We start from the raw sequence: 72,089 nt of genomic DNA, 5'->3' as shown, positions 1-72,089 counted from the left end.
AGCAAATGGATATAAACAGTCCATTGTCAAGTTTAGGCTTGAAATTAGACAAAGATATTGTATTCATCAGAGGAATGACATTCTGGAACAGCTTCCCAAAGGGAGCAGTGGGGGCAAAAAACCTAACTGGCTTCAAGATAGAACTTGATAAGTTTATAGAGGAGATGGTATGATGATACTGCCTACAATGGCATGTGTCCTATCTGTGGCTGCTAGTAGCACACAAGACACTAGATGGGGAGAGCTGTGAGTTACTACAGTAAATTCTTTCTCACATGTCTGGCTGGTGGGTCTTGCTGACATGCTCAGAATGTAACTGATCACCATATTTGGAGTCGGGTAGGAATGTTCCCCCGGGTAGGAATGTTCCCCCAGGTCAGAATAGCAGAGACCTGGGGGATTTCCACCTTTTTTTTTTTTCCCCCTTCCTCTATAGTATGGGACATGCAGGTCACTTGCAGGTTTAAACTAGTGTAAATGGCAGAGTCTGTGTAACTTGAAGTCTTTAAATCTTGATTTGAGGACTTCAGTAACTCGGCCAGTCGTCTATTACAGGAGTGGGTGGGTGAGGTTCTGTGGCCTGTGTGCAGGAGGCCAGGCTAGATGATCATGATGGTCCCTTCTGACCTTAAAGTTTCTGAGTCTAAGATTCAAAGTGTTTTTTTGTTTTGTTTTAATTGATCCAGCAATGAAGGATTTACATGGATGAGTTAAGTACTAGTAATAATGCCAGATTCTGTGCTGGCATGACTCCACTGAAATTAATCTAAAAGGCAAATATTTGAAGTAAAAATCTGCAGCAGTGAAAGACTTAACTTGATTTTTGAACATTTAAAATGTAAAGTGCTAGATTGAGTTTTATTTATTTCAAAAAAAGCTCCTGAATTTCTTTAACAGGGGACATGGTATAATGGGTACTGCCACTTTAAAATTCTGTACATAAAAGTTAGCTGCCAGGTCCCTCACTTTTATGAATACCAGATGCAGGAGGAAGCAGTTTGTGTTCCAGTAAGACTGCAGAGTGGATGTATGCTTTCTAGGTCTGCTAGTAAAAATGCTTTTTGATTCTAGTATTTACCTTAGTTCTGTCTGGCATTGCTGATATCCTGCAGTCTGTGTTTTTAGGTGATGTCTATTTACACTTTCAAGGTTTTAGAAAAATAGAAAAATATTTGCACATTCACTATATTAATTCCACATTACAACTTTTTGTTCTGTTTTTTTTTCTTTCCCCCATTTGAAATCTGGAGAAAGTGTGACATCAGAGTTGAGAACAAATGGCAGAAATCAGTTTACTTAAAATCTTGCCTCACATTGAATAAAATACTGCATGGTAAAAGCAAATTCCCATTCAGTTGTGTCACTGAAGTGCTTTTTAAAGAAGTTCACAGGAGCAGTTTTCTCTACTTTCTTCACTTTATTTCTGCTGTCACTAGTTCTTCACTTTTCTGAAGATCCTGGACAGCAAACAGATTACTACTACTACTACTACGTATGTTCCTTTGTAAAACAGAAGTTTTTTTGCTTTTTTGGACTAATTGACAAATGAAAGCTGTAAACAAAGGATCTACTAATTGTCTTGTAAGGAATAATCATTTCTAACATCTCTATTACTCTCTGTATACAAGCGTTTTCTAAGCTCTCTCTTTCAGTCAACTAGGCAGACTTCACCATACACTGCAGTCCCATTTGGTTGGTCTTCACTTTTCAGCACACTATTAAAGCTTTGCCTGTACTCTGCCTCTGCCTGCCCACTCTCCACCACCTGCACAGAAAGGGGAATAGTGGCCCTGCAGAGACTGTTCTCCCACAAAAAGCACATGGATAAGGAGTGGTAAATGAATGTTGTATGTTTCCTTACTCCCTTACATTGGGGCAACTGGCAAGCCACCAACTTGTCCTAATGTCAGTATCTAAGGTATGTCTCCTATTTTATGTAGAAATGTATGGATAAAATTTTAGAAGAAAGCTAATTTTCAATTGAAGAAACAAAATATGTGATTCTGGTGGAATCTGAATTCTATGTATACACAAATCTTGGGGTTTCCTGTTTTCCCTTGTTCCCTAAATGTAACAGATATTGTTACAATATGAGCTTGTAGAGCATTGCTTTATCAACCAGACTAGGTAGTCTTTTACACCACTGATGCCCAACTAAACAGTCTGACTCCTACCAGGCTCAACAGCATGAGGGTCCTTGCCCAAGACTGCAAGGATTTTTCTCCATTTACCAGGGCTTCAAGCCAACCTTCACTTTCACAGGACCACAGATTTCTTCTGTGTCTTAGCCTTTGTGTGGCTCACTACATTTCCCCCTCCCTCAGTGGCTTACTCTCACCTCACCCTCACTTGCCTTCACTGGGGTGGGGCAGGAAGTTGGGGTGCGGGAGAGGGTGAGAGCTCAGGCTGGGGGTGGGGTCAGGGATAAGGGGTTTGGGGTGCAGGAGGGGGCTCCAGGCTGGGGGGTGGGGCCAAGGAATTAGGCATGAAGGAGGGAGCTGCAGGTTGAGGCAGGGGGTTGGGGTGCGGAGGGGGTATGGGCTCTGGGGTGGGGCTGGGGATCAGGGGCATGGGGTACAGAAGGGGGTTCCAGGTTTGGGAGAGCTCAGGGTTGGAGCACAGGCTTACCTTGGTCAACTCCTAGTCAGCATCACAGCGGGGCTAAGGCAGGCTAGTCCTTACCTGTCTGGCTCCTAGGCAGGGGGGCCAGGAGGCTCCACTCGCTGCTCTTGCCTGCAGGCACGACTCCCTCCCCCCACAGTTCCCATTGGCCACAGTTCCCAGCCGATGGGAGTGTGAAGCCAGTGCTTGGGGCATGGGGAGCACACAGAGCCTTGTTGCCCTCCCACCTAGGATCCGGATCTGCTGGCCACTTCCGAGGTGCAGCATGGTGCCAGGACAGGTAGGGACTAGCCTACCTTAGCCCTGCAGCACCACTGACCGGACTTTTAATTGCCCGGTTGGCGGTGCTGACTGGAGCTGCCAGGGTCCTGTTTAGACTGGACATTCCGGTTGAAAAACAGACACCTGGCAACCTTAGCTGCTAAGGGCTTGTCTTCACTTCCGGGGAGATTGACTCTGCTGCAATCAACGGGTGTCAATTTAGAGGGTCTGATGAAGACCTGCTAAATTGACAACAGCGCATTCTGTGGCCGACTCCAGTTCCCTGAAAAGAGTAAGGTAAGACAATGGGAGAATGTCTCCTGTTGACGCAGTGCAGTGAAGACATGGGGGTAAGTCGACCTAAGCTACATTGATTCCAGTTATGTTATTCACATAGCCGGAGTAGTGTAACTTAGGTTGACTTATCTCATTAGTGTAGACAAGGCCTTATTCTTTTGAGCAGCTTCTGAATCAGATTATTTGAGAATTATTTGAGAATTTTTTTTTCTTTTTTTTTTTTTAAAATGAAAACTGAAAGTTTCTAGCTCTCACGGCTGCAGAGGAAATTTTGAAAATATTAGAGGGGGAGGGATAGCTCAGTGGTTTAAGCATTAGCCTGCTAAACCTAGGGTTGTGAGTTCAATCCTTGAGGGGGCCACTTAGGGATCTGGGGCAAAATCAGTACTTTGGTTCTGCTAGTGAAGGCAGGGGGCTGGACTCAATGACCTTTTGGGTCCCTTCCAGTTCTATGAGATAGGTATATCTCTATATCTATTTTTTATTTTTATTTTAATGAACTCCAAACACTTCAACATAAGAAGGCAAATAAAGAGAACCCAACATGTGTTTGTTTTTTTTTAAATCTCATGTTATTGGAGCCAATCACACAATTTTGGAGAGCTTAACCTCACGATTTTTCGTTATTTTTTTTTCAGCACTTGGGGTTGGCAGTAATGCACGTCTGACATCTACCTGCTCACAGGTCTTCTTCAGCCAAATCTCTTGCAGGTTCCACTCTCAGCTACCTTCCCGCAGGGAACCACTACCAGTCCTTCTCCATTATCTGATCACTGGAGAACCTTCCCATAAGCTACTGCCATTTCTTCCTCTTGAGTGAGTGTCTTTTATCTTGCTTCCCTTTTCCCAGCATGTCTTGATATCAGTCTAGTTAGATGATGCCTCTGGCAGGTACAGCTCATCTCAGGGCATGTAGGTATTGAGACCCCATAGTAGGCTCTTGCCCTTAAAAGATCAATAGTGCCCTGTTTCTTTTAAGGAGCCAGAAGGAAATAGGAGGCAAATAATTTGCCTCACTACAGTTAGTTGTAGTCAACTATGATGTAGCAGTCTTTTGCCAATGGAGTGTCATTATTATTGCTCCAAAACTCCATATTCCTGATCACTGAGGAGGTAATTAGTAGAAATTTTCCACTCCAAGACTATCTTCAGCCAATCATGAGCCAAGGCTTTTTCTTGTATGTAATTCTTGCAAATTACTTTTACATTTAATTTCTTATTTAAAAATACTAAATAATTTACTTTGTACCTAATGACAGCTAAATGAAATGTTAAGACAAAGAGAACAACAGAAAAGTTTTTCCAGTATAAGAGAGATTTTTTTCACATGAAGACAATCTCTCATCTATATAAACACATGAAATCAGACACACAGTTAAAATGAACATATTTCCATTTATGAAGGGAAAGTTTAAGATACTTAAATCCTTATACCAAATTAGTCCCCATATGAGCAGTCAGCAATCTAGTGTAGAAATTAAAATAAGAAGACATTGAAAATATCTGGGACATATTGGTGGAAAAACAAACAAGTTGGTAGGAATTAAATCTGTATTTCTTGTAAGACTATACATTAAAAAGATAATATGTGCATGCTTTGTCTTTCAAGCAAAAAAAAAAGTGCTCTTTTTTATGTTCTAGAAAAATGGAAGTGAAGTGTTTTGAAAGTGGTAGCAATCATCTATGGTTACCAGCCATTCGGTCAAACCTATCCAAATTTTTACTGAACTACAGCAAGATAAAATATCACCTGAAAGAGGCTTAATTCACACTAATAATAATCTGAACAATTTTGGAACAGATTTTTATTTGTATATGTAGTAAAACATATGAGAGATATCTAAAGCAGATGCTGTCTTGACATTATCTCATTGTAGGCTCTTTACCAGTCACTCCAAACTCAATTTACTATACCCATGAGAAATTTCTGGCACACCAGGAAGCTGTATGGTGACTATTTAGGTAGAACAAATATTGTCCCGACCTCCACTTCTTGGAATAAGACATCTGCTTTGATTATCTTTCTCCAGCCAGTCAAGAAAGTAGCTCAAAGCCAGTGTTTACAATGCAACTATAAACCAAGAGCTACCGCTTAGCAAGTGTCTGGTGCTCTTTACTGAAAAAAATGAAATGAAATGGAAGTAAAAATACCCTGCTGCAATACTAGCAGGAAACCAGTTAAACAAAAAAAGACAAGGGGTGGGTTTCACATCGTGATCTGGATATAATCAAGCTAGGGCTGAATCTGACCTATTGTGGTAGGGAGTTGAACAACTGATGTCTTGGCATGGAAAAAGTGACAAAGAATCCTGTTGCACCTTACAGACTAACAGAAGTATTGGAGCATAAGCTTTCATGGGTGAATACCCACTTCGTCAGATACATGCTCCAATACTTCTGTTAGTCTATAAGGTGCCACAGGATTCGTTGTCTATTTTAAAGATCCAGACTAACACGGCTACCTCACTGATACTTGGCATGGCAAGTGTCCTGTCCTGAATGCCCAATAGTCTAAAACTGGGCTTCTCCATCCAACTACATTGTATCTTTTGGAGGTATGTAAAAATGTGGTGGTTTTCAGGAAGAAAGGTCCTAATTCATTTAGGATCTCATGGATTAGTAACAGGACATTGATTTTGACTTGAGAGTGAAGAAGGAATCAGCAGACCATTTGGAATATCAGAATGATATACTTGCCTCTTCTGCTTAAGGCAGGGTTTCTCAAACAGGGGTCACTGCTTGTGTAGGGAAAGCCCCTGGCGGGCCAGGCCGATGTGTTTACCTGCCCTGTCTGCAGGTCCGGCCGACTGCAGTTTCCACTAGCTGTGGATTACTGCTCCAGGCCAATGGGAGCTGCTGGAAGTGACGACCAGTAAGTCTCTCGGCCCGCGCAGCTTCCAGTGGCTCCCATTGGCCTGGAGCAGCGATCTGCGGCCAGTGGGAGCCATGATCGGCCAGACCTGCGGACAGGGCAGGTAAACATACCAGCCCAGCCTGCCAGAGGCTTTTCCTACACAAGTGGTGACCCCTGTTTGAGAAACCCTGGTCTAAGAGTATTGAGAAGAAAGATGTCTAGAACCCTAAGATGCACAAAACCTTGATGACAGAGTTGTGGGCTTGCTCACTTTACATAATACGTATCATGCTAGTTCTGTTGTTGTTTGTTTAAACAGGGGTAAGCAACCTATGGCACGGGTGCCGAAGGCGGCACGCGAGCAGATTTTCAGTGGCACTCACACTGCCTGGATCCTGGCCACCAGTCCGGGAGGGCTCTGCATTTTAAATTAATTTTAAATGAGGCTTCTTAAACATTTTATAAACCTTATTTACTTTACATACAACAATAGTTTAGTTGTATATTCTAGGCTTATAGAAAGAGACCTTCTAAAAATATGAAAATGTATTACGGATGCGAAACCTTAAATGAGAGAGAATAAATGAAGACTTGGCACACCACTCTGAAAGGTTGCCGCCGCTGGTTTAAAATAACTAATATAGAAAATTGGTGTGGAGGTAGAAGTTTCAGTTGGAGAGTGTTACAGGGTCACTGACTCCAGAGCACCCACTTGTGATCTGAGGTGGCCATGCAGCAGCCCTGCCTCACTTTCTCCCACTTCAGTCACCAGCAAGTGCACCAAGACTTCTGTATATTTATACATCTAGCAGAACCATCTGTCTCTGAAGGTCTGATTTATTTACCAAAAATTTAACAGAAAAGACAGAGAAAGATCTTCAACCAGGTTTGCCTAATTCCCCTTTCTTCTTCTGGAACACTGGCTTTAGGGCTGCTTCTCTGGAGCCTGGCCCTTGTTCCAAGGTCAATCACAGTCTCTTTATCCCTACTACTAACCTACCATGCCTTCTTATCCTTCAAACTCCAGGTGTCTCCCTGCACCTCATTACGCCTAACTTGGGTACCTGTTTAGTCAGAATTGGGATTCCTTGAACTTTTTAAGCTCTTTGACTCCAATCCTCAAAGGGACGTAAGCACCTGAACCTCAGACATAGGTACCTAAATCCCAGTTTTAGGCTCCTCTGTGACCCACACAATTCCCACTGAACCCTGTAGGTGCCTAAACTCAGTGCCTAAGCTTTCAAGGTAAGAATACATCTACACTGAATGCTTCTTTTAACAGCATGTAAAGTACATACCTGCATAGCCCCCCTAGCATGGGTATAAATAGCAATATAGCCAGTGAGGCACATCTTAGGCAAGTAGTGTAAAGACACACTGAAGGGCGTGGGTATGTGTGCGATTATGTACCATACACATATTTCCACTCACCCAAGCCTCGCCTCAACATCTACACTGCTATTTTCCCCACAACAAAAGACTCCTCCACTAGAGAGAGGCTCTGGCAAAGGGGAGGCAATGGGGAAAGCCTTGAGCAGCTCCCTTCTGATGGAGCATTTCCCCTCTAGAGTGAAGGACTCCCATAACTGGGAAAGGTTTCAGCCGTGGAGAAAGACTATGGCAGCTCCCCATTGCTGGAGCCCTTTCTCACAGCAAAAGCAGGGAAAGACTCTGGCTGAGCCTTTCCCCTCCATGTCAGAGCCTTTCCTCATCGTAGTGAAAAGCTCCGTCAGCAGGGAGATGCTGCCTCCCCTTTGTCAGAGCTTTTCACTGATACTTGCTGTATACTGCACTTGGGAGGCAGGCTGCTTTTCACTGTGGTATGTAGCTACATATACGCTACACATTGCCACCAGTGATGGGTAGTATAGATGTAGCCTAAAAGTTCCCTCAGGAGTTAGGTTTCTATCTCTAGGCATGCACACTGCTGCTTCACTCTAGGCATCCAGACACCTATCTCTTGCCTAAGCCTCAGAAGGATCCACAAACTCCAGGGAGGTAGGTGGATGAACATTTGTCTTGGGTGCAGGGCCTAAACTGCTAGGTGGCCTCTTAGCATGCCTACTGGATTGGGTCCCATTCAAAATCTGGCTAGAGAAGGAGGTAGTCGTGGTGCTGGCAGTGTGGGAGACCAAGGTTCTATTTTCCCCCCTGTCTGAGGGGGAGAAAGGATTTGAATAGTCATCTCCCACCTTTCAGGAGAGCACTCATAAGAATGGCCATACTGGGTGAGAGCAAAGGTCCATCTAGCCCAGTATCCTGTCTTCCGAAAGTGGCCAGTGCCAGGAGCCCCAGAGGGAATGCACATAACAGATAGTCATCAAATGATCCATCCCCTGTTGCTCATTCTCACCTTCAGGCAAACAGAGACTAGGAACACCATCCCTGCCCATCCTGGCTAATAGCCATTGATGAACATATCCTCTATGAATGTATCTCTGTCATAAATAGATGGTTAAGGGTTAATGTCTCTTTTACCTTTAAAGAGTTAAGAAGCTCAGTGAACCTGGCTGACACCTGACCAGAGGACCAATGGTGGGACAAGATACTTTCAAATCTTGGTGGAGGGAAGTCTTTGTTTGTGCTGTTTGTTTTTGTTCATTGTTTGCTGTTGGGGCTAAGAGGGACCAAATGTACACCCAGACTTTCCCAAGCTTTCTAAATCAGTCTTTCATGTTTCAAAATTGTAAGTATAGCCAGGCAAGGCAGATTAGTCTTATGTTTGTTTTCTTCCAACTTGTGAACGCTTTTCCTTTTGCTGGAAGGATTTTTACCTCTGTTTGCTGTAACTTTGAATCTAAGGCTTGTGGGGGGGAGGTCCCTCTAGTCTATATAAATCTGAATACCCTGTAAAGCATTTTCCATCCTGATTTTACAGAGATAATTTTTACTTTTTCTTTCTTTAATTAAAAGCTTTCTTTTTAAGAACCTGACTGATTTTTCCTTGTTTTAGAATCCAAGGGATTGAGTCTAAACTCACCAGGGATTGGTGGGGGGAAAAGGAAGGCGGAAGGGTTAATTACTTGTTTGTTTAAGATCCAAGGAGTTTGGATAGGTGTGAAGCTTCCCAAGGCAAACCAGGGAGGGGAAAGTCTTTGGGGGGGGGGAAGGAGAGGGATGGTTTATTTCTCCTTGTTTTAAGACCCAAGGGGTTTGGGTCTTGGGTTCCCCAGGGAAGGTTTTGGGGGAACAGAAGTGTGCCAAACGCTATATTTTGGCTGGTGGCAGTGTACCAAATTTAAGCTGGTAATTAAGCTTAAAGTGATCATGCAGGTCCCCACTTTTTGGACGCTAAAGTTCAAAGTGGGGGAAAAAACTTTGACAATCTCGTTCTTTTTTTAACCCTGTTATAGTCTGGGCCGTCACAATAGCCTCTGGCAAAGAGTTCCACAGGTTGACTGTGCATTGTGTGAAGAAATACCCCCTTTTGTTTGTTTTAAACCTGCTGCCTACTTTCATTTAGTGACACCTAGATCTTGTGTTATGAGAAGGAGTAAATAACGCTTCCTTATTTACTTTTTCCACACCAGTCATGATTTTATAGACCTGTATTATTACCCCCTTAGTTGTCTCTTTTCCAAGTTGAAAAGTCCCAGTCTTTTTAATCTCTCCACATATGGAAGATGTTCCATAGCCCTAATTATTATTTTTGCCCTTTTCTGAACCTTTTTCAATTCCAATATATCTTTTTTGAGATGGGGTAACCACATCTACACGCATTATTCAAGATATGGGCATACCATGTATTTATATAGAGGCAATATGATATTTTCTGTCTTTTTATCTATCCCCTTGTTAATGTTTCCCAACATTCTGTTAGCTTTTTTGACTGTCGCTGCACAGTGAGTGGATGTTTTCAGAGAACTGTCCACAATCTCCACCAAAATCTCTCTTGAGTGATAACAGTTAATTTAGACCCATCACTTTATTATGTATAGTTGGGATTATGTTTTCCAATGTGCATTAGTTTGCATTTATCCACATTGAATTTCATCTGCCATTTTCTTGCCCAGTCACGCAATTTTGTGACATCCCTTTGTAGCTCTTCACAAACTGCTTTGGACTTAACTATCTTGACTAGTTTTGTTCATCTGCAAATTTTGCCACTTCACTGTTTATCCCTTTTTCCAGATCATATATGAATATGTTGAATAAGACTGGTCCCAGAACAGACCCCTGGGGGACACCACTATATACCTCTCTCCATTCTGAAAATTGACCATTTATTCCTACCCTTTGTTTCCTATCTTTTAACCAACTACCAACCCATGACAGGACCTTCCCTATTATCCTGTGACAGGTTACTTTGCTTCAAAGCCTTTGGTGAGAGACCTTGTCAAAGGCTTTCTGAAAATCTACATACACTATGTCCTCTGGATCCTCCTTGTCCACATGCTTGTTGACCCCCTCAAAGAATTCTAGTAGATGATGAGTCATGATTTCCCTTTATAAAATCCCAACAAATTATGTTCATCTATGTGTCTGACAATTTTGTTCTTTACAATAGTTTCAACCAGTGTGCCAAGTACTGAAGTCAGGCTTACTGACCTGTAATTGCCAGGATCACCTCTGGAGCCCTTTTTACAAATTGGAGTTATATTTACTATCTTCCAGTCATTTGGTACGAAGCTGATTGAAGTGATAGGTTACAAACCACACGTAATAGTTCTGCAATTTCACATTTGAGTTCCTTCAAAACTTTTGGGTGAATACTGTCTGGTCCTTGTGACTTATTACTGTCTAATTTATCAATTTATTCCTAAACCACCTCTAATGGCACCTCAATCTGGGACAATTCCTCAGATTTGTCATCTAAAAAGAATGGCTCAGGTTTAGGAATCTCCCTCACATCCTGATGTAATTGAACAGGACTATTTTTCATTCTCTGCAGTTTGAGGTCTTCAAACCACAATTTGAGGACTTCAGTAACTCAGACATAGGTTAGGGGTTTGTTACAGGCGTGGGTGGGTGAGATTCTGTGGCCTGCATTGTGCAGGAGGTCAGACTAGATGATCATAATGGTCCCTTTTGACCTTAAAGTCTATGAGCCTATTTGACTATTTCTCATCAGATCCTACCTGTATTTTATCATCTTCCATCCTCACCTCCTTACTACGACATAGAGAGTCTCCATTAATAGATCCTCCACTAAAGGATGTCTCTGTCTGAACCTGTCGGCTTTCCCCCAGTCCTTAGTTTAAAAACTGGTCTATGACCTTTTTTTTATTTTAAGAGCCAGCAATCTGCTTCCATTTTGGTTTAGATGATGTCCATCCTTCCTGTATAGGCTCCTCTTTTCCCAAAAGTTTCTCCAGTTCCTAGTAAATCTAACCCCCTCCTTCTTATACCATCATCTCATCCACGCATTGAGATCCTGCAGTTCTGCCTATCTACTTGGCCCTGTGTGTGGAACTGGAAGCATTTCAGAGAATGCTGCCACGGAAGTCCTGGACTTTAATCTCTTATTTGGGCAGCCTAAATTTGGCTTCTAGGACCTCTCTCCTATCCTTCCCTATGTGATTGGTACCTATAGGTACCACGACCAATGGCTCCCTCACACTACTACACATAAGTCTACCTAGATGTCTCGAGAGATATGCAGCCTTCACACCAGGCAGGCAAGTCACCATGCGATGCTCCAGGTTATTGCAAACCCAGCTATCTATATTTCTAATAATCGAATTGCACATTACTAATACCTGTCTCTTCCTAATAACTGGAATTCCCTCCCCCTGGAGTTCCCTCCCCTCAGTGTGAGAGGATACCACAACATCATCTGGAAGGAGAGTCTCAATTACCAGATCATTTCCCTCTGCTCAAGTTGGATGTTCTCCTTCCGTGAGACTTTCATCCTCCTCAAAAGTACGGAAGCTGTCTGACCATTCAACAGTGTCCCAGAAAGTCTTATCTATGTACCTCTTTGTCTCCCTTAGCTCTTCCAGCTCAGCCCCTCTGGTCTTTAAAGCCCATACATAGTCTCTGATGGCCAGGAGCTCCTTGCACTGAATGCACACACATGCCATCTGCCCAAAGGGCAATCATACATGCGGCATCGGGTGCAATAAACTGGATAGCCCCCACTTTGTTGCTGGACTTCTGGCTGCACTTGCTTTTAACTCCTGCAGCTCGTTTCTTTGTCAATGTTTTGTTTTTATCAGGGGGTGGTTTAAGCCTTAAATTTAAAAAAGTTTTAAAGAATGTTACATGTATCTAGCCCCCCCAAACACTCCCCCCTTTAAACTCCCTCGCAAAACTCTCCCATTAGCTGCTCCTGTTCGCTAGCTATGGGATATTCTGAGGTGGCATTCCTCAGCCTCCTCTGTTGAAGCTATTTCATTGTGGACAAATAGCCATTGGAGCAGGGAAACTGGACCTTGTGTGTCCTACATCCCAGCTGAATGCTTTGTTTTATAAGTAGCTAGGTGCCTAACTCAGACTTTATGGATTGCAGAGTTTTCCCTGTGACTTTTTTTTAGGGACCTAAAAGTTAGGCATTGTGATGCTCAACATCATAACACCTGGGGTGTGGCATCTAATCCCTTGCAGTCCCTTCTAACCGTACAATTCTATAATACCTAAATCCCTTTGTGGATCAGGGCTTTTGAACCAGCCTTTCTTAAAGGTGCAGTCAGCCTATGACCGGGGCGGCTCTAGGTATTTTGCCGCCCCAAGCACAGCAGGAAGGCTGCCTTCGGTGGCTTGCCTGCAGGAGGTCTCCGGTCCTGCGGATTCAGCGGCACACCTGTGGGAGGTCCGCCAAAGCCGCGGGACCAGCGGACCCTCCGCAGGCATGCCGCCGAAAGCAACCAGCCTGCCGCCATCACAGCGACTGGCAGGGCGCCCCCCATGGCTTGCCACCCCAGGCACGTTCTTGGCGTGCTGGTGTCTGGAGCCACCCCTGCCTATGACAGAGTTTGTGGAGTATGGTAGGATTTGAACAAGGAAAGGGAAATTGCATGATGTTGTACATCAGTGGTTCTCAAACATCCCTTGGCCCGCACCGCTTCCAGCAGCTTCCATTGGCCTGGAGCAGCAATCCAGTGGGAGCCGCGATTGGCTGGACCTGTGGAGGGGGCAGGTAAACAAATTGTCCCAGCCCGCCAGGGGCTTTTCCTATGTAAGCAGCGGCCCCAGTTTGAGAACCACTGTTGTACATGACCAGGGAATACGTTTGAGTCCCAGCAGACTTAAGTTGTGAAGGTGTCATCCTTACCTACATCTGTGAATTTGTCTCCTGCTCCATCTTTCACTTCTCCCAATCCTTTCTCCTTACAGTTATCTTCTTTCCCCCATTCTCTGCTCTGCGCAGCTCCAGATGCTTGGAACAGTTCCTTACTTCTTGTCATCAATGCAACTCCCTCTTCTACTGTAAATGAATCCTTAAAAATCACTCTTCCTAGGAATCCTACACACCTTGTTCTGGTCATCTATAATCTCTTCACACCCTTGTCTAAATTAATTATTGTCCCATGTTTTGCATTTTTTTTGGTTTCCCTCAGGCTATAATTGGCCAAGATATTTAAAGTGAGGTGGTTGGGCAGCTTGAGTCCCTCCTGTTGTGGGGCAGTAATAGGAGAATCTGGGCCTGCCTACTCCAACAGGTTCCAAGCCAGGACCCGATCTTTGCTCTTGAATTCACAACCAGTAGCAACATAAACATTCATTTTCCCATGCTTCTCCTCCTTACCTGTGATATGATCAAGTTTAAAATAATAAGAGCAGATCTTCAGCTGCTGTTAACTGACCTACACCAGCTGAGCATGTCTTAACTTGCATGTCTATACAGTAAGAGTATTTAATAAACCAGGCCGCTGTATTGCAAAATTTAACATAAAACTGCAGTTAAGGAACTCGAACATTTCCAGACCTGATGTTGAAGCATGTTAAAAACCAGTTGTTAATATTGCCCACACATATGTATATCGTAAAATAACAAAAATGCATGTTTCTGTTTGTCTATCCATCTTTTAGATGACTCGCATCGGCCTAGCAACTGAGTACATAAATGCACATGAGAGTATGTAGGAAGCGATCCCCAACAGAGCAAAAATACATACAAATTGTAACAACTGGGGGAACCTCAAAAGGTTCTAGAACTTCACTGACTATTTCAAAGTATGGAGCCCTCTATCAAGCCCGGATGCTCTCTGTTCATACACATCACACGTTCCCAATAAGACCCCACAAGAAACTGTGCCTCCCTAACAACCTTTCAGTACCTTATGTCATGCTCTGATCTTCTACCCCTTACAATGCCTTCCTGGGGCAGATCTATCCCCTACCTCCTTCGGTTGCTTTCTCTAATATTAATAATAAAGCTGCTTGAAATTATACAAATTTTGAGTTTTTGATAAATTATTTGTTGAAATTTTCCTGGATTTTCCTGAACTATGGGGCTGGTTGTAAAAGTTACCCATTGAAATATCTCATCAAAACATTGACACTTTTTGAATTTTTTGGAAATAAAAAAGTAAAGAACTTCATTTTTCCCCCTCAAGAACTGTTTTTCTGGTTTGTGACCAGCTCTTATTAAACATATGAATGGAACACAGATAGATCTTTAGAATTCAATATCAATATCGTAGAGATACATAGCTGCCAAGGCCAGAAGGGACCATTGTGATCATCCAGTCTGAACTCTTGTATAACACAGGCCATAGAACTTCTCCCAAATAATTCTTAGAGCAGATCTTTTAGGAAAACATCAAATTTTGATTTAAAAATTCTCTGATAGAGAATCTATCATGACTCTTGGTAAATTGTTCCAATGGTTAATTACTCTCACCATTAAAAATTCATACTCTATTCCCAGTCTGAACTTCAACTTCAGCCATTCGGTTGTATTATATCCTTTTCTGCTAGACTGAAGAGCCCATTATTAAATATTTGTTCCCTGTGTAGATACCTATAAACTGTAATCAAGTCACTCCTTAACCTTCTCTTTGTTAAGTTAAATAGATTGAACTCTGTGTTATAACTCTCTGGTTTGTGTCCTGCAGTACAAACGGGTCATGACAAATATGACTAGATCTCCCTAAGGATGTTTAACTGGTGTATTATTATCTTATTTACAGATTAATTGCTGTAACTAAGGTGAGCAGATGCCCTGGAAAACTAGGAGTTTCTAGATACCATCCAAACCTCGCAGTCATGTTTACAATAAAATGAATTTTCTTTGTTTAATCGTGGCTGGATTTCTGCTAGCGAAATCATTTTTTTTCCTGAATATCCTACCCAATTACCCTTACTCACACTCCTGTGGTGTCCTGGTTTTTAAGCCTGAAAGTCCAATAATCTAGACTTCAAGAAAACGCTTCACAGGAGGAGTTTTGGCTACTGCTGCTTTTGTTCATTTGAAGCAGCTGGGTCTGCATACAGACCCACTCCTTACCCATCTGTGAATGTAAGTTTTTCTCTCTTTTCTAGGTAATGGTAAAATTATACAGTAGGATTGCTCTGCCACACTGATACAGAATTGCATAGTTTGTAAGGTACATTGGGTAGAAGGACCAGGAGTGAAAATTAATGAGTCCCGCATCCTCAGTGATGGAGAGGCAGTGAGGATAATAAAAAGCTGTAGAGGTACATGTCTCCCTCATTTTCCTACAGTGGTTTAGTCTATATGTGTTTGTGCCTTCCTGTGAAGCATGTTTTGTAGGCAACAGGATGTTCAATCATTCTGTTCAGCATGATAATTCCTTTGTTTTTTTTTCACACCAATAACTCAGATACTTGTTTCCCTGAAAACCCAAACCTAACCTCAGTTCGAACCCTTTCTTTGTACATTCGTAGAGTTAGTGAAAGCACTTTTCAATATGTGAGGAAAAATCATGAGATAACTTAGGACTTACATGCGCAGATTTGTCAGCCTATATTTACTTGGACTGCAAGATATAATTTGAGGGAAAGAATTCTTATTTATAACTAGGTTTGCGAGATATGAGTTAGGTTGCTCTAAGTAATCTCATACTGTTTTTCTTTACATGTAATTTGCTGTTTTCTGGAGTATTGTGTTGCAGTTGGTTGTATCTTTTTGTGGTTGTTTTTTAAATCTTATAAACCTTTAATACAAAGGGGAAATGTAAATCAAGTAAAGGAAAATGCTGTCAAAATTATTTCAGAACTAAATATCTTGTAAGTAACTCTATCTAGGAGTAGAGCAAATGGTTGCAAATAGAGTCTTTGGTCCAGCAAAGCACTTAAGCACATGTTTAACTTTACACTCCTGAGCAGCCCCATTGAACTCAGCAGGACTACTAAAGTGCTTAAAGTGAAGGACATGATTAAATACTTCACTGGATCACAGAGTAAATAATTCATAATTCACACCTTTAGGTACCTGGATTATATGGATGTATGCAGTTTAGCTTATTTAATTATATGCAGAACTAGATAGCCATGCCTCTGGTACTGCTCATTTATTTCTGTGCTTCTGTTCAGGCATTCAGTAGTTTTAATACTACTTTGTGCCACTCTCTGAAAACATTACTATATGTACTCAATTAGGTATTCAATTGCAATATTTGGGTGTGCAAAAAATTCATCCTTTTGAAAACAGATCACTACATCATATGCAACAGTCTGAAAGTCCTGGTAGCACATGCATATGGCTGACCCTGGATCACATGCTAGAGCTGTTATCACTATAGCTAGGTGAGGAACCTGAGAATTCAGGCTTGGCATTGTGGCTGCAGACTTCAGCACGCTGAGAGACAGCATTATGGTGAGAGAGGACACAGAGGCAACAACACACAGTGAGCATCACAGCGAGAGGCAGAAGCATGGGGAAAGGTAGTGCAGAGATTTCAGCAAGGCATCTCTTCATGGAAATATGGCAAGACTTCTACCTATGTGCTGGAAATGGACCTGACTGAGTATATTCCATAGTATGAGATGTTACTAACCACTGAGAACCCTGAGTCGGGTGTACAGGAAGGAAAGGGGAGAAAAGACATTTGTCCATTGGATGTGCCCGCTGGCAGGTGGGGAAATTAAGGCAAAGGAGTTCTGTTCAGAATTCCAGGGGGGACAGTATTTTACTTATTTTTGGAATAAATGTATTGTTAATTGTAGCATTTTCCCAAAATAATTCTATGTTCCGTTTCCCCTTAATAATTTTTTCCTTGTTTCATATACAGCCTTAGTGCTTGTGAGAGGGGAAGTACTGCCTGTGAAAGGCATCCAGAGAAGATTTGTAGTTTTACTCAGGTTTCTGGATAGGGGCTGGAGTTAGTGGTGTTTAATTTCAAAAGGGACCCTTAGATATTTCAATCCAACCCTTTTTCCTGCTGCCCTCAGCAGAAGGGCTACAGGCACTACTTAAGACAGACATGGATGTGTGTGTGTGTATGCTTTCACATTGTAGTGTTGTGTTTGTGTTCATTGTGAGTTTGTATGCCCGATAGATACACAACAAAGGTGCATCTTTCTGAGAGTTTAACCAACAGTAACTGTAAATAATGACTAAAACTGTGTAAGATATTTGCTATCTGTTTTGAAGCAACACACGTTTTGTCCTCTAGATGGCATGATATTGCAAGAAATATTGTGTCTTCAAATATGCAATTTTCTGACAGTCTCCAGAAAGTATTTTAGTGTACCTTTTTTTTTCCTTAAAATGTTCTTTGAGTTGGTAGATGTAACTACCACAAAGTAAAGAATAATAATAATCATACAGAAACATTAAATCTAATCTGTACATAATAAATATAATATAAAAATACAGTAACAGTCAAAATCCAATAACCAGCTTAATTCTTTTACAGAGGATGATATATAATATTTAACAATGTCTTCTTTCAGATAGTTCATTTTCTATGGCTCTGCTCCTGCAATGATCCTGTATGTAGGGTGACCACCTTTGTTGGATGGAAATTAAGGGAAACCAACACAGAAAAATAAGGGACAATGTTTTATTTTAAGGCACATGTTAGGGAAATACCATTTCTCTTATCATGTCGTATTTTTATCTCAAGCGTACATTTCTACTGTCCTCAAGTATACAATGCAATATCATAAGCATCAATTTAATGTTTAAAATTGTGCTTCTTGTCAGTTGTAATACATCAGGGATCAGCAATGTTTGGCATACGGCTCGCCAGGATAAGCACCCTGGCGGGCCAGGTCGGTTTGTTTACTGGCCGTGTCCACAGGTTTGGCCAATCGCAGCTCCCACTGGCTGCGGTTCGCCACTGCAGGCCAATGGAGGGGGTGGGAAGTGACGTGGGCCATGTGCCAAACGTTGCCCAATCCATGCAATACATCTTAAGGGATGGGTGGTCACCTTAAGGGATAAATCAAGGAAATAAGGGACAAGTGGTCACCCTATCTGTACAGCATATTATGATTAATCTTTAAGATTTATTTGTCTTGCGGTAGTCCTAGTAGTTGAAGTCACAGACTAAGACTCTATTTGCAAAGTTCTATACAAAAACAGAACAAAAAGATGGTCCTTTCCCCAAAGAATTTACAATCTAAATACAAGACAAGAGACAGCAGGTGGACAGACGGATAGATGGGGGAACAAGGCAACAAGCCAATAAGCCCAGTATCCATGTTGAACCCCATTATAATCAACAGGGCTCCATGCAGGTGAAGGGTCCACCCATATAGAGCTCATTGCTGGTTCAAGGCCTGTGTTACTGGTTGTTTATTTCCCACTGACTTCTTACCTTGTAACTCAGCCTATTTCCATCAAAATACCTTTCTGATTAGTCTGTGCTGGTGGGGCTTCTCTTGAAGCTTTGTTTCACATTCAGTTTGGGGGTGCTTAATTATTCCCTTTTTGTCTGTAGTCTGAACCATTCGTGTGGTATCCTTGAATTTCTTATTAAATATTTCCAGGAAAAGAACAATCCCATCTTGCACACATGAAGTTACATTTTTCATAATATTCTGTCCATGGACAGTAGCTTGATCTAGAAACTGAGCTATGGGAAATGTGCTAATGGAAAAAAAAAAAGAAAGCTTAGAACTTGGCATTTCCTCCTTGTCCTTGCATTTTTAAGCCTGATACATTCTATAGTTTGTTTCCTTTTCGAGTATTCTATTGAAAGACTTAGCACGTATTCCAGGAAATGCTAAAGCCAAAAATCAGGGTTTTAGTGGTAGGAATAAATCAGTATATGAAGATATGGATACATGATTTTGGAAGCAAGCGTGTGCGTACTGAGGGAAAATGAAGTGAGATTCAACAGTTGGAATTTGGACTAAGGTAAACAAAGATGAGTGAGATATTCTCTCCTCTTATATAGGAGTCTGTCTTGTCTATGTTGAAACAGAATACCTTTTGCTGCTTCAGCTGGAAGTTATGTCGCTTGCCTCATTTCCATAAAAATCCTGGCCTGAAGAACGTACATTATCTACTGGAAGAAACCAATTATTTCAAAGAAATCTTTTCTGCAGCCCTGGACTATGGCTGATGACTCTTTTTATTTCTATTAATAGGGTTGTTGATCTGGCAGTCTACTGAAAGTGCTTTGTGATCAGAGTTTGGGCAGGTGTGACAAGAAGAATGAGCTCCAAAGGGCATCAGCGCAGCCCTTTAGGGCTAGGTACTTCATCAGTCTAGAACAACCAGTGGGGCATGACAAAGAAATGGGCCCATAGATGCCAAGTTTTGTGCAATAACGTGTGATTATTTATCTAATTTGCTAACTGTAAATAATTAGCATATAACTGTAAACTCTGCCTTAAGACAATTGCATGGATGTAGTGCTGGTGAAATATGTCAGTTTCCAGGTCTGGTAAATGAAGTCCTTTATTTATCAACAAGGGCAGCAGCAAGCCAGGCCTTCCACAGACACTGTCCTGCCGGCATGTGTAAGCGGGAGAATGGCCCCACTATTGTGGGGAATTTTCCTGGCTTCTATAATACACCAATGGAATCAGATGATGAAAGGATCTAAGTCCCCATCCAAACTTCCTTAACCCAGATGTCTGGCTAACCTTGAGGACTCCTCTTCCACACTCCTCCCTGGCAGACTTCTTATAACTCCGATAAGACTGTGCCCAGGATCCCTAGGGGACTTAACCCCCAGTCTTCTTGTGGGTCACTCAACACAGGGGCTAGGGTGTTTCCACTCTAGGGTGCTCTCTCCCCTCTGGCCACTTCCCTGACCCAGTGATCAGTAAGGGTAAAACTGAAAAAAAAGTTAAAGGATCCAGGACTCAAGAAAATTTAGTCTGTTCCTTACACATCCCAGGTCTCCTTCCCAGGACCCGGATGTGCTGTGATGATACCATAGATAAGACACCTGCTCTAGTGGTGGCTAAATACCCTCAGGCTCTAGGTAGCTGGACCCTTCTCCCCAGCATCAGGCCACCCATCGGGTTCATGTGCTCCCCTCCACCAAGTCTGGCCTTGTCTAGTGACATCTCCCTTCGCTGAACCCTCTCTGCCCAGGGTCCCACCTTGCTCTCCCCAGCTGCTCACTGCTCTCAGCTTCAGTGTTACTTGTGGCACACCAGGCATCTGCTATCCCAGCTCTGGCCCCGTAGTTCCCCGCTGTAGCTCAGTCCTGGCTCACTGTCGGTGTGGTTGGTCTGCACTGCTCCAGCTCCTCATCTCTGGGCTGCTTCTCTATTTCCAGCTCAGCTCTGCCTCTGGAATGCTTCTCTGGCCCCTTTGGCTCTGGCCTGCTGCTCTCTCCCCAGCTCAGTTTAAGTCTGTTGCACTCTCCATGGCTCTGCCTTACTCAGCCTGGGCAGCTCTCGCTCTTGCCTAGGACAGTCCTTGGGTTCTTGACTCTCTCACTGGCCTACCTGTGCTGTCCATGCAGCTAACTTGGAGTGCTGGCCTCTTCCCTTGGCTCAGGGGACTCTCAGTCCCAGGATCCCTATTCCTCTTCAGCCCTTCTCCTTTCTCCCGGTATCGGCAGAGAATCAACGAACCCTTTCCCCCAAGTTTCAGTAAGGGGCCAACAGACCTCTTACACATGCCTCTGCACTCCTTTGGTAGTGGAAGTCTGGGGGCTATTGGGGGTGGGAGGGGCTAAGGCAACCTTCCCCATTCTTTCCTTTCCCTCATCAGCATCTCCTATTTTGCTACAGTACCTTTTCAGTCCATTCCCCATTCTGTTCCTTTTCAGATCCTCAGATTCCAGTGCCCCAGTCACTAGCAGCTGTGCCAGTACCATCTGCATGCTGGACTGGCTCCAGGAAGGGGAATACAGAATGTGGGTCAGCAAAGCTGCCTGAAGCAAAAATATCCCAGCTAAGGGAATGCATGATAAGGCTGCCAAATGCATGAGTGTCATGCAGGCAGGATGACAGCCACTTGGCAACACTGCACTGGGTCCCATGGACTGAGGGTAAAAAGCCCAGCAAAATCCTGCAATTACTAGGACCAAGTAGGAGCTAAGGCAGATGGAGAGGGAGCAGCTCCCTCCCTCTTCCTCTGCTCTGGCAGCATCTGCCTCTGCCCCACCCCAACACAGTCCTAGAGCAAGCTCAGCAGTCATATCCTCTTTTTTCTGTGTGTTTCAAGAGTCTGTGCAGTCAGCTTCCTCTTGAAACATTTAATTGGAGCTAAGTGCTGTGCTGGGAAGGAAAGCAGAAGAAAGAGCCCCCACAACAGAAACTGCTCCAACTAGAACTTCTCCCTCCACACAGTCTCAACATAATCATTCACCACTCAACATCACTACCCTGACCCAACACCCATAAGCAGCCCCACAAGTCTTAACAAACCATAGAACCAGCATTTTCTTGTTGTTGAGGTCCCATAATGTTTTGTGTCTCCCAAGGATTGTGGGATTTGGTGGGTCACAGCAAAAAATCACATCCGATTTCTTTGGGTCTGTGATGGAAAAAGGACAAGAACCCTCTAACCACCCTAGACATTAGTCCCATGCAGAAAAGTAGACCTCCTAAAAATGGAAAGTACTGGGGAAGATGTCAACTTTGTTGCAGTTATTGGCTAAATGTACAATTTTCAGTGGTATAAAGATATGATTCGAGAACAAGGAAACATGCTTCAAAAATCTTCTGTATTTACTTGTCGCCTGTATTTTGAAACTCTGTCCCAAAGAAGGAAAATATCATGACAGGCAAACAACATAATTGCAACCTCCAATTATTTTTTTCCTTGTCTTGTGTGGAGAATATATATTCCATGTGTTTAATTTTGTTTGATGGACAAGAATTCTATAAAAGGTGATACAGGATTTAAGGGCTAACAAAGACATGCCTAAGGGGAAAGCTGTTAGCTTAATTTAATATATAGTACTAATTCAAACAGGAAGAGGTAATGAGGAGCCGCAATCCAAATTGTGCTATCAGTTAACCCTGTTATCAAAAAATGTGCTTTTAGCTTCCTAAAATACCAGGAGATTTATAAATGTTTGAAGCAATAGGTTTTAAAAACTCGTAGCTGTGTCGGCACTAGAATGGGATATAATGAGAAAAATGTTTTCACAAATTCTAAACTGTATTTGAATTTGGCCATTGGCTCCTCCCCATTTTGTTCACTTTCCCACAAACGTTAATGAAGGCAGGTCTAGTTCTAACAAATGCTGGGGGAGGACAGTTGGGCATGTAGATAAACAAGAACATAGGGGTTCAGTATATATTCGAGAAGTGTTCCCTCCACACTTACAAAGTTTCAATCATTTCGTCAGGTAGCAGAAATGATACAGTGTAAGGTAGGTGATTAATTACATAGCACAAATAATGAACAGCAAACCATTGAAGACACAGTTGGAGCAAATGGTTTATGAACAACTCATATGCTGAAATATATGCCTAAATTGCTGGTGAAGCAACTCTTAAGGTAACCAACTCTCTCAGCCTCTAGCATAAGAAGGAGTGGCTACGGAAAATGAAGTGTGATTGGTATGCCACTTTGTTGTGGTGATCCCTGGCTGTTGTATCAGCCATTTGGGGCAACAGGTGGACTCAATACAGAGCAGATCTCAGGGTGCTGTAAGTTGCACTGAGAACAGAACTTCCTCCTCTGGCCTAAAGGTCAGGTGGGTGAAGGGGCAGCATAAGGGTGGCACAAAGCCACATTTGTCCCAATCATCTCTGCTCTTATCCTTAGGATTGTTTCATTTGGCCAGACCAGAAGATCCACCCAAAGTGTTAATTAATAATTACAAATAATGAATACATTCATAAAAATAGTATGTTCACAAATAATTATGAAGAAAAGGACTATATTTGTCAGGTAAGTTGTTCATTGGCAGTAATTTGCTTTGCTCTATTACGCACTTTCTTCATTATTCTTTTAAAAAAAACCCCAAAATTAAAAAGAAAAAAACAACAGACTTCATGCTATCCTGTCAAGCAATTCATAACAAAATAGGATCCCCAATTCAGGACAGGACTTCATTGACTTCAATGGGATATAAGCACACACTTATGGTAAAACATATAGTTAAATGCTGCCCTAATCAATCAGGTGCTATATCTTTCTCATCCAAAACACACAAGGCCAGTCAGTGGGGTTTCATGAGTGCAACAGCAGGGAAAATTTGGTCCATGGAATTTGCTTTAAGGTGTGCCTCCATGAGGGAAAATCCCACTGGTGTAGCTGTGCTAGTGCACATCCCTGGTGTAGACTTGATGTACTGGTGTAAAATGGGGCTAGTGCTGGTGTGACTTACTCCAGTAGCTACATTCAAGTGCAACTTTCCCTAATGAAGATGGGCTCTTACTTACATTGAGAATGATACTCTGCTGCTTTGCAGCTTGCCCAGTCATTTACATCTGTTCAAAGAGAATGTAAAATGTTGTTAGATCAGAACAGTAGCATTTTACTTGCTTTGCACGGGTGTAAATAATGAAACAAAGGTAAGGTGTTTTTTTCAGCTAGAAGATGATGATGGTACTTAACTGTCACCTAGCACTCTACATCTGCAAAGCTCTATAAAAATTAATTAACTCATTAGGGTCCCGATCCTATAATCCATCCTCAGGTGAGTAGACATTACTCATGCAAAAGCAGCAAAGAATCCTGTGGCACCTTATAGACTAACAGACGTTTTGGAGCATGAGCTTTCGTGGGTGAATACCCACTTCCTCAGATGCATGTCATGCATGTTATAGACGTCTGTTAGTCTATAAGGTGCCACAGGATTCTTTGCTGCTTTTACAGATCCAGACTAACACGGCTACCCTCTGATACATTACTCATGCAAGCACTCTTTTTGAAGATACTCTCTTGCCTCCTTTCCTAGAAGTGTTGTCTTGTCCCCATTCACCAAGAAACCTGTCTCCTACTTAAAAACTCACCTCTTGATGCAATCCTGCCTCCCTTTTTATCATTATTATTCCCCATAGCCTCCTCCAAAATTGCTGTTTTGTGCCTTGTCTCAGTTTTATTTATCTTATCTAATATGGACTGTACCCTCTTTATCTATCTTTGTACAATGGCATGGGCTGATCCAACTTTTGGTAAGTGCAGAGCATCTTGAACTCCTCTTGAAGTAAATTGAAGATGAGGGTGCACAGCACTTTGCAGGATGGGTACCCAAATGTTTTGTGTTAATATCATAGGAATAAATTAATAGTAATTAACAAGTTCCATGGGGCTTGTGGCAGGAAGGTACTGTTGAAGTTGGCTGCCGTGCTGGGCCTGCCCCCTGCCTTTCTCTCTCTGTAGTTTCCAAGCTGCACAGCACCAATATAGGGTCGTCTGTGAGTAGGGCAAAATGCAACAGAGGCAGTATTTCCACTCCGTTTTGCCCATCAAACTCAGACCCACAGGATAACAGCTCTCTTCATCCTCAGAATAGGCGAGGACAATTTGACTGAAAGCAGAATAAGGCCCAAAACTTTGATAAATGCATATGTATTAGTGCTTTCTCATATTAAAGCTAAATCTGTTCTGTGCTGTCATTAGGTTGAATTGTTCATGGTATTTTCTTTTAGGGATTTTCTGTGAAAGGGGAATATGACTAATAGTAATAATTTAAAAAGTATTAGCTGGTGACTAATGCAGCATAGTTTAAAGTTTCACCTGGCAAGAGAGTCTCTTTTCTCTGAAATGTGATTGAAATGCCCGGTGAGGGAAAAGAACTAAAGCTTTAGAACAGCTTCCTTTTGCACATTGGAAAGGGGAATAATTCAGTTAATCCAGCACTCTGACAACATACTTTTAATAGAAAGAAAACCAAAACACAATGGGTCAGCTAGAGTCATTTTCCCCAGAGCTTTCCCCCTGCTGCTACTGTCTATCTGTTGATATGACTAGTATTTCACTGGTGCTTTAGTAGTGTGATTATATAGGACATTGCATTAGGAATGTTGAGAAAGGAAGTGACCCTCTGCTACTTTGTTTACAAGGTGTTTGCCAAAAGCTATGGATGAAGCTATACATCATATAATACTTCCATTCTGCTCACAGTAGCAAAAGCCAGCTGTCTAATAATCTACAAATCATCCCAGCACCAGAGGGAGGAAGGAAATTGGAAGTAAATTAAATGTACTTGAGTGTCTTCATGTATTTTCCCCAATATACTTTGAAAATGGTGCTTTCTTTTGTACTGGGATAAAAAGAGAGTGGTCGTTTGGTTAGAGCACTTATTTGGGAATGAGGATACCTCGTTTCTCTTCCAAGCTTTGCCACAAATTTTGTATGACCATGGGCAAACTCTGCGCCTCAGTTTCCTCAACTGTGAAATGGGATAGTAATTCTTCACACAGGTGTTGTGAGGCTCAATTAATATTTGCAAAGAACTTTAAAATCCACAGATGATGCTATGGTAATGCAAAATATTATTTAAAATATATATTTAAAGATATGCACTAGTTTAAAAGGAATTTTGGGGAAGTTGTATGGACTGTGTTATACAGGCACTCAGACTAGATGATCACAATAGTCCCTTCTGGCATTGGAATCTAGGAATCTATATTTATAATGTTTCAAAGCAGCAAGCAAAACTTAGGCTTCTATCACATATGAAAGTACTGACTAGGAGAACTCATTTGCTGAAACTGCATATTTTATGTTATGGGAATTAATTAAAACAATCAGAATGTCTTTTCCATACAATAGTATTCATTGTATCAATGACTATTGTAAGAGAAAAATCCTCTCCTCATCTGTGATGTGAATGGATTTTTTAGAATATACCTATCTCTAAAGAAGAAAACACTAAAAGTATAAATCTTTTACTTACTCCTAAGATACCAAGATGCTTTGTGAAAGGTGTTGTGCAGACATAAGGTACCTTAAGGTGAACTAACTACAGTTAGTGTGATGTAACATCCCCATATAGACAAAGTCTGAGAGAAGACAAAACTGCTATTGGCTTTTCTATCACTGAGACTTCACTTCAACTGCATAAATAGGCCCCTTTCCACATACTTCTACATGAGTTATTCCTGCATATGAAAGTGGAAATCAGTGCAGACCCTAGAGTGAATCCGGCCTGGTACATGTGCTGTATTGAATATTATATACAAACTTCCAGTCTATATTATTTTAAATACAATGATACAAAGAGACTTCAATTTTAAAGCATATGTACAAATGAGCCCCTACCTGGCCCCAGGATCAGGCAGTGAAAAGGTGGCTTAAAGCAACCTTACCCTCCACACTCCAGGTCTTGCAGCAAGCCAGGTTGGCCAGACTCTGAACTTAGACCATAAATCCATAGAAAAAAAACAACCAATGAAAATACAAAAGCAGACAGAATCTATAATGCTGGCACATGAAGAAACCCAATAGCACTCAAAGCAAGACCACCACGACCACAAAAAAATGAGGTCAACTGGTCAAAAAGATGAGAAGAAACAGAGGAGGCAGAGGAAGAGGCAGTTCCCCCCCAAAAAAAAGAATGCAAAATATGGTCAATGATAAAATATGACCCAACTGAAGTAAATGGCAGTTACAATGTTCCTTAAAGTCAGCCATCTAGGGAATTCTGCAGATTATCCTTTCTGATGCTACAAAATGAGTTTATCACATTATGTATTTGTAATGCGTTCCACATCTCCCTCCTCTCTCTTTTCCTTTTTTTCATGTTTTCCTCTATCTTTCTTCTATTGTGCAATATATCAGAGGGGTAGCCGTGTTAGTCTGGATCTGTAAAAGCAGCAAAGAATCCTGTGGCACCTTGTAGACTAACAAACGTTTTGGAGCATGAGCTTTCGTGGGTGAATACCCACTTCGTCGGATGCATCCGACAAAGTGGGTATTCACCCACGAAAGCTCATGCTCCAAAACATCTGTTAGTCTATAAGGTGCCACAGGATTCTTTGCTGCTTTTATTGTGCAATAGTTTCTTTTTGGCCATTGAATTCATCTTTAATCAGCAGTCATCATACAGGGATTTGTAGGAGTTAATTTTTAGTTTCATATCTATGGCTGCATGAATCCAGGGAAAGGTAGCTTTACATTTGGTTTTGCACCTATACTTTTCCCCTCAACATTTTTCATTTTTGTTTTGCCAAAAAACTAACTAAACTATTCTGTTATTTTTGATGGGGGTATGTATACAAGTTTTTTTCCATTTTAAATATATGATGCATCCTTTTATCAGTTATTTACAGTGAAATCTTTTCAAGGTCAAAATGCAAGAATTACTGGCAGCTTTCAGTCTGATATTTGCATTTTGTGTACTACTGTTTCTGTATGACAGTTATATAATCTGACAACTTTATAAGGGCCAGACTGAGATACTCTTCCTCACACTGAATAGTGTTTTACTCCACAAGTAATTTCACTGACTACAGTGGAGCCAGTTGTAGCGTAAACTACTATTCAGTGTGAGTAAGTGTAGCGTAGTCTTGTCCCCAGTGGATGTCCTTGCCATTCATTTGAGATCAGGTTGCTTTCCTGCAGGTCTCCTGGGAAAACTGAAAACTGGAACAACTTTTTATTTTTACTTTCCTCTGTGTTAAATTTTTATGAAGTACCCCAGGGGGAAATGTTAAATGAAGATTTCTGACATCCTCTCTTTCTTTTGAACTATATTGTGTAATAATATAATACTATTTTCACTGTCTTCCAATGCAATACTTGATCATAATATATTTGATTGTTATAGAAATTAGCTAAATGTGAAGAAAACTAGTAGCTATCCAGGGAAAGTATAATAACCATATTGTAAAAACTACTACTTTAGCAGAAAGGAATATGGAATAAACAGGAATATGTCAGTACTTCAGTTTAGTTAAATTGAAATGTAAAGATCCTCAAAGAAGCTTTGTTAGCTTTTAAAAAACCTAGCACATACCCAGCTGCAATGACACAGTGCAACACTGTCTATTACTAGTGACGGTTTATGTGACATTGAGCAAAAAGATTACTGAATATTCCTAGCATCGTTCAGTCTGTGGAATGAGGCCCTGAATCAAATATACATTCTTTCTCTGTGTGTGGTAAAGACAATGAGAGCATTTGATAATTCATTGTCTTTCCATCGTGTTTAATTATGATTCTCAATCCTTTCTTTTTCCATACTTAACTCTTACTATGTTTTAGGTATAAAGCAAAAAGGAAAACAGCAGACATTTCAGTGTGAAAAAAAGGCATGTATACAGAAATTACCTTTCAATTACACTCTTCACACACCAACATTTAATGTGATTGATTTCTGTTTTAGTCATTAAACTGAATACTAATCTGCATATTATAGCTTTTAAAAAGGAAGCCTCTGGCTCAATGCAAGTGAAATGAGAATACAAGGAATGTAATTTAAATATAAGTTATTGAGAGTTTTGAAGTATCTACAGTGTTGTGTTAAGGGCTGAAAAGAAAAACAGAGGCATGAATATATCTAACAAAAATAGCAAAATGTTCAATATTTAGAAAAAATGTAAACTTATGGAGCTCAATTTTCCCTCAATCCATTCTGGGATAGGGTAGTTACTTACAAAAGGGATTCTAGCAAGGGAGGGCACTTTTAAGTTGCAGTTGAAGCTCATTGATTTGAATGAAGTTGCATTGGTATAAAACGGGAGAAATCCAGTGGCAAATCAGGGCCTGAATATTTTCCCATTTTACTGCACAATGGGAAACATGAGAAAATGCGTGAAAATGAAAATGAATTCATGATGTAAAATTCCATGTCTAATATATAACAACAAAGCTTTTAGGTCATTTAATGATTATATGAATTGAAATATACATTTTAATAAAGCAGTTTTAATTCTTACGAGTGTACTTTATACGTTCACACACATTCACGTAATATAATCCTGTGGCTAAATCACAGGCAAAAAATAGTTTGACTAAATCTGAAATACAAACTTCAGAACTCTAACATTATTTGGAATCATCAAGTTCTGTACACTTTTTCTGCTATATTTGTCATTCCTTCCCATTATATCTCACCTTATCTTGGCATGTCTTATCTTAAATTTGGAGTTTGACTATACAAAAAGGGATCTGTTGCTCACAAAGAGAGTGTTGCACTGGAGCGTAGTTGAAGAAGAATTTTGACCCTGTCCTCCAAAGCAGTTGCAATGTTCTAACCAGGTTTCTGAAATAGTGAACTACTTTATCCCTGTGTACATTTGCAGTTGATACCCATTGTCAGGCACAGATAATTTTTGTAGACTAGACAAACCCTGAAGGTATGTCTGCACTTCAAGCTGGAGGTGTAAATTCCAGCTCGAGGAGATACACCTGTACTAGCTGTAATTGAAATAGTGCACTAAAAATAGAGTCAAGCCATGGTGAAACAAGCAGTGAGAGGAGTTAGCCACCCTGAATATGATCCTGTCCAAGACCTTAGGTATGTACTTGGGCTGCTAGAATGTGGTTACACTCTGTTTTTAGCAAACTACTGTGAGTATGTCTACTCAAGCTGAAATTTACACATAGACTCTTAGACTCATAGACTCTAGGACTGGAAGGGACCTCGAGAGGTCATCGAGCCCAGTCCCCTGCCCTCATGGCAGGACCAAATACTGTCTAGACCATCCCTAATAGACATTTATCTAACCTACTCTCAAATATCTCCAGAGATGGAGATTCCACAACTTTCCTAGGCAATCTATTCCAGTGTTTAACTACCCTGACAGTTAGGAACTTTTTCCTAATATCCAGCCTAAATCTCCCTTGCTGCAGTTTAAGCCCATTGCTTCTTGTTCTATCATTAGAGGCAAAGGTGAACAAGATTTCTCCCTCCTCCTGATGATACCCTTTTAGATACCTGAAAACTGCTATCGGGTCCCCTCTCAGTCTTCTCTTTTCCAAACTAAACAAACCCAATTCCTTCAGCCTTCCTTCATAGGTCATGTTCTCAAGACCTTTAATCATTCTCGTTGCTCTTGACCCTCTCCAGTTTCTCCACATCTTTCTTCAAATGCGGTGCCCAGAACTGGACACAATACTCCAGTTGAGGCCTAACCAGCGCAGAGTAAAGCGGAAGAATGACTTCTTGTGTCTTGTTTACAACATACCTGTTAATGCATCCCAGAATCATGTTTGCTTTTTTTGCAACAGTATCACACTGTTGACTCATGTTAAGCTTGTGGTCCACTATGACCCCTAGATCTCTTTCTGCCATACTCCTTCCTAGACAGTCTCTTCCCATTCTGTATGTGTGAAACTGATTGTTCCTTCCTAAGTGGAGCACTTTGCATTTATCTTTATTGAACTTCATCCTGTTTACCTCAGACCATTTCTCCAATTTGTCCAGATCATTTTGAATTTTGACCCTGTCCTCCAAAGCAGTTGCAATCCCTCCCAGTTTGGTATTGTCCACAAACGTAATAAGCGTACTTTCTATGCCAACATCTAAATCGTTGATGAAGATATTGAACAGAGCCGGTCCCAAAACAGACCCCTGCGGAACCCCACTTGTTATACCTTTCCAGCAGGATTGGGAACCATTAATAACTACTCTCTGAGTATGGCTATCCAGCCAGTTATGCACCCACCTTATAGTAGCCCCATCTAAATTGTACTTTCCTAGTTTATCTATAAGAATACACCACCGCTTCTCCCTTATCCACAAGGCTCGTTATCCTATCAAAGAATGCTATCAGATTAGTTTGACATGATTTGTTCTTTACAAATCCATGCTGGCTATTCCCTATCACCTTACCACCTTCCAAGTGTTTGCAGATGATTTCTTTAATTATCTGCTCCATTATCTTCCCTGGCACAGAAGTTAAACTAACTGGTCTGTAGTTTCCTGGGTTGTTTTTATTTCCCTTTTTATAGATGGGCACTATATTTGCCCTTTCCCCATCTTCTGGAATCTCCCCCGTCTCCCATGATTTCCCAAAGATAATAGCTAGAGGCTCAGATACCTCCTCTTTTAACTCCTTGAGTATTCCAGGATGCATTTCATCAGGCCCTGGTGACTTGCAGGCATCTAACTTTTCTAAGTGATTTTTTACTTGCTCTTTTTTTATTTTCTCTTCTAAACCTACCCTCTTCCCGTAAGCATTCACTATATTAGACATTCCTTCAGACTTCTCAGTGAAGACCGAAACAAAGTCATTAAGCATCTCTGCCATTTCCAAGTCTCCCATTTCTGTTTCCCCCTCCTCACTGAGCAGTGGGCCTACCCTGTCCTTGGTCTTCCTCTTGCTTCTAATGTATTGATAAAAAGTCTTCTTGTTTCCCTTTATTCCCATAGCTAGTTTGAGTTCATTTTGTGCCTTTGCCTTTCTAATCTTGCCTCTGCATTCCTGTGTTATTTGCCTATATTCGTCCTTTGTAATCTGAGCTAGTTTCCATTTTTTATATGACGCCTTTTATTTTGTAGGTCACGCAAGATGTCGTGGTTAAGCCAAGGTGGTCTTTTGCCACATTTTCTATCTTTCCTAACCATCGGAATAGCTTGTTTTTGGGCCCTTAATAGCGTCCCTTTGAAAAACTGCCAACTCTCCTCAGTTGTTTTTCCCCTCAGTCTTGTTTCCCATGGGACCTTACCTATCAGCTCTCTGAGCTTACCAAAATCCGCCTTCCTGAAATTCATTGTCTCTATTTTGCTGTACTCCCTTCTACCCTTCCTTAGAATTGCAAACTCTATTATTTCATGATCACTTTCACCCAAGCTTCCTTCTACTTTCAAATTCTCAACGAGTTCTTCCCTATTTGTTAAAATTAAGTCTAGAACAGCTTCCCCCCAGTAGCTTTTTCATCTTTCTGAAATAAAAAGTTGTCTGCAATGCAGTCCAGGAACTTATTGGATAGTCTGTGTCTCGCAGTGTTATTTTCCCAACATATATCTGGATAGTTGAAGTCCCCCATCACCAGCTTGAAGTGTAGACAGACCTTAAATTGTAAACTCTTTAGGATAGGTCTTGTGTCTTCCTGTGTGTTTTATACAGTATCTACCATAATTGGGCTCTTTGGAACTGATTATGAGCCCTTCCCATGCTGTTAGATAATGCTTAGGGCATGAGCAATTCTTTGCCATCCCTGTCTATCCTGGTCTGCTTTTTACATGTCTACTATATCAGTGGTGGGCAACCTGTGGCCTGTGGGCCACTCACGGCCATCAGGGTAATCTGCTGGTGGGCTGCCAGACAGCAGTGGTGGGCAACCTGCGGCCCAACAGGGTAATCGGCTGGTAGGCTGCCAGGCAATTTGTTTACATTTGTACAGCTGCCTGCAGCTCCCAGTTGCCATGGTTCTCCGTTCCTGGCCAATGAGAGCTGCAGGAAGTGGTGCGGGCCACAGAGACATGCTGGCCACCGCTTCCTGCAGCTCCCATTGGCTGGGAACTGTGAACCACAGCCATTAGAAGCTGCAGGCAGCCGTACAAATGTAAACAAATTACCTGGCCGCCTGCCAGCGGATTACCCTGCTTGGCCACAGGTTGCCCACCACTGCTTTAAAGCAGTTTGTCCTGGAATGAGTCTTCAGAGCTACATGGAAGGAAATAGTACCAAGACATTACCAAAGCTGAGGAGAATTTTGAAATACTATTATTTAGAGAAAGATGCAACTGAACTGATAACTGAGACTGAATCAAAAGATGGTGCCAGATCATCAGCCTCTTCCTCGTCCAAAATCATCCAAAGCCCAAGATTTGGTGGTGATGGGGGACTTCAACTATCCAGATATATGTTGGGAAAATAACACCGCGGGGCACAGACTATCCAATAAGTTCCTGGACTGCATTGCAGACAACTTTTTATTTCAGAAAGTTGAAAAAGCTACTGGGGGGAAGCTGTTCTAGACTTGATTTTAACCAATAGGGAGGAACTTGTTGAGAATTTAAAAGTAGAAGGAAGCTTGGGTGAAAGTGATCATGAAATCATAGAATTTGCAACTCTAAGGAAGGGTAGAAAGGAGTACAGCAGAATAGAGACAATGGATTTCAGGAAGGCGGATTTTGGTAAGCTCAGAGAGCTGATAGGCAAGGTCCCATGGGAATTAAGACTGAGGGGAAAAACAACTGAGGAAAGTTGGCAGTTTTTCAAAGGGACGCTATTAAGGGCCCAAAAGCAAGTTATTCCGATGGTTAGGAAAGATAGAAAATGTGGCAAAAGACCACCTTGGCTTACCCTTGAGATCTTGCGTGACCTACAAAATAAAAAGGCGTCATATAAAAAATGGAAACTAGGTCAGATCACGAAGGATGAATATAGGCAAATAACACAGGAATGCAGAGGCAAGATTAGAAAGGCAAAGGCACAAAATGAACTCAAACTAGCTATGGGAATAAAGGGAAACAAGAAGACTTTTTATCAATACATTAGAAGCAAGAGGAAGACTAAGGACAGGGTAGGCCCACTGCTCAATGAGGAGGGGGTAACAGTAACAGGAGACTTGGAAATGGCAGAGATGCTTAATGACTTCTTTGTTTCGGTCTTCACTGAGAAGTCTGAAGGAATGTCTAGTATAGTGAATGCTTACGGGAAGAGGGTAGGTTTAGAAGAGAAAATAAGGAAAGAGCAAGTAAAAAATCACTTAGAAAAGTTAGATGCCTGCAAGTCACCAGGGCCTGATGAAATGCATCCTAGAATACTCAAGGAGTTAATAGAGGAGGTATCTGAGCCTCTAGCTATTATCTTTGGGAAATCATGGGAGACAGGGGAGATTCCAGAAGACTGGAAGGGGGCAAATATAGTGCCCATCTATAAAAAGGGAAATAAAAACAACCCAGGAAACTACAGACCAGTTAGTTTAACTTCTGTGCCAGGGGAGATAATGGAGCAGGTAATCAAAGAAATCATCTGCAAACACTTGGAAGTTGGTAAGGTGATAGGGAATAGCCAGCATGGATTTGTAAAGAACAAATCGTGTCAAACTAATCTGATAGCGTTCTTTGATAGGATAACGAGCCTTGTGGATAAGGGAGAAGCGGTGGATGTGATATACCTAGACTTTAGTAAGGCATTTGATACAGTCTCGCATGATATTCTTATAGATAAGCTAGGAAAGTACAATTTAGATGGGGCTACTATAAGGTGGGTGCATAACTGGCTGGATAACCGTACTCAGAGAGTAGTTGTTAATGGCTCCCAATCCTGCTGGAAAGGTATAACAAGTGGGGTTCCGCAGGGGTCTGTTTTGGGACCGGTTCTGTTCAATATCTTCATCAACGATTTAGATGTTGGCATAGAAAGTACGCTTATTAAGTTTGCGGACGATACCAAACTGGGAGGGATTGCAACTGCTCTGGAGGACAGGGTCAACATTCAAAATGATCTGGACAGATTGGAGAAATGGTCTGAGGTAAACAGGATGAAGTTCAATAACGATAAATGCAAAGTGCTCCACTTAGGAAGGAACAATCAGTTTCACATATACAGAATGGGAAGAGACTGTCTAGGAAGAAGTATGGCAGAAAGAGATCTAGGGGTCATAGTGGACCACAAGCTTAACATGAGTCAACAGTGTGATACTGTTGCAAAAAAAGCAAACATGATTCTGGGATGCATTAACAGGTGTGTTGTAAACAAGACACGAGAAGTCATTCTGCCGCTTTACTCTGCGCTGGTTAGGCCTCAACTGGAGTATTGTGTCCAGTTCTGGGCACCGCATTTCAAGAAAGATGTGGAGAAATTGGAGAGGGTCCAGAGAAGAGCAACAAGAATGATTAAAGGTCTTGAGAACATGACCTATGAAGGAAGGCTGAAGGAATTGGGTTTGTTTAGTTTGGAAAAGAGAAGACTGAAAGGGGACCCGATAGCAGTTTTCAGGTATCTAAAAGGGTGTCATCAGGAGGAGGGAGAAAACTTGTTCACCTTGGCCTCCAATGGTAGAACAAGAAGCAATGGACTTAAACTGCAGCAAGGGAGATTTAGGTTGGACATTAGGAAAAAGTTCCTAACTGTCAGGGTAGTTAAACACTGGAATAGATTGCCTAGGGAAGTTGTGGAATCTCCATCGCTGGAGATATTTAAGAGTAGGTTAGATAAATGTCTATCAGGGATGGTCTAGACAGTATTTGGTCCTGCCATGAGGGCAGGGGACTGGACTCGATGACCTCTCGAGGTCCCTTCCAGTCCTAGAGTCTATGAGTCTATGAGTCTATAGGACGGGTTAGATGGCTTGGGTGAGACATCATGATTCTCAGTTCTAGATCAGAACAAGGCCTACTATCAAGGGTTCAAGGGGACTGACATTTGACCTCTCATCACCTTTATTACAACCTGGTATAAATGGATTCATAGTCCTTTTGGGCTTATGAATGCTCCTGCCACCTTCCTGCCTTGAGGATCTGAGCAAAGAGTTGTATTCCATGTCTGGATGATACCCTGGGCAGTAGCATAACTTTCTTGGAACATGTGAAGCATGTTCAAGAAGTCCTCCAGCAATTCAGAAATATATGGTTTCAAACTAAAAGCTTAAAAAGGTGACTTAGAAAGAGGATGTGTGATTTATGGGTATATAAAATAGACCCAACTGACATTTTTGCTACAGGCATTGAAAGAGAAAAAGCCTTGTAATGTGGGTGAACTGCGGAAGGTATTAGGCTTGCTAAATTATTATTGCCAGTACATTAAGGACATAACAGGGCATCCAAAAGCCTACTTGTGATATCTTTTCCACCTCATAACAATAAGGCCACTAGTAAAGACATGTGTGGGGGAAACGGGTCTTGCAGAAAACAGAGAAAGAATGGGGTGGCGCAAGTGCTTGCTAGCCAGCTAATCATGTGGCCTGAGGACCATCAGAAAGTATTAGAAAAGTTGCTTGAACCCTCAGTGATAGCCTATCCAGCTGTGTTGATAGGAGGGCAAGTTATGAATGATAGCCTCTGACACCACGATCCTTTATCCTTTAGAAAAAAAGATATAATTATCATTCTGGGAAACTGAAGTTTCTGGCTTTGAAATGGGAAATTACAGAGCAACTTTGTTGATTATTTATATTACATGTGATCCTGCATTGTTTACGCAGATAATAACCTACTGACATATGTACTTACATCAGCCAGACTGAATGCCATTGGACAGCACTGGGTAGCTGCGTTGACCAGTTTTAATTTCAATGTCAGATACCAGCCTAGAAAGTGTAATGTTGATGCTGATATTTTGTCCAGATACCTCTTTATATGGGCAAATTAATGAAAGGGTGTACTGAGGAAACATCTATGGATGTTGTAAATACTGTAAAAAAGCATTACAGGCCCCAGAGGAAGGGTTCATATTTTGGATAACTATCCAGAATATAGCTATCACTATAAATGCTGCCATGTTGGAAGAAGATGAGCTAATAATTGCATCTTCAACCCCTAGATCCCTCTCTTGGGAAGAATTATGTAAGATAACCTGATAATAAAAGCAATTCTTGAAGCAAAAGACAAAGGATCCAGGACACCAGTAAGGAAAAGCCGAGGCTATATCAGGTGTTTTCTTTGTGGTGTGAGTGGGAAAAATGGTACTTTGGTAAGGATGGTGTCCTTTATTGCAAAATCACTATTTGCAATCAGTTGGTAGTACTTGAAAAGTACTGCAGATTAATCTATGCAGAATTCCATGAAAATGTGGACCTCTTAGGTGCTGACTGAATTATTCACCTTGCTAGAAACCATTTCTATTGGCCTCATATGAAGGAGGATCTTGAGCACTATGTAACTCAGGTCTGTCAATGCCTAAATCAGAGGAGACCAAACCAATGTACCAAAGCCCAGTTACAAGCTATCAGTGCCACAGAACTATTTGAATGAGTCTCAGCTGATTTTCTTCATCTTGAGAAAAGCATCAAGAGAATGAAAATATCCTGGTTGTTATAGATTACTTTACCAGGCTTGCACAGGCTTCTCTCACAAGAACCAACTCTTGGAAAAAGGCAGCTGACAAAATATGTAAAAATTTTGTTTTAAGATTTGGATCCACTAAATGAATTCATCATGACCAAGATGGCGAATTTGAGAACCAGCTGTTCCACAGGCTGCAGTAGTACTGCCCAATTGCAGGGTTGAGAACAACCCCATATTACCCCCAGGAAAATGGGCAAGTTGAATGATTTAGTAGAACATTTCTAGGAACGCTGAGAATTCTCCCTGAAGACCAGAAATCTCATTGGAAAGAATCCTTAAACAAGGTCACATATGCTTATAACTGTATACATAATGAAATGAGGATTTTCTCCATTTTTGTATGGAAGAGCCCTTTCCTTGTCAATTAACATTGAATTTAATGGGAAATCAGGAATTAGTGGAGAACTGTGGTGGTTATGTGCAAAAGTGGAAAGCATAGATTAGAAAAGCTCTTGATTTAGTCAATGAAAACTCAAGGAAGTTAGCTACCAGAAACAAGGATTACTTGATCACACAGCTCAAGTGCCACTCTCTTCCCAGGAGATGGGGTATCTGTCTGGAATTTGTCAGTATGTGGAGGACCTGCAAAATTAAAAGCCTACTGGGACAGGCACATCCACACTGTTACCAAGAAGATGGGAAATCATACAGTGTGCAAAGTAGTTCCAGAGGATCAGCAGGGAAGAGCAAGGGTAGCAACTGGTAAGCATCTGGAGGGCAGCCAGCCTATAATAAACAGCTCAGTAAATCTGGATGCTGAAGTTTATTGTTTCATAGTTGCAAATGACCAGACTGCTGGTGGTTCTGATGGAAGTACTGAGGTGTTACATAGATCTGGGTCAAAGGAATCAGTGCCAGCACAGGAACATGCAAATATTAACAGTCATTGAACCACCAGGATTATAGAAGAACAGGATATTCACTATGATCAGCTTGGGTCCCTAAATTACCAGTATAGGAACTCACAGATTAATCTGTTTAGCTCCTTAGAGGTTGTGTCTCCAGTCTACAAGTTACTACAATATTTATTGCCAGTGAATTTAGGTCCAACCATATATACGCACCAGGATAAATTGCTTAAGAGATTCTGTCAGATCTAAGAGGTTAATCTGAAGTTTAGGAGTATCCCAGTCATTACACAATAAGTTTATAATGAAAAATTGAACCAAAAGTGTTGGTCCGTAGGTAGTAATTTGTTCATACCGTAACCAAGCAAGCCAAGCAAGACTTACCTGTCATGCTGGACATGTCAAGATGACATTTAATGTTGCTGGGGAGTTTTGTGAGACATACACAAAAGAGAGTACACATTGACACAAAAAGGAGTGCAGTGGTTGAACTTTTAGGACAATCCCCCACTGTGTCCCCAGAGGTGATAATTCTTAGGCATTCCCTGCCTTGTTGGCAGGCATTGCTGTGGTATGGGAGTGAACATTTTGCTTTTAGAGCACTGTTTTTGCTCAGACCTCTGAGGTACTGCTCTGTGCTACAGGCATGTACTGTATGTTTGTACTGACTGAGATAATAAAGAATCTTGTGTTTTTGAAGTACAGCACCTATATTTGAAGGGCGTTACATCAACATATGTCCCAAATACTTGCATCTTCTTTTCTGGATAACTTTAGAGATAAGGCTCAATTCTGTGATTGCTAGATCTGGGAACTTCGCTACATGATGTCTGAATGACAGCATCAACCGGTCACTCTGGCTGGTGAAACTGTCTTCAGTCGACTATGTATGTATGTGTGATGTTTTAGAGTTACAGCTGTACTGAATTCTGTGATGAATTGCAAGGTGGGATCGACACGGTTACAACTATTCTGCATACAACATATAATGAATCTTGGCATTTGTTATAAATTAATTCCAAGTAATACCTAGCATTTTTCTAAGGCATTTGCTTTCAAAGACATTTAGATGTCTTTCTGTATTTTTGGTAGATTTCCAGCATTAATATCCATATTTTACAATGGAAGTAGCATTGGTCATAGTTTCATACTTAGGTTGTAGATTTTCAATCACCAAATCTTGTACGTACTGGTAAATGCAGCTACCACCGTACTAATTTGTGTCATTATTTTCTTCTGGAATTACCACAAGGTAAATAAATAATAATGTATGGTGTGTGTTTATGGGCCTGATTCTCATTTACATTGAGGATAAAGCAGTGTAAATAGGGCTAAGTGTAAATGAAAATCAGGAGATTATATATATAATTATTTTAAGGCTTGGGTGACACTTTGGGGGTTCACTTGGACTGGTAAAAGGTTCTGTCACCACCTGTCCTGTAACCCTGGGTGCTGCTGTACTGTGTAGTTTTGGCTCAGAGCCTGGTCACAGCACAGTGACCTCATCCTTGCTACCACCAGCCTGGTTACTCCTTGCAGGGTGACACCAATAGCCCTTCCAGCTGAGTCTCTCAAAACAGTCTCCTTTGCGGTGCTCGATCCCTCTCACTGTAGCACTCACAGAACCTTATCAAGTTTGCTGCTCCTGGAAAGAGACAGTGCATAGTACCAGCCTGTTAGTTTGGCTGGGGATTTTACTCCTCAGTTTGAAATACTGCACTGAGGTGGTAGTGTAATAAAACAATATTGTTTATTAACAAAGAACAGCTGTTTAATTGATACCAAGAAGAGGAATTGGGATAGAAACAGTTACGAACAAACAAAAGTAACAGTACGCTTCAAAGACTGAAACCTAACTTTACAAAGTACAATCTTTTGTTCAAAGTAGTTTTCTCACCACAGTAATTCTTTCAGCATGGCTGGTCAGTCCTTAGCTAGGGTCCAACACAGAGCCAAAGCACTTGGGTTCTTTGTCTCCTCAGGTGAAGGATGCCAAAATGGCTTTTTCTCTCTGCTTATATCCTCAAAGTTTATCTTTTGTTTTCAAAGTCAGAAGGCCCTCCTTGGGGGCTCAGCTTGCTGTGTTCACCAGGGAGCTGATGCCTTGTTCATTTTTACATAGTAATGATTAGTTAAGAGGCTATCTTCCCACTTGCTAGTTGATGGCTTTGTTTACCTTTTATGTAACTGTAAAAGCTTTGTAAACTGGCATGCTGGGGGAATGGGTGGAGAAGGGTGCAGGTAAATTAAAAATGCTGGTTAACTCAGAGGGCGGGGTTTGGAGTGGGGGGGTGGGGCAGGGGCGTGGGAGGGGCTGCAGGGCATGGGCTCTGGGTCCAGGATGGGGCTTGGGGCAGGGGGGTTGGGGCATGGAAGGGGCTCGGGGTGCTGGATAGGGGGGTGCTCACCTCCTGCTGCTCCTGGCAGCCCAGACTGGGCTGGGAGCTGCAGAGTCAGTGCTCGGGGAGGGAGGATGGAGGCAGCGTGCCTGCAGAGCCTCCTGGCTGTGCCTCCACCAGCATCAGCAGGGACGGGGAGTTGCTTGTGGGGAGCTGCCAGAGGTGAGCGCCCCCCCATCTGGCAGCCTGAGGCTCTCCTGCTCCCTAAGCCCCTGCACCAAGCCCCCTCCCAGACCCAAACTCCCTCTCGGAGCCCATGGCCCACAGCTCCTTCCATGCCCCAGCCCCCTGCTGGCTCCGTACCAACCGCACTATACACCAGAGTTTCAGTGCAGATCAGAAATGCTGGTTTATAGAGCTTGCTGGTTGGTGAAGTGCCAGATAAAAGAGCATTTACTATACTTCCATTATCTCTCCTTGCTCAATCCACATTGGAGACACATTCAAGCAGGCAGAAATTAGAACCACATTCCTTTGTTTAGAGTGGGCTGCCTTAAAACCTATCTGGCAAACACCTGTTAAGAACATATTTCTAGCACATATTTATAATTGTTCATGTATCACCTGCACATACCCACACACTGACATTAATTACCAGCATGTTACCAGTTTGCATCTGAAACCTTACATGGTACCTTTTCGATACAGATTATGACAACAGTGAATTGGGGTTCACTGAGCTGATAAGGCCAGCTGAGATTCACTGCTGGATACTAGGGAGCCTCTTGCCCACTGGTATTGGGATGCTCTTAGGGTCACATCTTGTACTTTGAATAAGTAGAGAAGGAACTGAGGAGGGGGTTCACCTGAGCAACACTGATTAGCCTCGTGGCAGGGCATGAGGGGGTGAGGCAGTGCATGCGCAGTTATTTTGCTGTTATATTGAAGGTACATAATTTCAAATGTTAATTTTACTTGAGACTGACTGAAGGTAGAATTACTGTTTATCTGCATGTGTGAGGGTGAGAAGCTGATTGAGAAAATAATGGGAGTTAAATGGGCAGTTAAATCAATATGTTTGCTCCAGTTATCTGTGACACATTAGCATCCAAAAGTGAAGGTGTTAATTAAGGTAGATTAAATGTTTAGTTGATTGGAAAGTTTTTTTTTTCCTGGATGGACAAATGTTGATTAAAAATATCCAAACAAAAACCTTGTCAGGCTTTGTATCATTTAGGGGAAATGCTAATGGAAGCATCTGATATATGAAACTGTCTGAATTATTTTTGGTAATTCTAACCTATCCCCAGTGTGGTACAATCAGAAGATTCCATCTGTGCCTATCATCTGCTGCCTGTTAAATTACTTTACCCAAAGTGTCTTTGGTTATATCTATCAACCTAGTGTTTAATGTAATTCCTGAGGTGGTTAAACTTATTAGCAACTATTGGTAGCAACTTAAATTCTCATAGTTCAAAGGATTCTAGGAGATATTTCTCTATCAAAAGTCTATTTTTGGATTTACTCCATTTAGATGTAATAGTGAGTAAAGAGTCAAAACCCAGGGTTTGGAGAAGGTAAAAAAATCAATTTAGTTGCAAAAGATAGTAATGAGAGAATGAGTGCTGCATTTAAAATAAAGGAAGTTATGGATTCTAAGGATTTTTTTTCCTAATTTTATCACTGTTTAGTATTTTAGAATGAATTTAGTTATTGGATTGACAACACTGAAAAATTTAAACTTCTAATTATACAGAAAACAGATATAATAATTAAGCAAGGGTACAGTGGCAAAAGCCATTCTAGGATAGTCTAGGAGACTGACTGACCCTAAGAAATTCATTTTACGCAGGCTAGCAAACTGTTAACAACACTCAGATGCTAAATATTTAACAAGGGCACCTCATAAACCTATATTCTCCCAATTTGTACTAGAAATGTATCTGAACCAAATCCCTGATTCACCCACTCCCCCTAAAGTTAGTGATGTTTGGATCTGTATTTGGGCTTTGTGGCTGGCCCTTATCTCTAAAACAAGGTGAACGGAAAGTCTTGCTCTGAGCCCTGGAAAACAAAATGTTAGTTTTATGGCTTGGGTTCGTTTCAATTTTGAATCTGTTCATTCACTTTGGATCAGAGTTGAACTAGTGATCTACAAGTGATGATGGATTCTGTATCAGTTACCTGAACCATGTAGTCCCCAATTTTATTATCATTGCAGATTATAATGGCTAGTGGGTCCAAAACCAGGGCAGAAAACAGATGGCATAAAGCATTCACTTCCCTTTCTCTTCCTTTTCTGATTTGTCAGGGGACTTATAACACAATCAATTTTGTTTACTTTTTGTATCCATGTACTGGAAAATAATCATGCACTATAGGGGTGAAATTTCCTGATATAATATTGAGGTGGGAAGTGGGCAGTACTGGTGGTGCCAGTTAGTAAAAAATGGGCAATACCATTCAGTCCTGGAGTGGATGAACAAAGTGCCTAATAAAAAAAAAGGAAGTTATTCTAGCCATGTATTTAAAGGAAAAAGCACGCCACATTTAGAATATGTATATTTTAAAGTTTTGGTCATCGGGTTATTGAAAAGGCAGAAATGATAAATTTAATAATAATCACAAATTGTAGGCATGTGACATTCATCCCCAAAGGACTTTGGACAGGTATAGGATTATGAAACATAAAACACAAAAAAGAAAGGCAGCAGAGTACAATAGATTCCAGCTGTAGTATAAATGCACAATCCTTTGATAAAATAAGTGAAACACAGGGCCGTAGCAACAAAGAACATGGCCCCCTCCGAACATATGTCCGGGGCCCCTTACAATGCAGAAACTGGAATGCGGTATTTTTTTTATACAATATACAGAGTTCATATTATGTATACATAGGCCTACAGTGTACATGTATTCCGTATTTACGCAAAGCGCTTCTTTCGAGCCTTGTTCTCCGCAAATTGGTTAATCAATGCGTCATAGTCCAGAGATCTGGCAGTCTTGTTTTCGACTGAGATAACTGCAAGCGCAGAAAGCCTGTCATCTGTCATGGTTGAGTGCAGGATATTCTTGATCAGTTTCATTCTGCTGAAGCTCCTTTCAGCACCAGCGACAGTAACTGGTGTGGTCAGAAGAATTCTGATGCAAATGCAAAGATTCGGATATATCTCCTGAAGGCTGTTCTTGTATACGTACATTAAAAAATTGTTTGCTGTGACAAGTCCTCTCTCTTTCTCGGTGACATAAATAAAACGATTCAATTCCATTATGAGTTGGTTGGCATCAATGTCTCCCATTTTTCTTTCAAAATTTTTGCTGTGATTCTCCAGTTCATTTTCTCTGTGACACTGCTTCAGGCTGTTAGTGTTGTACAGAAATCCAAACAACTTATACCACTGCACGAGTTGGTCAAATCATGACGAAACAGAAGATATGGCCTGATCAGTGAGAACAAGAAAGAACTGCGATTTGAATTTTTCTTCAGCAGAAAGACGACTCGAATCATCAGCACATTCGTAATCAAACATTCTCTTCTTACGTCGCACCCTGGTTTCTGGAAACACCTGCTCAATACCCATATGCTCTGCTATTTCACGTGCATTTGTGGCCACAGAGTTACATCCTGTATTTTGATAGTCTTCCAAAAACTTCATTGTAGCACCGACTTCTGCCTGCAGTAAGTCAATTGACACATCTGGTGACTGAATTAATTTGCTGGTTTTATTGACGTGAAATAGTATATCGTACCACATGTACACAGTCAGAACAAAAGGCCACGTAGTAACATGGTCTAAAAGCGCACCGGCTTCTGTTGCTGTATTGCCATCTTTCTTTTTGAGCGCATATTCTCGCAAAGATGACAAAGCATTGCACAATTCTTCAAGGTGATAACACAATGGCTTCACAGCATCAATTCTCGACTCCCAACGAGTGTCCGATAACCCTTTAACAGATATTGGCATATGTTCTTGAAGTATATCCCAACATGAAGGTGAAGAAGAAAAGATAACATATATTCTGTTAATCAGACCGAAAAAGTCAATGGCATATTTCAATGACTTTGCCGTGTCTGAGATCACAAGATTCCAAGTGTGAGCTCCACATGGTACATACAAGGCATGGTCATTTATTTCTAGCATGCGGGCTTGAACTCCTTTATTCTTTCCTCTCATATTTGCGCCGTTATCATAAGCTTGGCTCCTCATGTCAGCAATGTCTATTCCTAAGATGTTTGCCTTTTCAAGAAACACTTCCAATAAGTCCTCGCCAGTAGTATCATGAACATTAAGAAAACCAACAAACGATTCACGAATATTGACACCATCTTCACCGTTGCATTCAACAAAGCCTAACACCACAGACATCTGTTCTTCATGTGACACGTCGGGAGTCCAGTCCAAAATAACTGAATAATATTTTGCTTTTTTAAGCTGCGCTATGTTGGCCTCTTGAATGTTACTGGCAACAAGTTGAATCAGCTCGTTTTGGATCTGTGGACTGAGGTACTGAACATGTGTCTCTGCCTTCTTAATCCTCTGTAAAAGTTCGCTGAGGACAGTATCATACTTTGCAAGCAATTCAAACAGTCCCAAAAAGTTGCCATTCGAAGGATCACCGAGCTTTTCATTACTTCCTCGAAATGCCAAGTTTCTTTCGGACAAGAAAATAACGACATCAACCATGCGTTTGACAACATTTCTCCAGAAATCTCTTTCTTTCAGAAAAGCCTGTAATTCGAGTTGGTCAATAGATGTATGGTTTACTATGCCTGACCGAAGGTCAAACCATTTCACCATACAGTCTTGATGACCTTTGCCTGTTTCATGCTGCTGAAGTCTTTTTGACAGTGCTTTCCAAGCAGATGTTCCACGACGTAGCGGTATGTCGCCAGTGCCAAATAATTTACAACAAAAACAAAAAATGGCATCTTTCTGAACTGAGTACATTAGCCATGAACGTCTTATTTTCTCGCCATTTGCCATGGGTCGATAGAAATGAGTACTTGTGAACCTCCGTCTTTCCTCGTTAAATGGAAATTCGTAACTTTCATTCTGCTGCGGTGGGCCACGTGCAATGTCACACATTTGCCTGTCCGATATTATAGATGGCCAATCTCTTGGATCATCAGTCAGTGGTTCAGATTCAGATACTTCTTTCCCGGCAGCAGCTGGAATATCCGTCACAGTTTGTTTGGTAGAACAACTGGCTTCACCTTCGACCTCACTTGAAGCACTTCTGGATACTTCTGGATATGATTAGTCGCTGCTAGCGCTGTCCGTTTCATGTGCCTGTACCTGTACGTTGGATTGCAGTGCAAAATACGTTGACAACTTTGGAATTTTCTCAAGTTCCTTCTCGGCATCTTTTGCTGCCTTTCGTTTACTAGCTCCACTCTTATACATTCTCTTAGACATCACAAAGCACGCTTCTGTGTTGGAAACGATAAAAAACTAAACAACTAAATTAATAAAATTTATCCACCGACCGCCATTATGAATGCAAATACACATGCTTTGAATGGGTCCAAGTAAAATTCGAAACTGACTGACAGACAACTGATGTAGCCAATAGCATTATGATGTATCATAATGACTTCACGGTTTTGTCAGTAAAACCGACATGGATTGTGCAATAGCGTCAATAAATGTCACTTACCTAGTTATACCTTACATTTTTTTTTGCCACTTTTAGGGGCCCCCTTCCTTGCGGGGCCCCCTCCGGTCGGAGGGTACGGGGGGCGCTTGCTACACCTCTGGTGAAACATCTCCTTCACCAGACCACATAAAACCCAAAAGGAAGCCAAACAGTACTGAGGCTCACTCAGAGAGACATCAGAAATATAATCTGACATATACTGAGAGGGAGAGTCACACAGGTCTTTGAGAGAAAATGTATTTCCTCTCATTTGTTCAAGATTATACAGTATATAGAGACAGTCAGCAGTTCCAACACACTCATTGGATAACAAGTAGCTAACACAGGTTGAATACAAATTTAGGGACAGTTGTACAAAAGATTAAACTCTAAACTGAAAATACTCAGAATTAATCTTTAAATTCCTGACAGTGAAATTTATTAGACTGTGGAATAGTCTCCTAAAGGAAGCATTGGAAACTCAAATGTTGGTACATTTAAAATTAGGCTGGGCAAATGATTAGTAGATGTACAAAAAGAAACAATACTGCTTTGTCAGGCATAGACTGCATATCTGTAACAATGGATCACCATAACCCAACTCCAGGAAGGTTGGAGGACACAATTTATGTCATCACATCTCCCCCCTCCATCTGCTGCCTGTTGTCCAACTACAAGGAGATACTGCAACTCCTCCAGAGACCCTAGTTATGAGTTTAACAAAGCTGGTATAAAACCATTGGTGGATTCTATATATTTTCCCTTCCTCCTTGGAGCATAGCCATCTTCTGGGGCAGTCTTTGTTCTTTATGATTACTAAACAAATCCAAACTACAGTTGGATTCAAACAGAATGGGAGAGGAGAAACAAGAACACATAATATAAAATAAAGCATTTATTGATTCACATCCAGGCAAAAAGACTAATAAGGTTCTCTGGAATGGAGCAATGCTCTTAGTTACAAAGATCAAAATTTGGTAATATTATTCTTACAGTCAGATTTCTTTTCATCTCCTTTTGATTTTTTCTTTCACTCTCTCTCACTCAGGTCTTGGAAAATAGATGGGTTTTTTTTGCTCTCCGAAGTCCATGTCCCATTCCAGGTATGGGCTATCTCTTAGGCCTGGTCTTGACTGGGAAAGAGATCATGGTTGCCAGTATGTTAGCCAACACAGGTTAGCTACCATGACTTTAACAGAACTTTGACCTTAAAACAGAAAGAAGTTAACACTTTTTAACACCTCTGAATGTATGTTAGCATGTCTTTGTCAACCTAAGGCTCCCCACTATGGTTGACCATGATGGGCTAATGTATGTTAAAACTAGGGGAAAGATATGATTGAAGCTGTGGTAACATATATATAAGCTAACACAATATCAGCCACAGCCTCCTGTTCTAGTCAAGATGAGGCCTTGTATTGTGAAGCTCAGCCCTTTGCTCATTCTACAGGTCCCACACCTGTGCTGGCATCCAAGTGTACTATTTCCAATGGTATGTCTCCATAGCAGCTGGGACAGGTGATTCTCAACTTAGGTAGACATACATGCATTGGCTCAGCTTGAGCTAGTGCCTAAAAATAAGAGTATGGTCATGACAGCACGTTCCCTGGCTCAGGCTATCTGCCCAGGTACATACCCAGGGGATCAGCTGGGATTGTACTCAGGCAGCTAGCCTGACCCACTGCCTGTGCTGCAGGGCTCACACTGCTATTTTCAGGCTCTAGCTCACATAGAGCTAACACGTGTATGTCAGCCCACACTGGGAAGCACACCTCAGTGCACAGGTGCTCAGACATGTCATCTTAGTGAGCCTTCCTGTAAGTTTCAACACTTTTAAACAATTTTTTTTAATGGAGAAATATATAGCGAGTGATAATTAAGCTGTTTTCTATTTTTGATTTGTGTTATTGAATGGTAAAACAATCACATAGATTCTTCTGGCTTATACAGTCTGATCAAAAGTACGCATGATCAATGTTACCAAATACATAAAACAGTTTTATCAGAATGGTGAGTCGGATGAATATATTGCATCCCCCTCTCTTTTGCTTTTTTTTTTTTTGGCGCATTTTGATGAAAAAATTAACAGAACTTAAATTTTTGAATTGAAACAATGTGATTTTCCTAGGTTTCAAAATATTCTATTTAGGATTTTAAGGGTTTTTCTTCTCTCTCTCATTCTTTATTTCCCTCCATTTTTTCCAAGAGAAGAATGGGGAGAAAATAAAAAAAAAATAGAGAAACTGGAGAAAAACACACTTGCTCTTCTGTCATATTTTAAAATACCTTTCTAGTGGATAAAAAAGGGAAAAAGTAAAAATAAAGAGAAAGAAATTCCTTCCCCTAGCCCTCCCACCTTGTCCCCCAGAATTTTCTTGTGGAAAAAAGTTTTAAAATGTAAGCCATTAAAAACAGTGTATTGTAGCAGAATCCACAAAGCCAGTTAGTGTGCAGCACGCAAGTGCTGCAGAGTCACACCCTGGCTTGCTGTGCACTAAATCTTTTTTTGGAGCAGGAAAAAGTAAATAAATGAGAAAATGAAAAATTTTCTCACTTTCTTTAACTTTAATTTTTTTAAACCTCTCCTCTACTTTACCTATTCGAAAAAAGTAAACTTACAACCCTGACAAAACAATGGGAATCGCCACACTATTTTGTAACAACAAACCCAACATTTTTTTTAAAAAATCACTTTTTTCAATATTTTTTTCATTTAAAAATTTTTACAGAAACGTTTTTTTCCTTGAAAAAAAAAAATCTTTGATCTAGCTCAGGCCTACACAACTTGTAAAGCGGCGAGGGCCACATTACTCCAAAGAAAACAGCTGAGGGCCGAACCCCCCTTCCTGGCCCCATGGAAACACTCCCCCCCCAGCACCCCCTGGCCCAGCGGAAACACCCCACCCCAGCACCGCCCAGCCCTGTAGAAACAAACCCTCCTTCCCCAGCGCCGCCCCACCAAAACAGCTGCGGCCAAAAAGGAAAGTTGGGGGTGGAGAAATGATACTTGATTTAAAATCAACCAGGGGCTCCCAGCTGAAGAGGTGGCTGGGAGCCCTCAGGGGCAAATTGAAGTGCCCGGGCTCCGGTGGCTGGGGAAACCTAGAGCTTTGTGGGGCTGGGATGGGGATTTAAATGGCCCAGAGCTCCTGCCACTGAGGGGACCCGAGCCCTTTAAATCCCAGCCCCAGCCCATCCTCTGGAGCCGTGGCCGGGATTAAAAGGGCTCTGGGCTGCCTGCAGCTGCGGGGAGCCCTGAGCCCTTTAAATCTCAGCTGCGGCCGGGAATCTCTGTGGGCAGCCCAGAGCCCTTTGAATCCCGGCCACGGCTGGGATTTAAAGGGCTCTGGGCTACCCGTGGCTGCGGGCACTCTTTGATTCCCGGCTGTGGCTGGGATTAAAAGGGCTCTGGGCTCCCCGTCGCTGTGGGCAGCCCAGAGCCCTTTGATTCCCCACTACGGCTGAGATTTAAAGGGCTCAGGCTCCCCACCGCCACAGGCAGCTCAGAGCCCTATGAATCCTGGCTGCGGCTGAGATTTAAAGGGCTCTGGGCTCCCCGCCACTGTGGGCAGCCCAGAGCCTTTTGAATCCCGGCCCTGGCTGGAATTTAAAGGGCTCTGGGCTCCCTGCCACTGCAGGCAGCCCAGAGCGTTTTGAATCCCAGCCGCGGCTGAGATTTAAAGGGCTCAGGGCTCCCCGCAGCTGCCAGCAGCCCAGAGCCTTTTGATTCCTGGCCGGGGGCTGCACAGTGAGCCTCCGCAGGCCACATGTTGTGCACGCCTGATCTAGCTCAATTTTTCAACAGAAAAGATGTTTCCCCTTCTGTTGTCTTCTCACAGGTTGTCCATTTAGATCATAAGGTCTTTGGTGCAGGCACTGCCTTTCATTATGGATATGTACAGTGCCTAGCATAAGAGAGCTCTGATCTTGGCTGAGGCTTTTAGACACCCCAGTCATAAAAACATTAATAATAAGTAAGGGACAATCAGGCCCATTGTCTTTAGTAATTTATCTCGTGTATAAGTACATCGACAAAAGAAAGTGATATGAAAGATATACATTAAAAACAACATCATGGTTGAATTTTATGTATATAAAAGAAAGGAAATTCTAAGTTAGATAATGCTTGTGATATGAATGTTAGCTAGCCATAGAAATGTCTTTGATCCCAGTTGATGAGAGAGATCCTGAGGAGGTAATATTTCAATTCAATAAGTAAGCCTCTCTATCCAAATTTTAAACTCTCTGTAAAAGAAATGCCACAAATTTGGGCAGATGATAAAATTTGCTGAGTTCTGATGGGATGTAGCTTTATTAGCTTTATGCTAAAGGAGAGAAGTTATTTTTTTTCTTACCAAAGAAACACCCAGGGTAAAATTTATATCCACTTATGTGTAAGAAATGAACAAGTTGAATTTTTTTATTCCTCAAATAAGTGAGGTGATTCTACTGTTCTAAATGTAGTAAAGAATTTTGATAGTGTTTGATGATGCTGGTATTTCAATAACACTGCAGTATAAGCTTACTGTGAAATACTGGTAAGTGCCTATAGCAATATTATTAAAATTCTGGTACATTCTGTTGCCACTCAAACTTGCACTGCTCTTACCCCTCCCCTATCCTGTTCAATCAACAAAGAGCTTGTTTTTACTACTTAAAGCAGCTTCCTGCTTTTCATGAAAGCAGTTTCATGAAAGCACCTTAATATTCTTTTTTTTCTGAAATAATTTGTATAGAGTGTGGAGCTCCTTTGAACAGCAGAGAGAAGCTATACAGAGAGCAGCCCTGGGAGAAGAACAGAGATAGCTGCCATCTGCTGCTTTAGCTAAGCTGAGAAAAATGGAAAGGGCTCTTCAACACAAGTTCTTTTAATTTTTTAAAAAATCTGATTTTATGAAAAAAACGAACAAAAACCCTTCAAGTGTTTTTGAAATATTTTTGTTTAAAATTGCATCTGGGTTTTATTGTACTGAATCCTTTTTAGGCAAACTTGGCAGGGATTGTTAACCTAGGGTCGGATCCAAAACCCACTGAAGTCAGGGAGAGCCCTTCTATTGCATTCTGCATCAGGCCCTACAAGCAATCTATATAAAGACTCCAGGCTCCTAATTTACATACTATTGGGATAAGCATCAAAGGCATACAAATAAAATAAATGAATACACTTCTGGGGTTAAAATCACCACAGAGTATTAAAGAAATTCACTATTGGGGCCAATGCTAAAAACACTTCCTACATATGCTTAATTTAACTCTTTAGTAGTCCTATTGTCTTTATTGTCCTCACTGGGATTGAGCACATAGCACACACATAAGTGTTTGCAGAGCTGGGACCTCTGTCAGTCAATAGCTATAGTCACTATGTAAGTCTTATTGTCCCAATGAGTCATGAAAGAGCTTTGTCCTTGAGTAAAACCATTTAGGGCAAGACTGTGGCTCACCTCACATGCATGTGCAAAGGTAAGGTGCTGTTGCTAGTCACAGCAAAGGGGGAAGAGCAGCCTCTGTGGTTGTTTACTTAGGTTTTTAAAAGGTTTTCATGTTATACCTCTTCCCCCCACACACACTCCCCACAGAGATGTAGGGATTGGGCAGGGAGTAGATAGAGCTTTGATTCCACCCTCTCCCCTCCCCACCCCAATTCACCAGCAAGTACAGCTGAGCTGAGTATAGGGATATCTGATGCAGATTACTTCCCCACAGGGAGCAAGTGGGGAAACCAGGGACTGAGCTGGAACTCTTTGTGTCATGTAAACTGGGCAACATTTTGGTCTATTGAGTATTAATGTATCTCTTACAACCTGTGTGAGATTCTCTGTTGTGTTGAATGAATTATCATTTACAAATCAGAGAAGTATTTAAGATCCACAAGTTGGATAGAGCAAACTAATTCAGAATTTATTTACAAGTAATTTTCTTATTTCCTAGCTATTTACTAATATTAGCCAAATATATGGGACCACGATTATAAGACAGTCAGCAGCATAAGTGTGAAAAAGACTTTCCAAAATGGATTGTGGGGTTTTCTATCCTGGATGTAAAAGTGGTTAGTTTTGCCTACTGAATTCTTACAAGTGGTTAATTCGGACTAACAGACAATGTCTGGATGAACAGGTAATGTCTGACATAATAGGTATTTTCCTTTTGGAACTCTCTATCTGTGATCATTCAGAAACTGATTTCTGCAATGATGACAACTATCCTAGAACTAGTATTGTCAAACTGGAGATCTAGAGTTAAATAAAAAAACTTAAGTAAACAAAATAAAAAACTGCGTTAGAACTTATACTGTCAGTTGTATTTATATTATAAGATGACACTAGAAAACGGAACCATCCTTGAAAGACACATAGCTAGGGTTAATGATGGCATTCTTGATAAGGAAAGATAGTTAATTCACCATATTTTGAGTTATTAAAAGGATTTCAACATGATATATTGTTCTTTTATTTTGAAAAGGTGAAAGCTGTAAGTAAATTGTAACTACTGTAATTTTCTCAGTGTGCTCTTTAATCTGTTTACTTTTTTTATTATGTAGCATTGCCCCTTTAAGGGTCAAAAGGTCTGGGCCACCCAGCTCCCTTCTGTACCAGTGCCCCTTTAGAACAAGTGTTTGCCTTGACAGAGAGGATTAACAGACTTTGCTGGGAAGGGGTCAGGTGAGTGCCAAATAAGCACCTGATTTCTCTAAAGGCAGAAAGAGCTCAGTTTGAGTTACAGGAAGTATTTGGCTCTTAGAGTAGAGGTGTTCGTGTGTACATTTCCAGGCAGATAGTGTATATGTGGACTGGGGTAGAAATGTCAGAAGCAGGGATTTTTCTGACTGCCAGAATCTGGGACTGGATAACAGATGGATCACTTGATAAATTGGTCTGTTCTGTTCATTCTCTCTGAAGCATCTGGCACTGGCCACTGTTGGAAAACAGGGTATTGGGTTAGATGGCCTATTGATCTGACCCAGTATGACCATTCTCAAGTTCTAGGGAAACTCTGGCAAGGAAGCCCCTGGGTCAGGTAAAATTAGCTGTTGGGTTTATGTTGAACTTATATTTAATTTTTTTATTTGGGATTTGCTAAAGATTGTTGGTCAGCTAATAAATATTGCCCTGAAGAAGTGACCTGAACAGACTCTGGGGGCTAGAATCCCAATGGGCACTTACGTCCTTAAATTCAAAATTGAGGCACCACTGGCATTCACAAAACCACCCTTCAGCTGCCTCCTTACTCTGTAGGCCTTAAATCTCTAGGCACATCAGTTTTTGTCATTAAAGATTCCAAAGCACCTACATTGCTGCTGGTGGGCATGCTCACAGCTGACTAACACCTGACCGTGCTAGGCTTCTCTGCACCTAACTTACGCATGAGCCCTAGTAGGAATCACAAACTAGGCATTCCCTTACCTATCCTGCCTGTAGGCCTGGTCTGGTAGGCATGCTTAAAGGCTGCATTAGAGCACACCTACCAGATTGGGCTTGACACAAAACACATCTGGACGAGGAGAAGGGTTCATAGCTGTGAACCCTGAGTGGAGCTAGGCGCATCACTCTGGCTCAGGGTTAGGCACCTAAATCCCTTTGAAGGGCAGGGCTTAGGCCACATCCCTCTCCTTGACATATCCTATTGGCTAGTTTGGGGGGCTCCTGGCTCCACCTGCTGGCTTCTATGAATCCCCTTTTTTAGGTGCCTACCTCTTCCCATGCATTGTATAGGGAGTCAGGGAGCCTAACTCAGGATTGTGAATTTCAGTATGCGGCAGGGCACTTAAAAGTTAGGTGTTTCAATGCTTAAATCATCCTTATGAATGTACCCTTGGGCACAGTGTTTAATCCTTCCTGGGTGGGGAAGACAGGCCAGCCATCTATAATCATCTAAATCAGGAGTTCTCAAACTTCAGTGCACTGCAACCCCCTTCTGACAACAAAAATTACTACCCAACTCCAAGAGAGGGGACCCAAGCCTTAGCCTGCCCCAGCCCCACTGCCCCTGGTGATGGGGCCAAAGCTGAAGCCCTAGGGCTCCAGGTCTGGATGGCGGACCTGTAACCTGCGTTCTGCCACACAGGGCCTAAGCCAAAGCAAGAGCTCCGCTGCCCAGGGTTGAAGCCAGAGGGCTTCAGCTTAGCCCTGGGCAGTGGGGCTTGGGCTTTGGCTTCAGCCCTGAGCCCCAGCAAGTCTAACGCCTGCCCTGGCGACCCCATTAAAATAGGGTCGCAACCACTTTGGTGTTTGAGAACCGCTGACCTAGATGAACTTTTTCTGATGATTGTATCTGGCTATAGCTTATGTTATGTTTTTGTTGCCGTGCAATTATATTGTTCATGACACGTACAGTAGTGCCAACCCTAATGGTTCAAAAAAATCAAGAGTCAACCCCTGTTTTAAATAAAATATTATATTGTGAATTTTTGGTTTGCTTTGATTTTTGACTTGCTGTGGGGTGTGTATGTGTGTGTGAGAGATACTGTGCTCCAAAATTTATTAAGACGATTTAGGACCCCATTGCAGGAGCACTCATCCCCATATCTGCCCATTCCCCTGTCCAGCAATTAATTTCTCCTTCCCAGTCCCACCTTCTGCTACTCTTGGGTTCTTTACCCTTGTCTCCCAGGCCTGAGAGGCCCTACAGCAGGGTCCCATTCTTCCCTCCCACGCTATAGGAGAAGGAAGCTCCAGGGTCTTCCCCTGCAGGCCTGATTGTTACCGGGATATAGTGAGGAGGGGGATGTAGCAGAGGAGCCATTCTATTGTGTTTGAAGAGGTTTGGGGAGGAGGGGCCAGAGTCACCTTGAGCTGCAGGGCTCTTTCTGCTCTCTCTTTCATCATCTCCTCCTTTGAGAATGGTGTCAGCTCCTGAGGGGTGAATATTAGAACATAAGAACAGCCATACGGGGTCAGACCAAGGGTCCATCTAGCCCAGTATCCTGTCTTCTGACAGTGGCCAATGCCAGGTGCACCACAGGAAATGAACAGAAGAGGTAATCGTCATGTGATCCATCCCCTATGTAGGCGTGTGTTGTTGGGGTTGCTCCTCCCTGGGGCGGCTGGGAGCCAGGACGGCTCACTACACAAGTCCGGTGAGTCGGGGAGTTAGCTTGGTGGGGCAGGAAAATGTCAAGGGCTCAGGCCCTCAGGTCGGGGCTGAGCACAGAGTTCAGTAATAAGCCCAGGCCCTGGTCAGGGCGGGGCAACAAACAAACAGTTCAGGGCTCAGACCATCAGGCAGGGGCTGAGCACAGAATTCAATAATAAGCCCAGGCCCTCAGTCCGGGCGGGGCAGCAAACAAACAGTTCACAAGCAAAGCCCAGGCTCCTGGTCCTGAGCGTCAGGGAGAGGGGGAGACTGCCACCCTGGAGTAGCGTGGCAGGGGGGATGCAGGCCCACCCACTCCACTGTGTCCCAGCCCGGGGACCTGACAGTGGCAGGCACCCTGCTGCTGTGTCAGTGGGGATCCTGGCTGCAACACACTGACATGGGCTCTGGGTGTGCCACAGCCCGACTAGAGTCGGCTGCCCCTGGGCTACTTCTGACCTCCCCCTGTAGCAGTACCTGCATCTGGTTGGCATCTTCCACGGCATCAAGCACCATGGGCTCCTGGGGGTACTCTGTGAGCGGTAAGCTGAGCAGCTTCTCTGGGTCCCTTCTCACTTGTAGGCTTACTGGCTTCTCTGGTGTCTGGTCGACGTCTGGCCTCAACAGGTAGGGCCAGTCCTCAGGACGGTCACAGGCAGCAGGAGTCTCTCCAGCGGGAGCTAGGGCACCAGCGTCCGGCCTCTCCAGCGGTCAGGCAGCTTCTGAGCCCTGGGGTTGGGCTTATATACTTCCTGTCCTGCGCCTTGACCTCTGGGGGGCGGTTGCAGGCTCCAGTGGCTCCACCTACTTTGGCATCCGGAGGGGCTCTCTGGGGCTGCTGGGAGCCAGGCCACCTCACTACACCCTGTCACCCATTTCTAGCTTCTGGCAAACAGAAGCTAGGGACACCATCCCTGCCCATCCTGGCTAATAGCCATTGATCAACCTATCCTCCATGAATTTACTTAGTTCTTTTTTGAATCCTGTTATAGTCTTGGCCTTCACAACATCCTTTGGCAAGGAGTTCCACAGGTTGACTGCGTTGTGTGAAAAAATACTTCCTTTTGTTTGTTTTAAGCCTGCTGCCTATTAATTTAATTTGGTGGCACCTAGTTCTTGTGTTATGAGGAGTAAATAATACTTCCTTATTTACTTTCTCCACACCAGTCATGATTTTATATACCTCTAGCATATCTCCCCTTAGTCATCTTTTTTCCAAGATGAAAAGTCCCAGTCTTATTAATCTCTCCTCATATGGCAGATGTTCCATAACCCTAATAAATTTTGTTGTCTTTTTCTGGGGTGACCACATCTGTTTTATTATCTACCTCTTTCTTAATGATTCCCAAAATTCTGTTCACTTTTTTGACTGCCACTAAACATTGAGCGGATGTTTTCAGAGAGCTATCCACAGTGACTCCAAGATCTCTTTCTTGAGTGGTAACAGGCAAATTTAGACCCCATCATTTTATATGTATAGTTGGGATTATGTTTTCCAATGTGCTTTACTTTACATTTATCAACATTGAATTTCATCTGCCATTTTGTTGCCCAGTCACCCAGTTTTGAGAGATCCTTTTGTGTCTCTTGACAATCTGCCTGGGACTTAACTATCTTGAGTAGTTTTGTATCATATGCAAATTTTGCCATCTCACTGTTTACCTCTTTTTCCAGATCATTTATGAATAAATTAAATAGGACTAGTCCCAGTACAGAGACCTGGGGGACACCATTATTTACCTCTCTCCATTCAGAAAACTGACCATTTATTCTTACGATTTTGTTTCCTATGTTTTAACCAGATACCAGTCCAAGAGAGAACCTTCCCTCTTATCCCATGACTGCTTACTTTGCTTTACAGCTTTGGTGAGGGACCTTGTCAAAGGCTTTCTGAAAATCTAAATACACTATATCCACTGGATCCCCCTTCTCTCCATGTTTGTTGGCCACCTCAAGGAATTCTAGGAGATTGGTGAGGCATGATTTCTCTTTACAGAAACCATGTTGACTCTCCCCAACAAATTATGTTCATCTATGTGTCTGACAATTTTGTTCCTTACTATAGTTTCAACCAGTTTGCCCAGTACTGAAGTCAGGCTTACCAGCCTGTAATTACCAGGGTCTCCTGTGGAGCCCTTTTTAAAAATTGGCATCACATTAGCTATCCTCCATTCATTTGGTATAAAAGCTAATTTAAATGATAGGTTACAAATCACAGTTAATAGTTCTGCAATTTCACATTTGAGTTCCTTCAGAACTCTTGGGTGAATACTATCTGGTCTTGATGACTTCTTGTTGTTTATTTATCAACTTGTTCCAAAACCTCCTCTAATGACAGCTCACTCTGGGACAATGCCTCAGATTTGTCACCTAAAGAGAATGGCTCAGGTGAAGACTGATGTAAAGAATTCATTTAGTTTCTCCACAATGGCCTTATCATCCTTGAGTGCTCCTTTTTCATCTCAATCATCCAGTGGCCCCACCAGCTGTTTAGCAGGCTTCCTGCTTCTGATATACTTTAAAAAAATTGCTATTACATTTTGATTTAGGATGAAGGAAAAGAGCTCCATCTGCTTCCTGCACAATTCAGATTGGCTGCTCTTTACATGGAGCTAGGGCATAGAGGGAAGGCAGCTAATCAAAAGGGTTTCTGCATCCTGAGCAGAGCTGAAATTCACAAGGGCCCTGAAGGTTCTTGCATCATTGCTAGACTGGCTCCAGCGCTAGTGGAAATCTTGTGACTTGCAAAGAAATAGCAAGAGTTGGAAACATTGCATTTATTTTAATTTCTGGTGTCACTGCTTTCTTTCAGAGCCAAGTAAAGTGGTTCCCTTAGCAACTATCTCATTGCTTCTACTGTTGAATTAGGAATATATATATTTTTATGCTCTTGATGTGATGTTTATATATATATATTTTCTGTCTTTGATCTGCAGGCTGAACTCCCATTCAAGTGGGAGTTCTGTGTTAGACCAGGGATCGACAACCTTTGGCACATGGCTCATCGTGTTAAGCACCCTGGCAGGCCAGGCCAGTTTGTTTACCTGCCGTGTCCGCAGGTTCGGCCAATCGTGTCTCCCACTGGCTGCAGTTTGCCACTTCAGGCCAATGGGAGCTGTGGGAAGCTACGGCCAGCACATCCCTAGGCCTGTGCTGCTTTCCAAATGTTGCCGATCCCTGGTGTAGACTGAAAAAACCCAACCTTTCATTTGTATTACATTAGTTACCAGAGAGCCCACTGTGACACTGTGCACACACAGCAGAAGAAAAGCCCTGCTCTAAAGAGCTTTCTCTAAATAAAATGTAGTCCTAAATCTTTAAAGGGGGTTGAGCACAAGGCTTGTTCTTGCACATATTGATTTGCAGAAGCAAACTTTCATTTGTTAAAAGAAATTCAAAATATGTTTAAAATCATGGCCTGGATTTTTAACTTGAGAAGAAACTGTATATCTGTACAGAAACTTATCTGAGATTGTTCCTTTAAAAAGCAGAAAGCATCAAACTATATGCACTTCAAAAAAATGGCTGAGTAAACAATACATTCCAGTTATTATCACATATTCTATTATTCTCTTACTGTGCAAATGTGTAGGGTCAAATTCTGCTCACTCTGAGCCCAAGACTAAATTCTATGAAGTCAAGGGAGTCTTTCCATTCATTTCTATGGGCTTTGGATCAGGTCCTTTACTAATATGGGTAGACTTCCTGACATTAATGGGACTACATGCGCAAATAAAGTGAGCAGAATTTTACTCAGTACTGTGCTGGCTAAAAGAGAACTCAAGTAAATTCCATAGATCATTAGAGTCAAACCTTTCAGCATCAGTTATAGAGAACAAAGTAAAAATTTGTGGAGCATTGAAGTTATGAGTCTGACAGTTTTTTTTGCTATAAAAGTGAAAGCTAGGAGAGAAGCCTGAACAGCTAATCATTATGGACTAAAAATGAATTGAAAATGGAACACAGTGAGACCCATCAGATAGTCACATTACACAGGAGTAGGCAAACAGCAGGGAAATGACATTATTAAATTCTATAAAATGAACATTTAAAAGAAGGGATTAGTTAATATTTTCCAGCTAAAATTGTAATAGTTTTATAGCTATTCTTTCTAACAATGTTGGTAATTGTTTTTTTCTCACAGGGTTTAAGTAGAACACCCATAAAATAATGGCAAAAGTAGAGTGAGTTCGTATATGAAACTGTGATTTTCAAAGGGCTCTCACGCATTGAAGCCACTCTGCTTTCCTTGACATCAATGTGAATTTCCCAACTGACTTCAAAGAGAGGCAGAGTTAGGCCAATGTTAAGTGCTATTAAAAATTCCACCCATAATTTCTAAAAGGATGGCTGGGGATTACAGTGTTAATGTAAAAGGCTAGTTATTGTATTACATTGATACCATTTGTTTAGTAAATAAGATTTCTTTTGGTGGATCTGTGCATATAGATCCATAAATACCTATAATAATCAACTGGTATTTTACTAGCATTCCATAAATGTGTTACTAAATCTGAAATGGTGTATCTCCATTGTTCATTTAAAAACTGATTACAGAAATATTTAATAAAATTAACAATTATGTAATGTGTGATTTCTACAGAAAAATCTGTAATACACAATAGTTAAACATCAGCAACTTTAAAATCAATATTTAGCTTGCTCTAAAATCTAAATTAAATCTTTAGTATGGACCCTGATTCTTAGGTGCAGAGTGGCTGCTTCGTGTTTCACTAGCAGTGGGATCTGACTGTTGAATTGCTGTATCTGAGTCCAAAAGGGTCACCTCAGTACCACAGTGAAATTCTGGTAGTCTAGAGGCTGCCAAGACATCATTATATTGTGTTCAGCCCCAACTGTGGTTTCAACACTCTGGAACCATTAGCCAGTTTAGGTTACAGCAGCTCTTAGCCTGCTGTAATTTACACTGAGGAACTTGCCCTGCACACAGCTATGCCAGGATTGGGAGAGTGCAAAGGTGAACTTTACACCACCTTTGTATGCACATATCTCCAACCTGCAGTTCATCCAGCTTTCAGTGCCTGGAATTTAGTGAGATCTCCAATTTTTTGGCATGCTAGATCCTGACAACTCTGTATTTCACAGCATCACAGAGTTCACAATACTTGGGAGTTTGGGGACCTTGTTAAAGTCTAATCCTGTACAAGGTTATTAATAGGAATTGCACTTAAACACCACTTCCAGTGTGCAAACAATCTTTACATTTTTGCAGTGGCTATTCCATATGTGGCATTGTGGAGCTCCTTCTGCATAATACAGGCCATATAATTTCGCCCAGTGATTCCTGCATCAAACCCATAATTTCTGGTTAAGCTAGAGCATATCTTTTAGTCCAGCATCCAATCTTGACTCAATACTAGAAGCTACTCAACTTTGTAACTTGTCCCAGTGGTTAATTACCCTCACAGTAAATTTGTGAATTTGTTTAGCTTTGGCCTCATTAAAGAGTCCTCTATTACTAGACCTGAAGAAGAGCTCTGTGTCAGCTGGAAAGCTTGTCTCTCTCACAGGGGTGAAAGTAATATTAAACACTTACTGGTACGGGCCCCTGGAAGGGACAGGGACTCAGCAGAAGGGGTGGGGTTAGGGGGGTCAGCCTCTCCCAGCCAGCCCATCCATGCTGCTTGGCCTACACCGCCCGGGGCTCCAGCAGTGATTTAAAAGGGTCTGGGACTCTGGCCACTGCTGCGGTAGCGGCGGCAGTGGTCAGGAGCCCTGGGCCCTTTTAAATTGCCGGCCCCAGGACAGTTGCCCCTTTTGCCCTCCTGTTGGCAGCCCAAGGGTTGGGGGATGCAAAAGGGGAAGTGATGTTAAAACTTAACATCAGCTGCGTATGGGCCAGTATCCGCTTCTTATCGGTACGCCGTACCGGCCCGTACTGGCGTACTTTCACCCATGCTCTCTCACCAACAGAAGTTGGTCTAATAAAAGATATTACCTTACTCGCCTTGTCTTTCTATTACTAGAAGCTGATTTGACATGGAAACTTCCAAAACATAGTTAATTTGGAGCAGCATCTACATATCTGGATACTTATCTAAACAGACCCACACAGGAACCTATGATAGTTACTCAGTGTTTGGTTTTAAAGTAAAATTTTAAGAAAAATGATAGACTTAATTGTCTTCAAAGGAGCCAATCACAATTTTAAGCTAAAAGGTCTAATTTTTATTTAAATACCAATATCAATCACTTAAACACAGAATTTCAGCATAAAACTTTAAAATATAAATAAAGTGCAGGTTTCTCCCTCCCAATAATCTGTATTTCTTAAAACAAAACAAATATAGATGGATGCATCAGATTTAACCTTTGTTTTACATGCAATTAAGAAGATATTTATGGATCTTGGTATAAAAATTTCCATATACGGCTAACCCACATCCCTGAAGTGTCACATATAGTTCCTCTTAATATATTTATTGCAACTAGTAACAGCATACCACATTAACCTGAGGTTTTCATAGAACACCAACTGCCATCTGCTATGATGTATTATCTGCTAACATCACTGCATCAAAATATAACCCCACATCTAGTTGGAAGTGGCAAGGCATTTCCTGTTCATGTTATTCCAGGTTAGGGATATTTTCTTAAAAGTGTAGTAAGCATCACAGGCAAACATATTTGGACAAAATAAAAATAGAACTGAATTTTTCCTTCAGACTTGAGTTGAACAGTTGTGAGATTAAAAAAATAAAATCAGTAGAATTTTAACCTCATTTTCACACACCTCCGAGCCTCTTGGTTTTGGCTGGGAAAAGAAAAGCCCTAATAAAGTAAAAGTCTCATTCTTGTGGTATTTCTGGCTTAACTGAAACCAGGAAATACTGGAAATCTCAAAAGAGCCTGTTCACACAAGATGTTCAGGGTTATTTCTAAAATTTTAGTTAATCATCTTATACACTTACCTAAACCAAAGGTAAGAATATTTGGAGCCTTATCCATCACTACTTATAATGAAATCAACACAATCTGTAGATCTAACTGATAAGATATTGAAATGATTAAATATTGGCTTCCAGGAGGTTAAAAAAAATGAGGTTACTACTTACATTATAAACAATTAATATATAACATTCTAAAACATTTGATTTCTATGCATTGAGTAACTGTGAATCTACATATTAACAAAAGAACTTGGTTTTATTTTTAACATTAATGAATACTTGGGGGAAAATATATTTTGGAAGTCAGAAAATAAATGATAGAAATAAAGGGGCAGGATTCCCTCTCTTACAACAAAACATCAGAGAGGAGACCAATGAGAGGAAAACTCCCCTCACAGGGTTGTTACCTGATCTTCCACATCATGGGGGATGAGGGAAGCAGGGTTTGCCCCCCTGTGGAATGAATCATGAGAATTCCCAGACTTCAGTAGAGCCTGGAAAATCACATAGAGGCTATAACCAGTAACACATAGCTTATGCTTCTATACTGGTGCTGGAGACCCAGGATTCTCTTCTCAACACTCCTCTTCTCGGGCAGGGCAGATTTAAAGGAGATGAAATACCATGGGCTCCCCCTGGTCCCAGATATCCCCACCACTGAGGAGGTACTGTGAAAAAAGTAGTACAGCCCCAAACTGTAAATCTCTACATTGTCTGTTCTTCATCATCACCCTCAAAAATCAAGATGTTGAGACCAAAATTAATCAAGAAACCAAAGGACATAGAAAGAAGCAGTTCTTGAATTCTCTATACTAATGATTTGAGCCTGGGTAACAAACAAGAAAAAATGGAATAAAGTTCAATCTAGTTGCTATTATTGAAATCTGATGGGATGATCCACCTGACTGGAATATTAAAATCAGTGGTTATAACCTATTTAGGAAAGATCAAGTGGGTGGAAGGGGAATGGAATTCTACATCAAAAATGAGTTTTTTCATGAAGTTTTGATGTGGAAATACATCAAAAATGGCATTACCTGTTTTTGAGTCACTGCTAAGCCAGAAGAAAATGACCCTGAATGCTTATGGCCAATGTTATAACAGATAAGGCACAAGATCACCAAATCACACCAGGTAACAGGATGGCTACCTCCTTGCCACCTATGTATAATGTGTAGGAAACAAGCCTGTGTGAACAGGGGGGACTTTGAGTGACACATGCTGGAAGTCTCATGCTGCCAGTATGAAAACATCCTTAGAATTTCTAAACATTAGAGATGATAATTTCTTAAGTCAGAAAATGTTGCAGCCAGTACTTGTCCTAACAGATAATGAGGAATTGATCACAGCTAATGGTAAGTTAGTTGCAAGTGATCATGACAATCACATTAATGATATGCAAGGAGAATAACATTGAGACAAGCAATATATATATATTTGGTGCTTTAATAAAGGCAATTTCACAAAACTGAAAACAATTACGATCCAATTAGCTAGGAGGAAGAATTTAATCATAATTGAGAATTGTTTAAGAACATCTTGCTAAATAACCCCCCAAAAAATCACAATTCCACAATTGTGAAAGAAGGCCATGCAGATTAAAAAACAGCAACCTGATTTAGAGGGAATGTGAAGATAGCTGTAAAAATAGATAAATAAAAATAAATCAGAAGTTAGGAATTGTAAAAAAAATTGATAAGGGAAGCCAAGGGACACAAGAAGAAATCTATAACTGGCAGAGTTAAGGACAATAAAAAAGAGGATTTAATTTAAATATATTAAGAACAACAAGAATCCTGACAATGGTATTGGTCCATTAGTATGTGGAAGTGGTTGAATTCTCAATAATAATGCAGAAAAGGCAGAAGTGTTCAATAAATGTTTCTGTTCCAGACTTGGGGAAAAAATAGATGACAGTCATATAATATGATATAAACACTTTCCATTTCACTAATAGCCCTGGACAGAAGATGCTAGATAAGAACATAATAACAGGTTCAGACCAAAGATCTATCTAGCCCAGTATCCTGCCTTCTGACAGTGGCCAATGCCAGATGCCCCAGAGGGAATGAACAGAACAGGTAATCATCCAGTGATCCACCCCCGTTGCCCTTTCCCAGCTTTTGGCAAACAGAGTCTAGGGATCACATCCCTGCCCATCTTGGCTAATAGCCATTCATATATCTATCCTCCATGAATGTATCTAGTTCTTTTTTGAACACTGTTATAGTCTTGTTATAGCCTTCACAACATCCTCTGTCAAGGAGTTCCAAAGGTTGACTGTGTATTATGTGAAGAAATACTTCCTTTTGTTTGTTTTAAACCTGCTGCCTATTAATTTCATTTGGTGACCTCTAGTTCTTCTGTTATGAGAAGGAGTAAACAACACTTCCTTATTTACTTTCTCCACACCAGTCATGATTTTATTTACCTCTATCACATCCCACCTTTGTTGTCTTTTTTCCAAGCTGAAAAGTCCCAGTCTTTTTAATCTCTCTTTGTATGGCAGCTGTTCTGTACCCCTAATCATTTCTGTGGCCGTTTTCTGAACCTTTTCCAATTCCAATGTATCTTTTTTGAGATGGGGTGACCACATTTGCATGAAGTATTCAAGCTATGGGCCGTGGATTTATGGTATTTTTTGTCTTATTATCTATCCCTTTTTAAATGATTCCTAACATTCTTTTAGGGTTTTTTTGGACTGCCACTGCACCATGAGTGGATGTTTTCGGAGAATTATCCACAAAGACTCCAAGAGCTGTTTCTTGAGTGGTAACAGCTAATTTAGACCTCATCATTTTATATGAGTATTTGGGATTATGTTTTCCAATGTGCATTACTTTTGATTTATCAACATAGAATTCACCCGTCATTTTGTAGCCCAGTCGCCCAGTTTTTTGAGATTCCTTTGTGTAGCTCATTGCAATCTGCTTCGGACTTAACTATCATGAATAGTTTTGTATCATCTGCAAATTTTGCCACTTCACTCTTTACTCCCTTTTATTAATATGTTGAATAGGACTGGTCCCAGTGCAGACCTTTGGGGGGCATCACTATTTACCTCTCTCCGTTCTGAAAACTTACCATTTATTCTCAGCATTTGTTTCCTATCTTTTAACCAGTTAGCAATCCATGATAGGACTTTCCCTCTTATCCAATGAAAATTTACTCTGCTCAAGAGCCTTTCATGAGGGACTTTGTCAAAGGCTTTCTGAAAATCTAAGTACACTATATCCACTGAATCCCCCTTGTCCACATGCTTGTTGATCCCCTCATGCTTATTGACTCAACATGCTTGCTGACACCCTCCCCCCACAGCCATTTTTAAACCAACATGTCCAGGTAAGTTGCATCCAAGATATTATAAAGGGCTTGCTAAGAAGCTCAGTGGACTGTTAATATTGATTTTCAATAAGTCTAAGTTCCAGAACATTGGAAGAAACTTGATGTTTTGCCAATTTTTAAAAAAGATAAACTGGAGGACCTGGGTAATTATAGGCTTTTAATCCTGATATTATTCCCAGGCAAGGTAATGGAATGGCTGATATGGACTCGATTAATACAGAACTAAAGGTAAGTAATGTAATTAACACAAATCAATATGGGTTTGATCCCGTTAACATCCCGTTAAACTAACATTATATCTTTTTTTGGTAAGATTACAAGTTTGGTTGATAAAGGTAATAGCGACTTCTGTAAGGCATAAGACTTGGTATTACAGGACATTTTGATTAAAAACTAGAAAGATATAACATTAGTATGGCACACATTAAATGGATTAAGAACTGGCTAACTGATAAGTCTCAAAACATAATTTTAATTGGGGAATCATCATCAAATGGGTCTGTTTTCAGTGGAGTCCCTCAGGGTCAGTAATTGGACCTATGCTATTTAACATTTGTTATCAATGACCTGGAAGAAAACATAAACTAATCACTGATAAAGCTTGTAGATGACACAACAACTGTGGGGGGTGATAAATAATGTAGAGGGCAGGTAATTGATTCAGAGAGATCTAGATCACTTGGTAAACTGGTGCAGGCAAACAATATACATTTTAATGTGGCTAAATGTAAATATATACATCTGGGAACAAAGAATGTAGGCCACACTTCCAGGATGGAAGCAGTGATTTTGAAAAATAAATCGGTAATCAGGATGGATAATCAGATGAATAACAGCTCCCAGTGTGATGATGTGGCCAAAACTGTTAATGTGATCCTGGGATACATAAACAAGGAAATCTTGGCTTAGAGAGGTTATTTTACATCTGTATTTGGCACTGGTGCAATCACTGCTGGAATATTTTACCTAGTTCTGGTACTCACAATTCAAGAACGATGTTGATAAATTAGAGACGTTGCAGAGAGGAGTCATGAGAATGCAATACAAGAGGTCAGAGTAGATTATCACAGTTTTTGGCCTTTCAGTCTCTAAATCTATGAATAAACCTGCACCATGCTGTACCCAGCTGCCAAGTTCCCATTCTTGATCTCTCAGAGTTTCATCATCTATACTTTTACGTTACACTGCTCTACAGCCAAAATGTTTCTGAAATAAATGCAGTCCAACTTTACTAATTCTGGGTCACTGAGAACGAAAATGATGCTTAAAATTGTTGGTTGGCTCTAGTTTTCAAGATATGCTATTGGGTCAGTATATACGACCCTTAACTTGAGAATGGCAGAGGATAAGTGAGTTATAAAGGGAAGGGATCTCAGTTTAAACCAGAAATGACTAAAATACATCTTTGACTGGATCTAGGATAAATCTATGACTGGGTTTGGACAGTACTTGCTTTTTAGGCAAACAATGAATGATGCAATCTGAAGCTGGTATTGCATCATACATGATATGAATTGCATCATGTTATTCCTAGAAGTCATGGATGATGCAATCATAACGAAGCTTACATCACTCTGCTGAACAAATTGCCCTATATCAGCTCTAGAAATCATACAGTGTCATGCTCTCTTATTTGTCAGTGTTTGATTTTGCAAAGGGACACATTTCTGTTTAGCCAAAGTGAGCAGAGATGCCTCGTACTTGTGTGAACAGTGCAGATAACTTCTGCTATGTTTGTGGTGAAGTGACTTTTGCATCACAAAAGTGCAGTCTAACTACTATGGTTAAGAAAGTCTGTCACCTTTCTTTTGGCTGCAAAATTGGAGATCAGGACAAGAGGTGGGCCCCACACGTATGCTGCAACACTTGTGCAACAAATCTTCACTAGTGGTTGAACAGGAAAAGGAAATCTATGCCTTTTGCAGTGCCAATGATTTGGAGAGAGCCAACAGCTCATACCAGCAATTGCTACTTCTGCATGGTGCCTCCAGTTGGGAAAGGTGTGTCAAAGAAGAAAAAGTGGACTATGCATTATCCAAACATTCCATCAGCTATACGCCCAGTACCCCACGGAGAAGGACTGCCGCTTCCTGATGCACCAGAATCATTCTCACTTGAGTTAGATGAGGAAGAGGAAGAGGTTGAAACGTCTGGTCCTGAACCATCAATGTCACAGGACCCACATTTTCTCCCATCCTCCTCCTCTGAACCACACCTAATAACACAAGGTGAACTGAATGACCTTGTCAGGGATTTGGAACTACCTAAGAGTAAGGCAGAGCTGTTGGGCTCCAGACTTCAGCAGTGGAATGTCCTGGCAGGCTATCAGGGCAAATGGAGCCCATCAATGTTTGCAGACTATTGCTGGACAGTGACAAGAGATGCTCCATTTAATGAATACAAGAGACAAGCCAAGAAGCGCCGAGTAGACACTGAATAGGACTAAACTATGTACATAATAGTTTTTTGCCTTTTGTTTCATAATAAATTTTATTTCTAGAACCCTTTTGCTGATTTTTAAAGTGTTACATAAACAGGGCAGGTGAAATATTATCATGTAAAGCAGCCATAAACACATGAAAAGACCTAGGTTTACAATTTATGATTAAAACTCTACTATCTACACAATATACATAGACATAAAATGTAAAAACTTAAATATCTTAGAAACAGTAGCCAATCAGTTGTTTTAATTGTCATATTTGAATTCAGCACATCAAAATACATAATAAATATCACATTATATCTCTGAAGCAGACGACTTCTCAAAAATTGTAGACCAGTGTTATCAACAGAATAGTGCAGTTTAAAAGCTGTGTTTGAGCATAGGGATCTCCATATTTCTGCAGTTAGCAGTGTTTTCTATATATTTTTTCTGTTTTTTAAAAACAAAACAAAAGGAAGTTAAATGATAAAAAATTCTTTTAACATCTTTCATGGGATATTTAGATTGCAAATCTATAATAAAAATAGCCAGGTGAATGCAAATTAAAGTTTGTGTAGTGACATTAGCTATCTATATTGAACATGTAGTATTTGCAGTTGCGGTTAGGTTAACTTCAGTAAACAGTATGTACATAGGGGTGAGTTAACAGTGCTATGGGAACCTTAACTCTTGCTTTCACTGATTTTTTTATTTTAAAAATTGCATTTTGGTCTGATAGCATTTACACCCACAGGTGTACATGACTATACAAGTTGAAGGGCAGTGGGAAATCAGGCTCTCAGTTTCTTATTGCCGGGGATGTTTTATTTTTGATACCTTCTGTCATGTTACTTACCATTGTAGGTCTCCTATCATCTCACATCTCTCTGAAAGTCTTTGTAGACATATTCCCCTTGTTTTGTCCTACCACTGGTATATCCAGAACTGGTGGAAAGGATAATGTTGTAATAATAATTGTCTGTTTTTCATTCTCCTTAGTGGCTTTAACTCACATACTTAACTGATCCTTTCAGGCAGCTCCCTGTTGCTGCCACACAGACAACTGTGTTTAAATTTCCTTGTCTTCAGACATTGAGCTGCCTAGGCTGTCATAATTTAGATCATATTAACAGCAACTCTCTCCTATTTATCCTAGTCATAAAGATCACTCCTCAAAGATACTAAATAATAAGAATACCTTTTGAAATTAAACAGTATCTAGCTATAGCTTTTAAAAGAAGCGGTTTTTCAAATGGGGAACTTAATTCTGTTTCTTAAATTGCCCTTCTCTTAAATGTTGTTGATAAAGAAACCTTGGAGCTACTACATATTCAAGACTGCTTCTTCTAAATATGCAAGGACACAGTAGTAAGGTTGAGCTATAAACTTGAGCCCTTAAATCTTACCACAACCGGGAATATTGTGGTCTTTCTATACAACATCTCAGAGGGCTGTTGCTTTAGTTTCATAATCAGGGGGAAATTATATGAAATAATATCCAGTAGTAAGCAAATTAAGGGAGGAACCCTGTACACGAAACAATTTTATAACCTGAGAACATTAAGAGGATGTGGTAGGATGCATGTCAATCACAGCCATAACCAGAGGAGCTTTCTGACCACCACATCCGACTCCTATCAGCCGTTATCACTAAAGGGACAGATGGTTCCAGTTTAGTCAGATATCGTGGTAATGATATCTCCTCTACTAAAGGGTAAGTAATCAAGGAACTTTTATAAACTGTGACAGACCCAGGCCAGTGGGGTACAGGAGTCTGGTAGAGGGCAAATATACTGGTCACTGGGTGAGTAGTTTTCTGTTCCCTGAGTGACCAGAGCAGGGGCTGCACTAGAGTAATCAGGAACCTGCTAGAACCAATTAAGGTAGACAGTCTGATTAGAACACCTGCAGCCAATCAAGGCAGGCTAATCAGTGCACCTGGGTTTAAAAAGGAGCTCACTCCAGTCAGGGAGGGAGGAGCTGGGAGCAAGAGGAGCAAGAAGCTGAGAGTGAGAGGGTGTGCTGCTGGAGGACTAAGGAGTACAAGCATTATCAGACACCAGGGGGAAGGTCCTATAGTGAGGATAAAGAAGGTGTTTGGAGGAGGCCATGGGGAAGTAGCCCAGTGAGTTGTAGCTGTCATGCAGCTGTTACAGGAGGCACTATAGACAGCTGCAATCCACAGGGCCTTGGGCTGGAACCCGGAGTAGAGGGCGGGCCTGGGTTCCCCCCAAACCTCCCAACTCCTGATCAGACACAGGAAGAGTTGACCCACAGTGTGTGGAAGATCACTGAGGAAAGCAAATCTGCCAAATAAGTGCAGGACCCACCAAGGTAGAAGAGGAACTTTGTCACAAAACCTACAGCTAGACTTTTCACTCATTTCATGAAATTAGAACTTGAATATAAGACTAGTTGTGCAAATGTATTAGAATGTTTTATCATATAATTTCACAGCTACAGGCATTCTGTTTATTCTTAAATACTGGGGCATAGTCGGTGAAAAACTACCTGAAAAAAAAACAGCAGGAATTTGTCAAAAGAAGTCCAGTCAGAAGCTCTGAGGAACCATACTTCCGACTTCCTAGTTGTTTAAGTCTTCCTTTAACTTATCACTGCAATATTCTAAAGAGGTTATGATGAACTTACAATGTACCTAGTCATGCAGCTGCTCAGCATGAGGACTTCCACTGATTTGAATGCGATTGATGCTGTGTGGTATTTGGAGTAACTACAAGATTGGGTGCAGCTAGAACAAGTAAAAGGATCTAATATATAGATCCAGTTTAGCCAAACTGATGTGTCTTTCACTAAGAATGTGTTTGCTTTTGTGAATTTCCTTCACACCGCCCCTCCCTCTCATACTGAAATAAAATTAATTGAATGTGTGGGGAGGAGCCTGAGATGACATTCTTAACAGTGTCAGGTCCAAAGTTCAGATTCTTCTTACAATCTTTGTCACTAAGTCAGATTAATATTCTGCCATTTCCAATCCTCATGTATCCTGAAAACTCTTCTGAGGATCAATTACTTTTGGCTGTTTTCTGCTTTTTCTATAGTTTTAGGCACAAAATATATCCTCTCTGAATGTTAATGCCCACCATGGCTCTGTTTACTTTGAATACATTATTCTTACTACCTTTTTTATGAACAGTGTTGTAAAGAAGCAAGCAAATAAAATTAATACAATATCCACTTGACGAAGTTTTAACAGGAGCAGAAAGTGATCTAATTGTATATAATGGATAGTATATTAACTGCAGAATAGTTTTCTATACAAACATATTTAGCAACAAAACAATAATCCTAGTAGTTTTAATTTCAAAGTTCTTTACAAACATTAATTAACTCACCTGCAAGATAGGGAAGTATTGTTATCCCTGTAGGTAGGGATTTTAGTTTAAATAAACAATCCTCATCCATGGGCCACATTCAACCCTTATAGGTGCACATAGGCTTCAACCAAAGTCAGTGGGAGCTCTGCTTTGTTTGTGTCAAATTCTGCTCTCAGTTACACTGCTGTAAATCCATTTACTTCAACCGAGTCCATTCAAATTTACCACAGTGAGACTCTGAGGAAAATGCATGCACCATCATAGCATCTCAGTATTGCTTATGCATCTGAGGGCAGATTTGGGCTTCTGAAATCCAGTAGTACTAGAAACTTTTACAACAATATTTCATTTCATTAACACTGCATTTCTAAAGTGTAAAAAGTTGTCAGTCATGAGCTATTCAAATATTTACATCAAAGAGTCTGAGTGAAAAATCCACATGGAATGGACAAAATCCAAAATTGGTTCAATGCCACTAACAGTACTTTGGAACAAATTAGTACAGTAAGTTGTGGTTAGTGCTATAGTACAACACTTTAATAAGGTCCGTGTATTAACTATCATAAAAATGTTTGAGATGAATTGTAAGGCACAAAGTTGAGCCCTGTCAGGCCAGAATCTCAGGTAGTGTAAATCAATGGATCAATGCCCATTTATATCAGCTGAGGATCTGGTCTATCATTTTTTACATTATTCCCATGTCTGCTTTCCAGGTATATACTATGCAGTAATGAAGAAAAAACATTATTAAGTTAACTGGACATAACAGTGCTTCCCAACATTTTCCTAGGACCTCTGTTTAGTGCACCTTTGGCCTGTGATTTGTTAGACCTATCACAAGCAGCACAAGCCTAGTTTCCCATTAAACACCAACGTGCTTTCAGACGTAGTGTTAGTGATTCTCTAGATAGCATTCTTCCCTCTGAGTTACATGGAACTAATGCCTTGGCATGGTGCCAGGAGACACTATGCTGCATAAAGCGTTTTTTTGTGCGTAAGATGTAAAACCAATGGTC

The 72,089-nt window shown here is 41.2% G+C and overlaps 1 long non-coding RNA gene across 1 annotated transcript; it reads right to left on the bottom strand.

The window, feature by feature from the left end:
• Positions 1–56,402: 56,402 nt before the first annotated feature.
• Positions 56,403–64,874, bottom strand: LOC115646071. The gene is made up of 3 exons (XR_003998923.1): positions 64,677–64,874; positions 64,293–64,299; positions 56,403–56,426 (listed from the first exon to the last, which is right to left on the bottom strand). It is a non-coding gene; the product is annotated as an uncharacterized LOC115646071 (long non-coding RNA).
• Between the last annotated feature and the right edge of the window lie 7,215 nt (positions 64,875–72,089).

This window comes from Gopherus evgoodei, chromosome 1 (genome assembly GCF_007399415.2).
Source record: "Gopherus evgoodei ecotype Sinaloan lineage chromosome 1, rGopEvg1_v1.p, whole genome shotgun sequence".
NCBI classification, from domain to species: domain Eukaryota; kingdom Metazoa; phylum Chordata; order Testudines; family Testudinidae; genus Gopherus; species Gopherus evgoodei.
The sequence above is the reverse complement of the archived record's forward strand: the minus strand, read 5'-3'. Positions and strand labels throughout refer to the sequence as shown.